At 39.6% G+C, this 72,089-nt stretch overlaps 3 long non-coding RNA genes across 5 annotated transcripts; all 3 read right to left on the bottom strand.

Moving 5' to 3' along the window:
* Positions 1-13,884: 13,884 nt before the first annotated feature.
* Positions 13,885-18,596, bottom strand: Gm37041. Of its 3 annotated transcripts, none has more exons than XR_867729.1 (4): positions 18,529-18,596; positions 16,009-16,110; positions 14,848-15,090; positions 13,885-14,299 (listed from the first exon to the last, which is right to left on the bottom strand). It is a non-coding gene; the product is annotated as a predicted gene, 37041 (long non-coding RNA). The 3 variants fall into 3 exon arrangements; XR_867728.1 differs by lacking the exon at positions 18,529-18,596 and adding an exon at positions 16,704-17,412; XR_867727.1 differs by lacking the exon at positions 18,529-18,596 and having other exon boundaries at positions 16,009-16,551.
* A 25,809-nt stretch (positions 18,597-44,405) lies between these two features.
* Gm40172 lies at positions 44,406-47,814 on the bottom strand. Its single transcript, XR_867726.1, has 3 exons — positions 47,693-47,814; positions 44,778-44,887; positions 44,406-44,580 (listed from the first exon to the last, which is right to left on the bottom strand). It is a non-coding gene; the product is annotated as a predicted gene, 40172 (long non-coding RNA).
* Positions 47,815-47,886: 72 nt separating this feature from the next.
* Positions 47,887-57,490, bottom strand: Gm36831. Its single transcript, XR_376215.2, has 3 exons — positions 57,356-57,490; positions 49,680-49,787; positions 47,887-47,912 (listed from the first exon to the last, which is right to left on the bottom strand). It is a non-coding gene; the product is annotated as a predicted gene, 36831 (long non-coding RNA).
* Between the last annotated feature and the right edge of the window lie 14,599 nt (positions 57,491-72,089).

The following is a 72,089-nucleotide window of genomic DNA, read 5'->3' as shown; positions in this document are numbered from 1 at the left end:
GCAATTGAGAGATGAAGAATCCCAGTATTATAGTTAACAGGATAGCAAACAATTTATCCAGAAACAAATATCTACAGTTTCTGTCTGTTTTATGGAGCAAATAATGAGTTTAGAGAAGTTTTGTCAGTTTAAGAAGAAGAAGAAGTTCAGCAAAACACATAGCATTTGGAGTTACCTTAATCAATAAAATCTAACAAACATATGAAAATTAAGACAGCAGTATTAATTGCAAAAATAATATCACTAATTCTACATGCTCTTGACTACTGCACTGCTAATAACTCTGAGTGTAATCTAATGCTGTTCAAACAAGGGTACTCTAAAAAACTGTGGTCCACAATTTATACACCTGAGAAGGATCAAAGTCCAGTGTTGAGAGAGGGCCTTGCTCTCCTTGCCCATCCCTCAAGCCAGTCACAGAAATAACCTATGCACTGTGAGGGCTCCTGGTTTCCATCCCCAGGACACGTCAAAAATTTCAAGTAAGAGCATAAGAGATGGCTCAATGGTTAAGAGCACTGGTTGCTCTCAACAGAGACTGGAGTTTGGTTCCAAGCACCACCAACTTTGGACAGTTTCAACTGCCTGTAACTCTAGCTCCAGGAGATCTGAGAACACCCTCTTCTAGACTCTGTATCACAGTCCACATCCAGAAAGCCGACACACACAAGCAAAAATACATTTAAAACTCTTTTACTAATAAAAGAGTGGGGAGGAGTTGAGAGAGAGAGGCATCATGCTTAGACTGAAGACAACTGTTTAGCGTGGGTATCCTTAATGTATGGAATCACTCGTCAGGGAGGGGGCTGGCAATGGTGTTTCGCCTTGGCTTGCCTCGCTTCTCATTAGATAGCCAGCAGTAGCTTTCACCTGATTTTTAGTCATCTTTTTTTCTCTTTAACCAGATTTCCAGTCAACTCACATGGGCTGGCCTTGACTATCACTTTCTCCGCTGAATTCTTTCTTTCCTAACCGACATTTTGTGGTTAAACAGATGAATTCCAGATGTGAGAAGAATCACTCACATTCATAAGGAATGCGATCCTGACTCATTAAGGGAAAGATGCCATTGCTTTCTGGCTCCGAATGCGAGATTGCATTTCCTAGACATGAGAGGGAATAGTGAAACTTAACCAGAGCCATAAGGGATACTTCCTGGGTCACCAAGAAGGTCATCACATGAGCATACCGTTTGATCTCCTGCTGGGGTCCATATGCCTCATTTTCATGCAGTCCTGTGGGCATCTTCCACGTCACACCTTCCCTGCTGCTTAGGTAGACCACCGTTGGCACCTGAACGACTTATCTCACTGATCTCATCCTACGGATGAGCAATAGAATCCTAGTTTAAAGTATTGAACTAAGATAAAGACCCAAGAGGAGGGAGGAAAGGTGTGTGCATGCCTAGCACCCACCAGGAAGTGATTACGGTCCTCCAGCAAGCAGCCAGGCCTGAAGAAGGGAGGAGAGGAACAACAGGTCTCAGATGCTGCAGCACCAGCTGCCCTGGTAAGGCTGGGAGCAGCCTGGGCCTCCTCTCCTAAACAAGTTGTTCAGAGTTCAGTCTCTGTGCTCTCCAGCTTCCTGGAACTCGTACAGGCTAGTCTTGCTCAGAGTTCTACAGCCAGGTGTTAATTTCTCACTTGTGGGCAAACTGAAGATGCCCTGGAGAGTGCCCAGGTTGGGAAACAGACTTCTTTCTTCTTATACAGTTGTCTTTTCATGCAATTCAATATTGAAAATATAAGAAGATATTGAGGAAAGAAATACTAATTAAAGCAGAACAGCATCATTTCCAAGAGTGTGCTTTTAACTGGCAGCAACTTTGCTTTGTTACCCCCGCTTTGAGGAATTAGACAAACAACCCCAGAGAACCAGTGAATACACAACAAAACATCCACTGACAGGGCCTGACTCACAGTGAACATGTGCCTATGGAGAAGGTCATACACCAGAGCCAGACCACAGCATGACCGAACGTGTGCTTTCCTAAGGCCAACCTGATAATTCTGTTTAATTAAGAGTAAATACTTTAAACATGGTTTGGGCTCACTGTATTTCTCTGTATTCTGAATCCCATTGTCTCATTTATATACACTATTAGGGTTTTGTTTTGTTTTGTTTTAATGGGACAAGGCTATCAGATAGACCTCTGCCGAGACTATGGGCATGGGGCACAAAAGCACTCACAGGGAAATGAATTGTGGGAATTTATCCCCACACAGCCAAAGTGGGGGAAAGAGCAATGTCCAGTGTCTCAGAGGATGGTTCCAGTGAAGGACACTAAGGATTTGGTGGAATGGTCAAACAGAATGACCCACTCTTGATGCTTTAAGTGAATATGAACATGCCCGTTAACCAGACAATGAATGACTTAGATATTCCACTCTTTCCCGTAGGCCATGTCCCAGATTGGTTTGTTTTTTGTTGGGGGTGGGTGTTTTTGTTTGTTTGTTTGTTTTGATTTGTTTGTTTGTTTTTCCTATTTTAGGATCTACTGGATTGCTAGGAAATAGATCCCCGAGGCTTGGGATGGCATTGTGGGAAACCTGCGTCTTCTGCTTTGTTCTTTTATGGCCCCTGCTGCACCCTAAGAGCAGGTGCTTTGCATTAGGCTGCCCAAGGCCAGCGGGGCCTGGCTTTATTACACTTGGGTAAATAACAGTCACTGTTGTCATCATAGTTTTCCACACTTTCGGAAAATGTCACTAGCCACACATCAGCAGGGTTCTTTGTCTAATTCCTACAGCTAAGGTGGCAAGAAGGTTATTAGAAGTAATAGCAAATTTAAACTTTTATTAGCAGTAAACTGCAAAAGCTAATGGTGATGCCAACACTAGATAAAATCATTGTCACAGTTAATTCTGAACTCCTTATTTCAAGCTTAATAATAGGAAACTCAATGGAAAGGATATTACACGCCCCATATCACTCATGAGTGCCGCAGGCCTGAGTAACTTGTTATTTTGCTCATGAGTGAAATAAAATGCAGATTATACTGCCTGCTATCAGGGGCATTGTTTTAATTGAGGATGTATGCATGGAGATGAGGGGGATCGAGGAACGGCTCGTTTTTTGTAAATGTTTTAAGAACATTCTCATTTATATCTGTGACTCTGTGATTCACCTTCGTGCTACTTGTGAGTGTGTGTGTGTGTGTGTGTGTGTGTGTGTGTGTGCGCGCGCGCGCGTGAGAGAGAGAGAGAGAGAGAGAGAGAGAGAGCTTTTAAAATTATTCTTGCCTAAGATGCAGAGAAACAAATATAAGCCAGGGAGAAAAAAATGGTAGTTGTGGGTAGTTTTCTCATCTATTTCTGCAAAATGTCTTCCTCAGTCAGCACTCTAGCCCCTGTATCTCCAGCCACTCTGTCAACAAAGGCAAACAATGGAGTATTTGTGCTGCCCTGCCTGTCTTAGTCCAATTGTGTTTGTCCCACATTTAAACACACACTCATGCACACAAAATCACAATCACAGACACATAGACATACTAGCACCCACAGTCACACACACACTCACACACACACACGCTCACACACACGCTCACACACACACACACACACACCAACACACACACAAACACACACACACTCACACACACATGCATGAACACATGGAGAACCATTCTTATTCACATTGATTGAAGCTGAAATTTTAATATATCTACAACCAAACTCACTGTTTTGTCTTTAACTTTCAATATTCTATTTGAAAAATTTCGTGATGATACTCTATCTGGACAAAGCAATGAATGGTTCAAAGTCGAAGCAATTAGTAATTCATGCCAATTTGACTTCCACTGAGAGTGGAGAGCTACAATACTAAAGGCTGCAGCCTGCCTAACAAAGGTTTTACATAAATTAAGGAATCAGGAAGGGGTAAATGAAAGCAGTTAGATCTCTGCTCCATTCTTCTAGTTTGAAAAACAGAAAAAGAAATCTGAGTTTAAACCTCTCATTTTTGTGATCTGAGTTCTTCCTAGCAGACAGAAGTAGCTGCCTGGTTGCAGTGCTGCTTGATTGGCTCAGTCAATGCTGCCCACCCAGTGCAGTGTGTCTCACTTTCCATTGTCTCCTCACTGCCACTCCTGTGTGGGGCTTCAGTGTGCAGGGAACATCATTACATGGTATTTCCTATTATCCATAGCTGTAAGTTGATTGAGAAATGTGTATGTTCTCAATAAGATGCTGCCATTAGGAATAAGTCCCATTCAGTTCAAGAAAAACGAAACACTGTGTAGCTAAATTACAAACAGTCCTAAATTCCACATATATTATTATATAATTACATATTATTATTATTACCAGGAAGAGGAAGTTCAGAGCTCTGATTATGTAAGTGCATACAAGTGTGCAAGATTGCTGCAGACATTGATGCACGCTCTACCTAACTCCACTTATTTCTTCTTCAGACACTCTATTCTTATTTTTTTGAGAACAAACATTGTATTGTACCACTTGAGATCCTTTTTGTTGTTGCTGCTGTTTATTAAAAGGCAAGCTGTCAGCCAGCTGAACATGGTTTTAGTCTTTCATCCACTTGGTTGTTGAGTTTGGTTTTTCTTTTGTGCCTTAACCCCCTAATTTAGAAAATCACCAGTGCTTTCCAAGAGATATTTTAATGAATCACCATACCTAATTTTACACGGATGCCAAGATGTCTGGCTGCTTCTATGTGGAGTTTTTTGGGATCTATAGACATTTTTTTTAATGGTTGTGAAATTTGTCTTGTTCTGTAGATTATGCATCTCCTAAAATACCTTTCCATTTACTTGATTTTTAAAAATTTGTTCTGGGAACACTGATATGTAGTAATGATCATGCCAACACAGCTAACTGGCATTTTGAACTTAGATCATACTAATTTATGAAATTTTGTTCATGACTAAATACTATATCTTTGAGCTTTTGTAAACTTAATTCTACTCTATCATTTTACTAAATTTAACTGTGCTGTTTGTTCAAAGATGAGTCTATAGGAGCTTGCTCACAATGTCGCAAGAATCACCTGGTGGTTATACCTCTCTCTCTCTCTCTCTCTCTCTCTCTCTCTCTCCTCTCCTCTCTCTTCTCCCTTTATCCCCAATACTCTGTGTGTGTGTGTGTGTGTGTCTGTGTGTGTGTGTGTGTCTGTGTGTCTGTGTGTGTCTGTGTTGTCTACAAAATCATAGCTCTGCCACAGAGGACGATCAATGAATAAATCAATCCTAAATCTGTGTCCTTGGAATTTGTTACAGTTTGGAGATGTATTGATTTGTTACAGTTTGGAGATGTATTGATTTGTTACAGTTTGGAGATGTATTGCAAATGGCTCCAGACGATTGGTTAAGGATGATCTCTCTGGAGAAAACAAAGCAGACAAGAGAGTGATTAGGGAAGCCCTCCTTGAAAGAACAAGCACTGGGCATAAGAGCAATGAAGAAGTACACCATGGTGCTGAGGACAGAGGCATCTTCCAGATGGGGAGACCCAATGGCTAAAGGTCCCAAGGGATGATTCCCACAGGGTTTGAAGAACATCAGGAGATTGATGAAGAACAAGCAGGGGAGGCTTGGGTTACAGTCAGGGAGGAGAGGATGAGATGGTCATGGGAAGGGGACTGGGGATTCATTGAATGTTTTTTTTTTCTTGTGTAAAATTGGCAGCCTATGCAGCATTCAATGAAGAAGAGTGATATGATTTCAGAATGATCAAGAGATGATGAAGGCCTGGCTCACCAGTGGAGGCAGAATAAAGAAGGTATATTTGAGATGCAGCCGACAGCTAAAGGGATTGCCAAAAAAAAGTATAAAAACTGTAAAAGAAAGATTTAAAGTCTTAGAAATAGCAGGCCAGGACAGCCATTTTCTTGATAAAGACAGATTTTATAGACGTAATTTGGCAAGGCAAGTACCAGGAGCTGGGACATTAGCTATCATGAGAAGAAGTTAAGGGTGTAATCACATAGCGAAGTCTCCGTAGGTCAGAGAAATCGTCCCTAGAATGTCTTTGAGCTGCGGTAGTTTGGGGGTCGTGGGTACAAACAGAAAAGAGAAGTCCAAAGCCTGAGCTCTGAAACATTTGCTGCAAAGTGATCAGGGAGATGGCACATTAAAAAGAGGCTTAAAATACATGCCTGATAAAGAAGGACATTCAGGAAAGTGCTGTGTCGCTAAAGCAAGAAAAAGAGGAATTTGTGTTAAACTTTACCATTACTGTGACCAGATCCCCAGCAAAAGAAACCTAAGACATAAAATAGAGGTTAGTTCCTTCTTTCAGAGTTCACCTCATGGGTCATGGTGCCATTGAATCTGAGCCCACAGTGAAGCAGAACATTGTAGTAAGAACAAATGCTACCCAACCTATGGAAAACAGGGAGTGGGGCAGAGAAGTAACCAGAGAGTACCCAGTAAGGCAGAGGCCCAGTAGTGGACTCTGCTCTGTGATGCGCTTCCTAATCACCCACCATTCACCTTCCCAATACAAGTCTATTCAAAATCTTAATAAATCATTCATTCAGTTCAATAAATCATTCATTATGTCAGATCCTCAGAATGCCTGGAAATTCACTCAAACACATGCACACACAATACACGCGTGCACATACATGCAGAGCGGGGAGGGAGAGGGAGAGGGAGCTCTGAAATATTAAATATCTCTCAATTCAACCATGTTGATAATTAAGATTAGCTGGCAGAGAATGAAAGTAATGAATTGAAAAGCAAAAAACATATCTTAATTTCTAAACAAAAATCGCTTGTTCACTCACAAACATTATTAGTACACTATAGCTACATATAATTATGTCTGGTACACACACACATACATACGTACTCATATGTGTGTGTATGTGTATATACACATATATAATATATAATATAAATATATAATATAAATGGATATAATATGATATAAATGGATTTTATAATATAATATATATTTTTATATAATATAAATGGATTATATAAAATATAATAATATACATTTTTATATTATATTGAGTATAATCAGGCAATATGAGATAATTTATCTAAATCTACTTTTAAAGTTTTATTGTGAACTCACCTGAGTAGATATGATGCAGATAATACTCACCTCTTTAAAACACATTTTGGAGTTTAATTCCATTATTAAGTATTAAGAAACTGAAAACCTAACTACTCAGTGTTAATGAAGACACGGTTTTTTAAAAAGGAGAATCTGCAACCATTACTTTACTAAACCAGCTTAACTCTCCCAACAGGAATCTATAAATGTTTGTTCTTAGACTCCTAGATTAGTGCAGTCCTCATCCCTTTTGTGGAAACTTCCCTTTGCAAGAGACAGAGACCACTACAAAAAAAGCCATAGCCAATTGAAATGAACAGTTCTGGAGTTCAAGCCCAGTGGATACATCTACAAAACATTCTTTCACCTAAGGCTCAGAGAAGATTGCAGGAGATAGGAGGAAAGATTGTAAAGTCAGGGAAATTTGTGAGATAGTGATATCCATAAAGTCTCAGCAACTGCCCCAATGTAAGCTGAATAATGCCTATGCCAAAGTGGATGGGTAGAAGCCCATAAGGCCTCTGTGTACACGAATAACTATAGACAACTACCGGAAGCTGAGAGTAAGAAAAGTGTCTTTCTCAGGGAAGAACACAACCATTGCTCATCCACAGCTAAACAGTCAGCCCAGAAAACTTACATACAGAGAGCACTGTATGGACTTCACAGGTTATATTTAAAATACATATCTAAATATGTAAAGAGACATGCAATAACAACTGGTGAGATAAGAGGCCATGACTTTGAAGGAGACTTAGAGGAATATATGGGAGAATTTGGAAGGAGTGAAAGGAAGGATGAGATGTTGTAATTATGTTATAATCTCATTTTTTTAAAATGGAACACAGTTCAACTTGGCATTGGGGAACATAGAAAGTGACAGGATATTTAACATATCACCACTATTGACACTGGTGGCATTAGAAGTACAGAATTAGAGGAATCAGAAAAAGAAAAGATAAATTCACCTGCTTCTTGGCTCTTACCACATCATATCCCATAAGCCTTTGTGTATACCTGTAAGAATGCCATGAGCACATCAGAACTGTGAGCCAACATAAACATCTTGTTGGTATAACTTACCCATTCAGAGGTAATATGTTACTACCAACAGATCCAGACTAAGCCAGTCATGTGGAAATAAATTGAATTATGCAAGAAATGATAACTTTTCATATTTTTAAAAAGCACTAAAATATAATTTTCATTCATAACTCTGGTCCGCTCTTTAAAAAGTTAAGAAGCTTATCATATTCCTTGTATGCATGTATATCATTTGCTTTCAGGTACAGTGTAGGTTTTAAAGCTTTGCATTAAAGTTTCTTCAAATTCTATCATATCTTTGTGTTTTATTTAGTTAGTATAGATTTCCTGATACTAAATTTTTAATCTCTAGATTCTGTCCTTGGAATAATTACCTAGAGTGTGAGCATTGGAATATTTAGACAATGCATTCCACTTTATTATTAAGACTTTATTTGGTGCTTGTACTTTTGTGTATTTTGAAGTTTTATCCAAAGCTTCCCTTGAAGTGGTATCAGCCATTCCATATTGTGAAATAAATACCAGGGATGTCAACCTTAAGCAAGAAAGATTCATTTTGAATTTTAGTTTTAGAGATTTCAGCTGGTTCTGTTTCTTGGTCATGTTGTGAGGAAAAACATGAAGGGATGGGGAGATGAAGAGGAAGACTCTGTGGAAAAATAGACAGACCATTTAAAGCACCTGACTTACTTCCTCCAACCAGGTCTTATCTCTGAATAGTTCATGGAGGGATAGATGAGTTCGTTGAATCAAATGCTGAAATTAAAACTCCCATGGCCTGATTACCTCATACATGTGTCATGTGTGTCCTGTATCTTTAAACACTATGATAGACAAACAATCCTAAAATACCTCAAAAAGTCTTCAGGTGATATTTAAAATCCAAATGACAATGGAAGTCAATTTTATCTAAGAAAATGTTTGTGTTTCTCTCTTTCCAGAATTTATTTCTTTATTCACTTTACCTTTAAATTGTAGGTCCTCCCTCCTCTCCTCTCATTCCTGCCTTACAAATCTCTCTCCCCATTACCGCTCCCCTCATCCTCAAAGAAAGGGAAGGCCCCATTCGGTATCAGCCCATCCTGGGACATCTAGCCCCAGCAGGATTAAGCATAGTCTCTCCCACCAAAGCTAAATCAGGCAGTACAGGGATTATTCAATGGTAGGCAATAGACTCAGAGGCAGCTCCTATTCCATTTGTTATGTGACCCACATGAAGACTAAACTCTACATCTGCTACAAATGTGTAGGTTGTTCAGTTTCTGTGAATTCTCATGGACCCAGGATAGTTGACTCTGTAGGTCCTCTTGTGGTGTCCTTGACCCTCTCTTTGAGCTCACTCAATTCTATCCCCTATCTTTTCACAAGATTCCCCTAGCTCTGCCTGATGTTTGGCTATAGGTTTCTGCATCTGTTTCCACATGCTGCTGGATGAAGCTTCTCAGGAGGCAGTTATTCTAGGTTCCTGTCTGCAATCACAGCAGAGTATGATTAATAGTGTCAGGGATTGGCTCTCTCCAGTACCATGGGTCTCAAGTTGGCCCAGCCATTGGTGGACCATTCATTCTCTCCGTGTTTGTTCCATCCATATCCTTAAGCATCTTGTAGGAGGGACAAATTTTGTCATAGCACAAGTTGGTGTGGATGTGGAGCAAGTGGAACACTCCTTCATTGCCAGTGGAAGTATAAACTCATACAACCATTTTGGAAATCAATTTAGCGATTTCACAGAAAATTGGGAGTAGTTCTATCTCAAGATGAAACTATAGCACTCATGAGCATATACTCAAAAAATACCCTACTATCTCATAGAGACACTTGCTCAACTACGTTCATAGTAACTTTATTTGTAATAGCCAGAAACTAGAAATGACCTCGATGTCTCTCAACTGAAGAGTAGAGAAAGAAAATGTGGAACATCTACACAATGGAATACTATTCAGCTATTAAAAACAAATCCATTATGAAATTTGTAGGCAAATGGATGGAACTTGAGAATATCAGCATGAGTGAGGTAATGAGACCCAGAAAGACATGTATGGTAAACACTCACTTATAAGTGGACATTAGCTCTAAAGTGCAAGATAATCATGCTACAATACACAGACCCAAAGAAACTGGGTAATATGGAAGGCCCAAGGGAGGATATGCAGATCTCACTCAGAAGAGGAAACAGAACAACCATCAGGGGTAGACGGAGAGAGGGAACTCAGTGGGAGAGGAAATGAAGAGCTGTATGGGAATGATGATCAGGTGTGGGGAGACAGGGGGCAGGAGAAGGCTGGGAATAAGACTGGAAATTGGTGGGGGACATCACAAGAAGTAGCTGGAGACCTGGGATAGGAGAGGCTACAGGGAGCTGGCCGAGTGGAAAATAGAGATTGAAGTGGTCACCTTCTTAGCCAGGCAAGCCTTCCAGAAGAAGGACATCAATCTAATCTAGACCTTTCTACCCAGAATCTGTCTTACCTATAAGATATGCAAGATATTTGTGTACATTTGTGAACATTTTTATCTGTGTGGTAATATGGAAGGAAGTGGGAGGATAAAGTAAAAAGAAATAATTTGGCAACAATTCACTATTTTTAGTAGCTGATTGAACCTAATTGTATACATAGAAGCCAGACTGAGCGATTGGGCAGTCCAGAATTTTAGGTCCCTCCTCTTCTGAATGCCAATGGACATCTCGCTTTGATGCTGTAGGAACAGTGAATCTTAATCTTTTTTTCTCACATGTGTCCTGCTTGTTCAGTTATTTGTAGCATGTTTTTAGTGGAAAATGAGGCAGACATGGATAGAGCCCACAGACACTCACAGAACAGCTAGTGCCCAGCTGGTCCCTCGGCAATTTGTACCGCCAATCCCATCCTTCGGGCTTTTCTGGAACAATACATTCACAACCACTTTTAATGTTTTAACTCTAAAACCCTAGGTTCCATGAATTCCAAGACTCAAGTTCTTGTTGTGTGATACTGTACAAGACATACTCTGATGTTTGATGAGGGATGAATGAATGAGAGCCCAAAATTATCTTGGTTTAAAAAATATTTTAACATTGGGGAGAGGGGCAGCTGGGTAGGAATGTCTTCTAAGACACAACTATCACAATCCCTTTGACTCTATGAAATTAAACATCACCTATCATACAAGTTAATAAGTAGACTAAAAATATTCTAGAAGAAATAGAATTTATAATATCAACCAGTAGTGAATTGATCATATACAAATGTGTAGCCAATATATGAAACAGAAAATATTATCAGATTATAAATTTAGTTGTTCTAGAAGATTTTACGTAATTTATACACTATCAATTTATGAAAATAGTTTATTCACAGGTACTTGTTTGTGGTATTGTTGATGTTTTAGTGGGTCGCATCTCAACAGCATACTAAGCCCAGACAGTTCCATATGGAAGAGTTTTTATTGGGAGAGAGAGACAAGAGAAGAGGGGGAGAAGAGAGCAAGGGAGGGCATTCTCCTTATTTATATGGAAAATGACATAACACAAGTAAGGTGGGAGGTGAGCCAAGTGGATTCTGGGAATATGCTGCCGGTCGCGCTGTTGCCCACGTTATGTCATAGGTTTGGGAGGTCCTGATGCCAACAGTTGTTGTTGTTTATGGTGGTGATTTACACTCTCGTTTGTTGCCTGAATGTTACTCTTCTAAAACAACAGCAATGAAAACGAACACACACACCAAGAAATAACAAGGTAGGGTGTTTCTTTCTTCTAATACAACATGAGAGGGTAATTTCTCCATGAGTTTCACAAGCTCCTTTAGAGAAAAAGCAAATGAAGACCCTTCCCTCCCTCCATGAGCAATCAGGAAATGCTTTGCTTACAACAAAGTGACTTCAGGCAAGAGGTGAAGATGTATAAGAGGATGAAGAAACTGTAAGAAAATGGAGCAAAGGGCAGAATCTGGCTTACAGATTCTCCAATTCTTTTCCATGTTGTTTGTGTTGTAGCTAAAGCCAACAGCTAACTGTGTGTCAGCAAGGTCTGATGGGAATGGAAAGGATGAAGAAGTCAATGTAGATAGATCCTGATGATAACTAACACAGAAATAATGGGTAGGTCTTTAGCTAAGTAAACAACAGATTGAAGATAGATGATAGATAATAGACGGACAGATGATACATAGATAGATAGATAGATAGATAGATAGATAGATGATAGATAGATAGATAGATGATAGATAGATAGATGATAGATAGATAGATAATAGATAGATAGATAGATAGATAGATAGATAGATAGATAGATAGATAATAACTATATAAACTGATAAAGAACAGATAAATACAGATGGAAATACAGATATGGATATAAACACAGAAGATATAGAGAAGGAGTAAGAGTAGGCTTATTCCACCTAGGTGCTACATTCCCTTGAATACATTCCAAGACAATAGGAGGTCAGCATCATCATCCTTATTTACAAATGATACCCCAGAGATGATGTGACATATCCCTCAAAGATACTAAAAGCCTTTATGATGTCTGGTTCGGTGGCCTTTGCTTCATTGTTGTTACTCTTTCCCATTATCTCCAGAGATGCTTGGTGGTCTGCTGCTGATCAATTGTGCCAGGTAAACTTTTACAAACCCTTTTTATGTACAGTCCCACCTGCTTTCATTGTTTTCCCCGCAATTGCTGTGCTTCATTCTTTTCTGTCAGATCTTCTGATGGAGTAGTATCTGCCTTTACTTTATTGATAGATCTGTATTTTATCTATCTATTGTCTTTTATATTTCTTGAAGTGGCTTCCTATGTATCTCTTTTTCTCCACTGTTAACCCCCAACACACACACACACACACACACACACACACACACACTACAAAGGAGTCTGAGAAAACGCTTGCATATGATTTATTGTTGGCTGTAACACAAAAGAAGAGAAGAGAGGAAACTGGAGACAGGAAAGAAATAAATGAAGTTTATCTAGTAGGACATCAAGGAGGTAAGGTAGATGGGTGATTGTATTCAATATATCCAATGGTCCATTGAGGAACTTTGTATAAGGCTTTTTAGAATTTTTTACCTGAGTCATGGGCTCTTATTATTTTGCACTAGTACCTTGGTGTGTTTATTTATACAAAGAATGAATAAGTAGATTCTACAAGTTCTGCATAGTAGCCTTCTGCCAAAATTTGGCTATTACATTGTTTGTTCATTTATTTTTTTGGCTACTGTTTCATGAAATATATATGTACACACACACACACGCACGCACACACACACACACACACACACACACACACACACACATCTCTAGTATGGCATTTTCCTGCCACCAGGATCTCCATGCAGCAGCTGCCCAACCCACAGTTCTCTTGGTGCACATCCTGCTTACATTCCAGCCATCTGGCCCCTATGGCTAGCTGTCCCCAAACCCTGTAACCCAGTAAAATCAAATATAATATATATTTGATTTGATTATAATTTATATTTTATATAAATTATATTAAATGGCTTATAATTTATCAGTCAGATTTATATTAGTAAATTCTTAACCCAGAAAATGCCCACACAATGAACTCAAAACTCAATTGATATAAACACTAGCTGCACACCTAGATGGAGCAAAAGCAGCCTACTTATTATTTAATCATCTATCTAAGAAATTCCCAATAATTATGGGGATTTCTAGCCTTATCATTCACCTGCCTTCACCTGCATATAGTCAGTGATCTACAGGCTACTCTATATTTTAAAGCTGGTTACTCATCAATATCAGTAGACATCAGTGGTTAAGCCAGGTGAACGGAAAAACAGCAGGTGGTTTCAATAGCTTCAAGTCTTGTATCTTCATAACACAGAACTTTTAATGTAGAGACCAGCATCAAGCTCTATACACATTCAGGACAAAGCAGTTGACAGAAAGTGAAAAATTAGTTCCTCGTCATTGAAACTGCTTCCAGGCTATAAGTGATATGAACTATACTAACCTTCCCCCAAACCTACTCCATGTCACCCTCCAACATAAGTCCACCTGATTCATGAGACGATCCAGCCGATACTCCTCAATGAGGAAGAACTCAGAGCATTGTACTAACAATTTCTCAGTCAGAGCAATGTCTGTAAAATGGTTCCATCTCTGCTATCAGTGGAAGGCTTCTAAAATGCTCCTTGGCTTCTGTACCTGGTGTTCCATAGCACTCTTATGCTACATCTCTTCATAGGAATGACATTTTGTTATTCTGGTCTGCATGGTCACTTCACTGAAAAATAATGAAGCAATTTTCAGTTATGGGTCATGAATTACAGATGCCTCTAGTGAAGTGTGCATGTGTGCCTATAAACCCACAAACTCCTAATATAATAAGGCCTAACTGGAGGCCTGAGAAGAGCAAAGCCACGTATTCCAGCGCACTGGATCACAGCCAAAACAGAAACATGACTCTGGATGGTGTAGTCCCTACACTGGACCTGAGCTATGTCATTAATACACTCACCTATAATTTTCAGAGGCAGCTGCATAGCCAGGAATATTGTTACACACACCCTCCATTGTATCCCCAACACATGGGATAGTACCAAGGGCATGTTAGGCATAAAATATACATCTTTGAATTAGTGGATGGATAGCATCCTGGTTTGTTTTTCTATTGCTATAATAAACAACGCAGCCAACAGCAACTTAGGCAGAAACACAACAGGGAATAAACCTGGAGGCAGAAATAGAAACAGCGACTATGGAGGCCTGTTTCTCACTGGGTTGTTCACAATTGCTTGCTCATTTTTGCTGTTTTACACAACAGAGGCCCACCTGCTGTGGGTGGCACTTCCCACAGTGCCACACATCAGTCACCAATCATGAAAATGGTCTGCAGACTTGTTTACAGACCAATTTGATGGGTGCGGTTCTCCAACTGTCATTCCCAATTCATAGATGACTCTAGCTTCTGTCAAGTTGACAAAAATGTAACCAACATAGATGAAGGAGTAGATCACAGATCAATTGATGGGTGGATGGATAGATCCAATTAATTAGTTTGTTTTGTTGCATAATCTGGAAGCAGTCAACATCCCAAGAGAAAGGTTTAAATCCCTTATGAACTAGGACCTCACAAAATCAGTTACTAATTTGATTAGTGCATGTTAGGTCAAAAACTAAAATCAGAAACACCAAATAATTTACACATTCCTTATATGTGTAGTATTAGTCTACTGTCATCCAAATCACATGTATGTATGTATGTATGTATGTATTTATTTATTTATTTATTTATTTTAATGTACCAAACAATTTTACATGTAGCAAAAAAGCGGGACACACACATTTATTCTTCTTTATTCTACACACTAATAAATTTTCTACAAGAAACTTTGTTAAGTAATACTATGTTCGATAATAAATTGTAAAACCCCTGCTCCTCTAGATTAAATATATTATAAAATATTTAAAGTGACATTTATTGTATCAATTTTTAAATAAAGCCTGAGAAAGCTGTTAATATAACTTAATCATCCAAAGCCTTGTTCCTTTTCCATTTCTAACATATTTCTCTGGTAATATATTGTGCCAACTACTGCTAAAATATCAGAGTATAACATAATGCCTACATGACTAAAATGAAGTTTTACAGAATAAAAGGGGGTTGTAAATGTGTAATGTTTCCTATGAATTTCTGCTGAGTGCTTGATATATCATGGCATGTTTCCTGCCAGAGAGATCTCAAGTGAGAGGGAAAGGAAAGTCAGGGAAGACTCGCTTTTGAGAAGAGTTGTTTTATTAATAATCATGGAACAGTTACTGGTCTCTGGCAGCTCCACGTGCGTAGAAAATCAGAGAAAGTTCATTGCTGGTCCAATTATTAATCATACAACAGTGATGGGATACAACTGGGTCTGCTTACCTAACTTAATATTGCACACTCTCGATATATGTTAAATTATTCTATTAGCACCTAAATCATACCAATCATACCGAACATATCAACAAAGGCTGACACAGGTTGGTCTGTGCACGTAATCCACCAGCATCCACACTCTGTGATGAGGTTGACTTTCCTTTACTGAAATCTTATACCTATAAAAAAGAAAGATATGAGAAATTATACCTAAGTGTTCTTTTTAAAAAAGACAATAATGCAGCAATTACAAATATGAAAAGCTCCTAAGCCCCTCTGCCAGGGATGGGAGTCTCAATGGCGGACTGTCTAAAGCAGGTTGACTTGGGGCATGTTGTACGGAATTGTCTTGACCAAGCTAACTGAGGTGAGAAGACCCACACATTGTGGGTGGAAACATTTTCTAGGGAATTGTGGACTGTATAAAAATAGAAAAGGTGTGCTGGGCTCTACTGGCGTGTGCACATCAATCCACTGCCCTGTGCTCTTGATTATGGATGTAACATGCTGCCTGCTGCTAGCTTGAATCCCTCCTTGAATCCCTCATGATGATGGGCAGAGCATAACCTGCAATTGTGAGCCAAATAAGCCCTTTCTGCTGGAAGTTGCTTTTGTCGTTTTTTTTTTTTTGTTTTGTTTTGTTTTGTTTTGTTTTGTTTTATCCCAACAACAGGAAATGAAACCAAGGTGCCTATATAATTTCCTATCTCATATTTTATTTAATTTTAAAATGGAATGCTCCCGTTCAAATGAATATAATAGATGACCTTACCAGGTAGGATAAAGCCTCTTCTTGCTAGCTCCTCGCCTTTGAATCTTCATATTATACCTTCCCAACTGATTGTAAATCATCTTTACAACCTTACAGGGTGACCTCAGTTGTCTGTGAGTTTGTTGTGAATATTATTGAGAAGATAATAATGCATGATTAAGCAATAACCCAATGCAGTAGCATCCTCTTTCTGAAATGGGAAATCAGGTATGAAACTTGGTTTGTGGTAATTCAAAGTAGAAAAATAAAAAGTGTAAATATAAGTTGGCATTCTATGTGGCATCTGTTGGGCCTAGGGTGCTTCTCTGCCCTGGAAGGTAGGGGCAGGAGGATCAAATTTTTTAATGAGTTGGATTCAGTTGGGTCACATAAGGCACTGTCACAAATAAACAAATTTTAAGTTACTTTTGTTCAGTATTTGTTCAGAAGATATCACCGTTTTCAATATCTGCCAGAACAAAACAAACCAAGCAGGAATATGGGAAACTAGGAGAAACGAGACATTCTATGGTCTGGCAGATACATTAAATTCAATTATGGTTTTTATTTCCTGATTGCTAGTAACTTCACTCTAAAGAGTCCCACAGTTATGTCATTAGCTCAAATAATCTAAGATTTTTAAATCATATGCTCGTCAGTCTCTTTGCAGAATTTTAATCCATACATAAAATGTGTTTTCACTCCTCTGGCGTGCCTCTCCCATCCCTGATGATCCTTCAACTACCCTCCCCCACCTCCATCAGCCCCACCTCAGATTTAATAAACATATGTTTTTAATTTGGTTAATTAAGTAATATTTATATTTGAGAAAGATCGCGTGATTTCCAAAACTAGCTATTTGGGAAAGTTCTAAGAAGAATGTTAGTGTGAAGTTAATAAATCATAATAAATAATAAATCATACCTCCTCATCACCTGCATTCAACCTATACAAGCTCTAAGGAATCCTCCTGCTAATACCACAGGACACTCCCTGTAAAATGTGTAGAATCGACTCCAAAGGACAAGGTGAATTCCTGGGTCACCTCTGTTTAAAACATTATACACTCGGAATCTTTGCATTTTCATGTGAAAACCATCCTAAGATTTACCTAGCTTTTCTCTCTCGGGACTTCCTGCAAAGAAGTCACATGCTGCAGTTACTCCTCAAATTAGAGACTTAAGTTCCCCTGCCTGGTCAATTAGAAGACCCTTGACCTTACAAGAGAATACAAGCTCAGACTCGGCGAAAGTCCGCCGTCAACAGCGTGTTGGGCTTTAAAGAAATCTCAGTCGATTTTACAGCTGGATTTTTTTTTCTCCTTTGGTGTATTTCAGGGCCACTGCTGGTTTTCATTCATCTCCCTTCTGTGGGTTGCAGGTGACATTTTGGGGCTAGAAACATAATGTGTCAGAAGATAGCTGCAGCTTCCCACTGTGTTAGTTATTGTTTCCTTTGTCAGGAGGTGAGCGAGCACAAACATTTTCCAATTGCTCAGATTTTCCGACAGGTTTAGATCTACTGAGCCATCACCGATGCCCACGCCTATGCCATTTAGAAGCACTGATAGAGATTTCAGAGAGAAGGCCCGAACAAACGCAGCTACTGTCAGTTAACTCTCTCTCATTCTCTCTCTCTCTCTCTCTCTCTCTCTCTCATTCTCTCTCTCTCTCTCTCTCTCTCTCTCTCTCTCTCTCTCTCTCTCTCTCTCTCTCTCTCTCTCTCTCTCTCTCTCTCTCTTCCCCCCAAGAGGCACAGATTCCATGTCCTCTCCTTGGTTTACCCCTGCTCAATACAAAGGAAATGGGTGGAATGCTTCTCATCTGGGTTCAAAACACCGGCTTACCTTTCTTTTCTCCTTCAGGGAAAACATTATCATGATCAACAGAATGTGTCTCTCGGGACTCAGGCGTGCAGTCCTTTCTCGGATAAAATTCCCCTTAAGAATCAGAATTAAGTCCTTAGTGAAAACTTAAATTACATTTTAAGATTCATTATAATATCATAAGTTCCAGCAAGGCTTTGCCAACGGCACTGAATGATTCATGATAAACTTGAAAACCTCCGTCGCCTCTTCCCAGGGTGTCTTCAATTATTTCTTTGACGAACTCTACTCTTAATTCCTTGTTAAACTGGAGCAATAAGGAGTTTAGGGCCTTTATATTCTTGCTCAAACTTTTTTTTCTTTTTAACTTTGGATATCTGCAAGTAAAATCCCATTGATTGGATCTTTCTAAATGTACCTCTTATAAAATTATGGTTAAATATTATCTTACTCTTACAGAATTTGTAGGACTTATAAATGTAAATTCTCGATAATATCATTTTAGCTATGAGAATCATATCATTAAAAATTGCTCAAATTCATTTTACATCAATCTGAGCAGTTAGTTAAGTTAGAAAATAAGTCTTGATGAAATTTCATCCTGCTTTCAATTTGATTTCCTGGCCACTTAGGATATGGGTTCACGTCACCAGCAATAGAGAGAATTGAACGGATGAAATCAGAGACACCGGGAAGTTGGAAGTCTGCTTTTGTCCCTCATCTGGAGAAACTGAGTCCTGGAACAGACCTGAAGTCTAGCATTTCAAAAATAGCAGTGTGTATTATATTTCTATGAAGGCAGTGGAATCAAATGTGAGTTTAAATATTAGACATACTTGATAGTTAGATATACTTAATGGATACATCTGTTCAGTGAACAGATCTGCTGCATATTCACTGCCTGAGTGTGGCAGCATTCTTGAAATCCTTAACTATGAAAGGCAGAAAGCTTTCTTCCAAGATGTCTCAGAAAACAAAGGGTACATAAAGATAGATGATGGACAGATAGGTAGGTAGATAGATGGATCAATAGAGGTGAAGTGAAAATTTCTGGTGTCTTTGGATACTCAGTTGTATCATGTGACATGTTTCTGGAAACTATCTAATAAGAGGATATTTTTGCTGAAGCAGACACATGGGAGGATTTTTTTGCTAAGAACAGACATGTTTTCTGTAATATTTTGCTAGAGCAGATGCTTGAGAGAACACGTGATGTTTGGAAAGGATATAAATATAACCCAACAAACAGTAGACAATTCTGGATGGTCTTGATACACCTTGGCACACTTTGCTGGTCAGCATTGGGCTTTGCTGATGCTGGTCTTCACTGATGATGCTGGGTAGTATTGGTATGCCTTACCACTTATTGTTGGTCACTATTTGTCATGATTTCATAGAAATGGACCAAAAACTTTTGGTGGTGTTCTGGCAACTTCTTACTTCTATGGATTCTGGCTGATTGGCAGAGCCTAGCAGTTTCTTCTGGATTGAGCTGCCATTGTTGATCCGTGAATGGTGTTTGTGAGTGGATCGAGATGCCACTGCTGATTCATGTGAATTAAACTGCTGATATCCTGACAACACAGGTTGGACTTTCTACAAAGAAATATTTCAAAACAAGTCCACATCCTCCTTTGCTCTCTTAATCTTTCCTTTCCAATACCCCTGGTGGATGGTGGGCTAGAAGGGAAGTTAAAACATTTAAGAACACTTAGTAAAAGTAGGTTTTGAAAAATCTAAGCCTACATAGATAAGAGAGAATGAAAGAGAGAGAAAGATGATAACAAACAAATAGCTAATATATAATAGATAACAGACAAACAGATTGCTAAACAGATGATAGAGAGATGACAATGAGGTGAACTCTACAATGATATTCCATAATGGAAAACACTGTAATTAGTATTAATCTAGTATAACTAACCTGAAAAAATCCACTTTTCCCCCTGCCTCAGTCCAACGCATGCTGTAATAACAAATTATCAGAAACTGGGTAATATGAAATTAATTTTTCAGGTCTGAAGGCTAGTCAGTCCGATACCAAGACACTGGTTTCTGGTAAGGAAGACTTTGCTACATCATCCCATGAAATAAAATGATATAAGAGAGGGCAATAGAGAGAGAAGACTGAACTCATACTTTATAATGAGTTATGTCATCTTCCATGACACTAAGCACAGTGAGGACATCTATTCGTTTGAAAGGAAGGGTTCCTTTTTATTTGGCCCCATTCTATAAGACCACTGGTTGCCAAGTCATTTCCCAAAACTTGCTTCTCATAGACACATCCATGCAAAAGTACTTCAGTGTTTCTCTCTACCTTTGTATAGCATATGCAGCTTACAACTGTATTTTCATGGTCTAGGCTATAATTTGATTGTGTTTGTTTATTTTTTAAAGAAAGGCACATGGTCAACCAGTTATATTCCCTTACTTGGGTAGGTATGTAATTTTAGAGACTAAATGAACTTTGAGAGTTGGTTTTGAGACCCTACCACGGTAGTGAAGCTACTCAAATATCTTTCTCTATTGGAAAGATGTAAGGTGTGTGTGTGTGTGTGTGTGTGTGTGTGTGTATTTAGAGAAAAAAGAGGGAATATCACCGAAGAAAGTATATGTGGTGCTAGTTGGAAAGAAGGAAATGGAACAAAATGAGGTAATAGGAAGATAATTATGATCAAGATGCATTATGTACATGTATAAAACATCATGATAAAATTTATTGTTATGTATAATGGATATATGGTACTGAAAACATTTATAACCATCTTATTCTGACCTAGTATTTCAGGCAGCTACTCGTCTTTCTCATTGTCATCTCAGCTCCAGCCTTTTATTGGCTGCAGACAAAGGGTCACCTTGGTCCTAAAGGTTTGGTCTGTTGTTCCAACAAGATGTAGCCTGTCACACAGAGTTAGGAAAGACAAAAGAGCTACCAGCTCTCACCCACACGCTGTGTTCTCTTGCACACGATTGTACAGTGTTCTGTGATTACTTGGGTCCTCAGTTCACTCAGTATTTCAGATAGCTGTGCATCAAGGCAGAGTTATGTTCTTACCTTTACCGTTCTCCTTTAAAAGTAGAAAGAACTAGAGAACAATATTAATTGAATACCTTAAAATAAAACAGGAAAAAATATTAGCAGGAATGAAGAGTTTGGAGCCTCTAGAGCAACATTAAAAACCATGACTGCATTATTCCGGTAAAGGACACTAGTTTTTCCATCTTAAGTCATCAGATTTATGGATTTGTAGTGAAAGGGGACTGGAGCACAGAGGTACAAAGTGTGCTACAGTCGCAAAGGTTATCACACTTTCTTTGTCTCCTGGCATACCCAACTGCATGAAGAAACACATAAGTAAATAAAATGGATCATTCGGCTAACAATAAAAATCGCATAAAAATATTTGCATCCTTTGGGTGTGGTGGTACATGCCTCTCATCCCTGAAATGGGGGAAGGAAGGGCACTGCAGGTGTCTTTTAACATATTTCAGAAAGGGGACATTTGATGAGTTACAACGTTGCATTCATTAAAGAGATTTAACAAGATGCTGACTCTAAATCTCTGTGCTCTTGTGGTCACAAACTGTCACTTTTAGGAATGACACCCATTTATATGCTGCCACTGGTGATAATTAAACAGAAATATTAGTACACATATGAGAGGAAAAATATAATTTCTTACAGAACTCTTTTTCTTATGACCTGTATATCAAAATGGCCCTTTATTTTACAGATTAGCAATGTTTACAGTTTCTGAGATGTCCTTGCTCTCCAAATATTATTACAGTCACAAAACTGTGAGCTCCAAGCCAAAGCTGTTCACTGTTTTTCTCAGTACCATATAGTTGTTTTCAAGATTGGGGACTAACCGAAGCAGACTCCTCCCCACAGAAAGAAGTTGAAACTAAATCCAAACATGTTTCAAAATAGAGACAAACCTCCATTCAAACTTGATGGTTTCAATATGCAAACTCACCAAAAAAAGTAAAAAAAAAAAAAAAAAAATCACATGGTAATAAAACAAGATGAATGCTTCAGAACAAGCCCTGAAAAAATAGTGACGAAAAATCAAAATGGAAAATGGAAAAGAAAAAAGAAGGAAGAATGTATAGGAGAGATCACAGCTTGCCGTCTGGGTACACAAGCAAGTGTTTAGAATGCACTCTCTATTTTCATTGCATGTAAAATTGACAGACCTATTTGCAGTCAGGGATCTCCTCCATAGAGAGACTTCTGGGCACAATTACTCAAGAGAGTCCTGAGGTTTGTTCTCTCCTGACAGACTGCCCAGACTCCCTCCACCCCCCACTGTGAGCAGAGATGGCATTAACCCTTTCAGCTCCTCAGGGTATCATTTAGGAAGCCACAGAGGTGTTTCCTCTCTGTCCACAGTTCAGCTCCTGGGAGAACCTGGATCAATGTGTTTTATGCCCATGAAATGTGAAAAACAAAGGATGTGTTTTGTTGTAAGAAAGTGAAGTCTACATTTCTCATTATCCCTCTATAGACAGAGATGATCCTCTCTCTGAACCCAGTGGGGCAATCCAATTACAAAGTCATTAGATGCCATTGTAAGGTGATGGCAGGGTGGATTCCTGTTTTCATAACAAGCCTGTTCTGTGTTCATCCAAAACATATATTCTAGCCTCTTGCAGTCAGTTTACAAGGTTTCTAATTAAGCTCCAGAGAGAATTACAGAGTTCAGTGAGCTGAGTCGCTCTGCTATAGCTGACAGGAGAGACACTCTATTTTATCAGAGAGGTAACCACTTTCCTTTCATTTTCTCTACCACACGCATTATCTCTTCTTCCTGTCACAACATTTTTTTATAGGTTTTTATTTCAAAGTATTACCTTAAGATTGCTATCAACACCAGCCAAGGGGACATCTCCATGCAGAATATAGTGGGTGATTTTGCCTTCTTAAAAATAAAGCCTGCTGTAGACAGTACAACACCATATAACATTTCTAAAATAATTCCCCTAGGTGAGAGCAAAAAGACTCTTTTACAACCGAGGTTTAATTTAATTTTAAGGAAAAGAAAATATTTGTGAGCAACCAAATGCACAACTTGCCCAACTTGATTTCTAAGTCAAAATTTTAGCTTTTAAGTTTTTCTTAGACACTTCTTTGGTTTCTATTGCCTGACATATCATCTTCAGGCAGACCAGAACATACCCACACTGGATCACAGTTCATAACTTAGCGAGAAAGCATCGTGAAGAACATAAAGGTCCTTCGTTTCCTATGCAAGGGGGGGAAACACTTTATTATTCAGCTAGAGTAAATGCTCATAACCATGGAATTAAATATTTCTGAAGGGTTCATTCCTGGGCTCTCTGGGTTGAATTAGGCTCCTCTCAGAACTGTACTTCATGTCACCCACATGTCTAAGGAACTGGTGCCTTCTGCTCTGCTGTGCATTTTTTCCAGACATGCCGGATGTCTATGCAATAAGCTCTCTGAAACTTCAAAGAGGCCCTGAGCATTCTGTGCTTTCTCTTCCCTCCATTCCGTGTAAACACCATTAGCAACCAGACCACTGCTCTGCCAGAAGTCCTGATGGCTTGATGTTAGTCTGCTAATTGTTCACGCTTGCTCTCGGCCTTTATTATTCTTGGTGGAACCAGTTACCAGCACATGGGTTCCCTACAGGACTAGAGGTCCTGATGGCATCCCAGGAAACACAGACACCACACCCTATCACTTATTGCTCAGTGCTACAGGTTCCATCCTTGTCAAAGAATTTAAAACCATATCCAGATTCTGCCACATATCTGGTGTTAGGATGAAGGAGGTGAGGTGTGGTGGGTGGATAAGAAGATGAAGGTACCTGCTTCACAGGCAGATTTCTTCATAGTTGCTTAGCATGTACAGTCCCTGGGTTTAATCCACAGCACACGCTTCACCCTCAGGAAAACCAGGAAGCAGAATAGCTGTATCTCTGCATTCCCACTGAACTTAATATATGTTGCAGAACTACAGGAGTTAAACACATAAATAAACAATTTTAAATGATTTTAGATAATAATAAGCCATGGAGGAAAGAAATCCCAGGATAAGATGTGAAATTATGGCTTGAGGGGTTGGGGACCACAGATGGGATGCTCATGAGAGCCCTTACTAGGCAGATGGCATGTGAGCTGAAACCTGAAGGGGTGGAAAAAAAGAATATGAACAGTCTAAATAACAGACAAAAAGGGTTTCAACATAGAGGAGGCAAGAACAAAGCCCCCGGGGTGCGAAAGTTTCTGTGGGAAGCCTCATAGGATGGAGGTGCAAGCCGTCACAGGCTGGTGAAAATTGCCAAGTACACACAGTTCTTTGCCTATGAATGTTCCCAAGAGTCGTCCCCTATTTCTTTGAAGCAGATTGATGCTTTTTTTTTCCCAATAATTCTCCACTTAATGGAACTTCGTGGGTGCAAATTTATTTATTTATTTATTTATTTATTTATTTATTTATTTATTTATTTTTGGAAAATTTATTTGAAAGTCTGTTTAACTTCCCTTCTAGCAAACTCTGTGGGGATAAAAGTACAGCTCTTATAAGACTTCTGTGAGGATTACTGCACGTGGTGGTTATTCGTTTTTTGTTGTTGTTTGTTTGTTTAATTTGACTAGATTTGTAAACACCTAGGAGATGCATATCTGGGTGGAGCAATAAGGGCACTTTGAAATAAGATTAACTGATGGGGGATACTCTAAAGTTGAGAGGTAGAATCTCAGAATAAACAAGAAAAAAGGGAGGAGTTTTCTGAATTCCAGCACTTATGCCTCTGCCTCCTGAATGGATGCTGTGTGACCAGTCATGTCATGAGCTCACAGCCATGCCTGCCCACATGTCAGACTGTATCCTGATGCTCTGAGGCAAGGTAAACCCCTTCCTCCTTAAATGGTTTTTGCCAGGTGCTCTGTCACAGCAATGAGACAAAGACTGCACCACCATGGAGGGCACACCCCAGTTGCTATTTACTCAAGATCCCTGTCTTAAATAAACCAGATTCAGTTTGTAGCACCAATGTTTTTATATGCAGCTATGTGTGGGTGAATTCCTATATACTATACTACCCCCCACTCCGCCTTTCCTGGCAGCTGGTGAGTAGATAGTCTCTGCCATATGGGGTTCTAATTGTCTTTATGATTCCCTCTGCCCTATCTTGGAAAGATTCTGATCCTGGAAGTAGAACATCAGTCTTGTACCCCGAACGTCACTATGAGACATGAAGTCATATTATTTTAAGGCCATCCTGGAGCCACTATCAGAATCTTTACACTCTCTCCTCCCTCACTGAGTTGAACTAAAGATGAGTCTCATACAATCCCTTGATAAGATTTTTGTATGGTAGCATAGCTATGTGTATCACAACACAACTATAACAGAGTAGATATAGGATACTTAGCAGTTTAGTTTCTTTATAACTACCCGTATGATTGACACATTTTGTAAGCATTGCCCTTGTTTAGAGATGGGGGATGCATGAAGATGGAAAACACTGGCAGGATACCTCAAAACCCAAGGAATTTAAAGGGTTGAGTAATATGAAATTATTCCTTCTTTGCATAACAAATCTGGTATGATTTATATCCTTAATTGTTATCTAAAACTGTCATTCCCCAAACATCTGGAGCTGTAAAGATATACAACTAAAATTTATTCTTGTGCAGCTACTGTGCCTCACCAGCACAGAGTAATGTGATGCTGACTCTTCCCATTTGACCTTCCTCCATTATCAGAGGCATTTTTAATCACACCCATAATCTCAATGGATAAGAAAGACTTTTGCTACTAACTAAGTATTTGGAACTTGTCTTAGGATAGAAATGGGACAATCAGGTAACCAGTCTTGCAGAGATTAGAAAGTTGTTCATAGCCTGAGTATGGGCAGGGCAAATGTGATATCTGGTATACCAGCATGTATGGATGAAGAATTCTTACCTATGAACAAATGCATACTGAGCAAAGGCCAAGGTGACTGCATGCTACCTCCTCCCAGGGGAACCTTCAATAAGTAGCTAAATCACACTCTTACCAATCAACAACTCCTATTTGTCAGTGACAGTTTCCCCAAACTCACAGTATTGAAGTGATAATTAGTAGATATTTCTCACAAAGAAATATCATAGATATTTCTATGCCTGTAACTACATGGCCTGTGTGCAATGCTGTCTTTAACCCTCATATATCTTAGTAAATTTATCATGGATAGGAGGATTTCAAATCCACTGGAAACACTCCACATTTCACTGAGCTGGATCCCCACATTTGCAAACCTCTGGTCTGCTGCCCCCGTGGACTTACTGATGTGTGGATTTAGAAGCTTTGTCCCTCTGATGATCATTTCTTCAGGCTTCTTATTCATGTCTACAGCAATTTATGCATAGTTCCTTCAGGAACTTCCAGAATTTTTCAGGATAAGATCTGTCAGCTGTACTCAATATGATTAGAAACAAGAAGATGTGCTTCGGCTATGGGTGCACCTACTGTCTGTGAACTCAAGGACTGTGCTTACAAACATCAGAATTCGAATACATTCTACTTCATATAATTCCATTAAAATCTATCTTCTGGGACTGGAATTCTAACTGCTTCAGCATGTATTTCTCCCAGGAAAGACCTTCCACACTGGCCAGCCAACTACAAAACCTTGTTCTCAGCACTTCTTGCAATTTTAGATGTCTGATGTTTAAGGAAGCTTGCCACCGAAGAGTTTCTAGCTTCTGATTTCTCAAAGCTTGTTTCTCCACTGCTACCCCAATTCAGATCAGTAGAACCTAGCTCACATCCACAGAATAACTCTGGCATCTCCACAACAGGCAGCAGGCATGCTGCTGTAAGGCTTTCAACCTTACTCAGGATAAACAGTAGTATACTAGAAGAGGACACCCCTACCCCGTGCAAACTGTGTATATAACTCAACTTTATATCCACAAAATATACAAAGTTGTAAGGGAGAGAGGGTTGAAGGCAAAAGGAGAAAAGGTAAGAGAGAACTTGGAGGAGAGATTAGTATATAAGGGGAGAAATGAATGGAGGTAAACAGGTGAAAGAGTCCTGGAAGGGAAGAAATAGGGAGGGGAGAATAAAGGATAGGAAGAAAAGAGAAGGGGGAAAGCTTAGAGGAGGAGAGAGGCAGGAGTGGAAGATAGAGGAGAAACATACACACACACACACACACACACACACACACACACACACACACAGAGAGAGAGAGAGAGAGAGAGAGAGAGAGAGAGAGAGAGAGAGAGAGAGAGAGAGAGAGAGACTCTTCTCATTTTCCTGGGAGTTGTGTTAGAACAGCCCATTCTAGTCACTGAGCTTGGCTTCAACTTTGTTACCATGGTTACCTTCGTTGCACCAATCACTGGGAATTCCTGGAGCAGTTCACTGTGGATACTCCTTTTGCTTAATTTAGGTTTTGTTTTGGGAAATTTTCTCACAGTTTTTTGTTTTTTCTCTAACTTCAGCTTATAATGCTCTTCATGGTCTTAAACCACGGTGAGGCCGGCAGGGGATACTCTACTACTGCCTCTCAATTGCTTCCTCCATGGTTCACTGCAGGTGAAGTGAAGAGGTTTACTCTCTTGACCCGGGATTAAGTCTAGGTGCTGTTTCTACATCCTGAGACCAGAGCTTTCTCAGGGCTTCTGTGCACTCTCATGGTAGCCAAGTACCCTTTATTTCTGAAGGAACATAAAAAGGACTTGGTAGAGAGAATGTTCTCTTGTTCTGAATTGTATTATTTCAGAATTCTGGCCTATAGTGTCTTTCCTTCTCTCTTCCCAGGTGGAAGCCTTTTGTCTCTGCTTCTTCAGTTAGGCTTCACCCCATATTCCTATCTGCATAGGAATGTGGCTGCTCTGTGATGATCCACTACTATTGTTTAACACAGAGCTCCTTGGAGAAATAGCCTCTGCTCCCATCCCTTCTTCCATCCTTTGCCTAAATGGACCAACGGAAACATTTCACCTTTCCTCAGTGTTTTGCTTCTACCCTCTCTCCAACGCAGAAACCATTGGCTCCGATGCTAAAATGTTGACCTATAATTTGCTTTGAGTTTCTGATTTTACTTCATTACCAAGAAACATGAAGATGTTCCATTTGAAGAGGTTAGTTTAGGTCTCTTCCTTCCCAACATATAATTCTTCTGAGCATGTGTATGTCACATTCTTGTGTGTGTGTATACCTATCAGTGTATGTATCTATGTATGTGTACATGCTACTTATTATGTGTGCACAGGTCCAATTATGCATGGACATGTTCCTGTGTGTAGATATATACATGTTAAGGTGTGTATGTGTGTATGAATGTGCAACTGTGTGTGGAGGCTATAGATAGATTTCAGGTATCTTCCACTGTTGCTTGCCAAGTTATTTTGGATAGATGGTCTCTCAGTGGATCCAGAAAACACTGTTTTGGGGAGTCCTGCTAGCCAACAACTGGTCCGAGGGCTCAGCCTATAACCGTGGGGACTCTTTCAGTGCTTCAGAGTTAGGTGCATGAAGGGTCTAATCTTTTACTTGGGTGTTGAGGATCCAAACTCAAGTCTTTACGCTTACCAAGCAAGCACCTTACCCCACTGAGCTGTCTCTTCAGCCCCATAAGAGTACTTTTAGATCAAAGAATAAATCAAAACAAAACCTGAGAAAGTATAGATTTTACTTATATCTGAACTCCGGAGGATTCTCCTCTGTTGGATTAACTCGTAGTTGGCCTTTAGAGTTGTGTTAAAAGTTGCCTGCTTTTCAGTATCTGCTATTATTAGCAGTCACCTTGTTCTTCCAGAAATCATTCGAAGGTGAAATGGTTTGTTTGTCTCCTTCTTCTTGGGAGGGGTCCTTTGAAAGTCAGTTCATGTGATTAGAAGTTTTATCTCTTGATCTTAAAAAATAAAAGTGATTTTGTAGACTTCTATTGCTTGCAGTCAGGAAAAAAATGACAGCTCCTGGCAGCCCTCTGTGGTCTTAGAAGAGAGAGACAGAGACACAGAAAGAGAGACAGACAGAGAGAGACAGAGAGAGAGACAGAGAGAGACACAGAGAGAGCTCTATCTAACTGGGGCATTTTATATTAGAAAATGGAGACATGAAGAGGTCTAGTATGTTGCCCCTGTATCATAGATCTATTAAAAGCCATGATTGAAATTCAAGTTCAGATTTTCCTGATGTAAAACTCATCTGTCTTAAAATCTGTCTTAAACGTGGACAAGCATCCCTTAAATCTTTTCACCAGAATTCGACACCTTAGATGTTCAGTTCTGGAGCCCTCAGCTCTTTCACCTTGCATCCCGCCAGCACATTGGAAGGAACCTCACATTTTAGTCAACAAATCTCTATGTGTAAGAACTTAAAGGACAAAATCTCTCCCCTAAGTTTAGGTGAATATACCTGCAGAATCCTGCTATTCTCCAAGGCCTTGAACTATTTTGAAAAGCAAATATCAGTAATTTTGCCATTATTAAAAAAAAAAAACTAGACTTTTTTTTTAAAGTTTCCAGTTTCTGTTGCCTTGGAGAAATGCCCAGGCATGTGGAGTGAAACATCATATGATCTTCGGCCCAGGGAGCTAGAGGAGAGAGGATGGCTTCAGGGCTGACAGTTTCTTCAGGAAACTGAGGAAGCAACTTGGATTTGGTGGCACAGTTGAAGTTCATGAAGAACCTGCACTGTTATCAGAGAAAGTGTCAAATTCATCGACAGAAGCAGAGACTGAAATCAGAGCTCGTGCAGTGGTGCCAGGGAGGGCAGAGCAGGGCTTTGGAAAGAGGTGTCAGGTGCTCTGCAGAAAATGATGGATGTAAAACATACCCTGTGTGGCCTGCAGAAGTCATTCTGGTTGTTTCAGAGCCTGAAATCGTCTCATATGCAGCCAGATGACTCTCACACCTTAACCAGACATAGCCTGGATGGCTGATTTTATTTAAATAAACTATGTGCTTGTGTTATCTTGTTTGGCATTCATGACAATCCTAAATAGGAAGTGAACTTGTTGCTAGTTCTTTTTTTACAGACGAAACCCCCAACACTTTAAACAGAATTCTTAAAATGTAATCACACAACAGCAATGTCGTTTGTATCAGATGCCCAAATCCACTTCCTGTGTGCACAGAGCTTCATGTCTTCTCTGAATATTGTACACACAGACACACAGACGCACCCACACATATGCACACACATAGAGACAGCAACAGAGAGAGGCAGAGAGACAGAGACAGAGAAACAGAGACAGAGAGACAGAGAGACAGATATAGAGACAGAGAGACAGAGATAGAGACAGAGACAGAGAGACAGAGACAGAGACAGAGAGACAGAGAGACAGAGAGACAGAGAGACATAGAGACAGAGATAGAGACAGAGATAGAGACAGAGATAGAGACAGAGACAGAGACAGAGACAGAGACAGAGAGTTCACAAACCACTGAGGAATCACTGTTTTCCAAGCTGCAGAATGATAAAATGGAAAAGATTTTAAAAGGCTGAACCTTCTGCAAAGTATAAGCAGCAAATCTTCATGTTGTGCTGAGGAAAGCCCAATGTTTCATATCTCATAGAGACATAAATCAAAACCTTCCTACCAGCACTAGCAACCATTTTAAGGTTTTATTAAGGTAAAGAATTATCTTTAGAGTCACACCTTAGAAGACAGATCAGGTTAGAAAGAAGAGGAACGGCTTCCATGTGGAAAGGGGAGGGTGTGGCTGAATATTGGACCATTTTTTCCTTAAGCCCTGCTGTGAAGTATTTCCCTGCATCTCTTTTTCAATGCACTTATGTGTCGAGGAGTCTGTCTTCGCCATGACAGTGTGACATTCTTGAACGCAAGGGTGAGGGCATTCACTTTATTGCCACATCCTAAGTGTTCAACAGACCGTGTGGATATAGTAATCATTCGATGAGAGCTAATGAATGAATAAGGGGAGGATGTTATCATAAAACAAACAAGACAGACACACACACTACACAATTACAGCACTATGCAGTTCCACAGGTATGTGCATAGTTTTATATATAGTACATGTGTATGTAGTCACAAAATATGATTTTATATGTTACATAAATCACACCACACATTTATGTCTTATTTCAGATTGAAATATTGATGTGACATATTTAAAGACATATACATATATATGTATATATGTATATGTGTGTATGTATGTATGTATATATGTATGTATGTATATGTATGTATGTATAAGTCTTTATACACACACACACACACACACACACACACACAGAGTACAGATACATGCTGATAAAGCATATGTATATGTCAGGATGTATATGCCCTTCTAGTGAAGCACACTACTATATCATGTACACCCATACATTTACTCATTTTGATGGTCATTTTCTCACATTACGTTTCTGTTATTGAATAGCATTTAATGAAACTATATTAAAAGAGAAATGATAAAAGACTTTAGTTGTTGCCGCGTGTGGTAGCACACGCCTTTAATCCCAGCACTTGGGAGGCAGAGGCAGGCAGATTTCTGAGTTCGAGGCCAGCCTGGTCTACAGAGTGAGTTCCAGGACAGCTAGGGCTACACAGAGAAACCCTGTCTCGGAAAAAAAAACAAAAAAACAAAAAAAACAAAAACAAAAAAAACAAAAAAACAAACAACAAAAAAAAGACTTTAGTTGTGAACTGTGGAGAGAGATCACAGTGGAAATGTTAATCTGGGGTTTGCCTCACTGGGTACGGTACTCACTGCAATGCATGAGGCAGAAGGAGGGATCCCAGGTGCTAGCAGGCCATATGCTCCGGACAAAATGGTGAGTTCCAGCTGTAGTGCAAAAACTATCACAGAAACATGAAAAGAGAGTCTGGTTGGTAAAGGTGCCTCCTGTAAGCTTGATGACCAAGCTCAGTCCCCAGACCCGATCTGGTTGTATTCTGACTTCCACATGTATGCTCTGGTATGCAAACAACATTCATATAGACACAAACACACACATGAATATATATATAAAACACAAATAATATCTATAATATCTACAGATTATATATATATATATATATATATATATATGCACATATATATTTGTGTGTGTATATAACTGTGTTGGCTCATGTTTGGTATATATGTGCCTGTATACATATATATGTGTTTGTGTGTGTGTGTATATCTATATATGAGTATGTGTATATATGTATTATATATGTATTATGTATATTTGCATTTATGTACAAAACCAGCAAATTTTATGTCTATTCTTGCACAAACAATATTACCAAGAAGAAGTTGGGGAGGAAAGGGTTTATTCAGCTTACACTTTCCACATTGCTGTTTATCACTAAGGAAGTCAGGACTGGAACTCAAGCAGGTCAGGAAGCAGGAGCTGATGCAGAGGCCATGGAGGGATGTTCCTTACTGGCTTGCTTCCCCTGGCTTGCTCAGCCTGCTTTCTTATAGAACCAAGACTACCAGCCCAGAGATGGTCCCACCCACAAGGGGCCCTCCCTCCTTGATCACTAATTGAGAAAACACCCCACAGCTATATCTCATAGAGGCACTTCTCCAACTGAAGCTCCTTTCTCTTTCTCTGTGATAAAAGACACGCAAAACCAGCCAGTGCTATATATAATTTGCTGGTATAAATTGTATACACACACACACACACACGCACACACACACACACACACACACACACACACACACAAAATCTAAATCTAATTCCAAATATGTCTAGCCTTGTACAAATGAATGTGAGAATTGCTGATACTCTTCACTACCCACTCACAGTCACAGGTAATTTTTTTGACACTTATGCAACTGTGCCTCTCTGATGCCACTGAGTCCCAAGCACACAATTAGCTCCAATCATCTTTGTCAAGAAAGCACCCCTGGTGGCTGTCTGCATCCCACTGTCCAACTACAGACTTCTTCTGATCCCCAATATTGAACAGAGTCAACCTGGACTAAGCTATGGATGCGTTCAGGAACTTTTCATTCTCATTCGATCACCCATGCCCTTGTTCCCAAGCTGAGAACTGCCACTCTGTAGGCTGACATAGGGACAGCGTGGTGCACATTCCTATCTCAAAGGCATTGTGCTCCTCTCGTGACAGTTTCTCAATCCTGTGCTTATACAAGGGTTCAAAGAGATAATGGATGGGCATTCACATAAGTATACTTAATTTTTATAATGAAAATCTCATGGAAAATAAAAACATTTAAGAGTGCAAATACTCTAGACGACAGGCGAATTTTTTTTTACACACAACTTAATAGCAATGTTTCATTATTTGAGGTACAGCCATGGCGGTCTGAGCTCCAATCTGAGATGAGCATGCTTTCATGACACAGAACAAAATGTAGGCTCAGCAGGGCATTGGCTAGAGAAGACTTTCATTCCCTCATTTAAGCCAGAGCAAAACCTCAGGCCTAAGGCCTGGCCTAGGCTCACAACAAATACAATGATAGTGGAACGGAAATTCTCCAGGTGGTTTGAGCCACATCCTGCCCCTGCATAGACCTGCCACGATTCTAAATGGGAAGGATCTCTAGGGTTTGAAGCCTCACCTGCATAGACCTGCTACCTTTGTAAATTAGAGGATCTCTAGGATTTGAAGCCTGAACTGTAAACTCCTCCCCAACAGTCTCGTGTTACTCTGGTCCTTTGTGATTTATAAACAAACTGCTTTGGCACTTTGGGTGTTCTAACTGGAAAGTACCTGAAGTTTGAAAGCCCATGAACTAAGGATGAATGGAGTATAAATAAGCCAGATCGGGAAACTTCAGGGCTTGCTTGGGTCCGTTTTTCCATTACTGCATCATGTGTAACCTGGGTTACCTCCTTTGGGCTAGAACAGCCATTCCTATGTAATTCCTTTGCCAATAGAGACTTTCATCACGTAGAGAACTTCCTCTGTAAAGCTTGTGATATATATTATATTGAAATGGATTTGTTTGGATATGTTTTTGAGGCTCAATACAGAAAAGCATATGATATAAGCGGTATTATCCTTAATCAAAAGTTACTTTTATTTGTAGATTTTAAGGGCAACTAAAATTTTTATTTGACAGGTTTGAATATCTCTAGTTGAGCATACCTGCACATTTTTATTATGTTCTAAGATTGGGCATAAATCAAACGATTTCCCACAGACAAATAAAAGTAGCAGAGTAATACAGTTCTTGGAATTTAACACCTCTCGGTCAGGAGATCACACATGCCAAGGTGTTTATTTATGCACCTCTTAAAGTTGAAGTCTGTGGCAGGAGACCTGAAGAATGCCTTTCCTTCATTTACATAGGCTTGGTGGTGTTGGGACAGCAAATGACCCAGGCGCGTCATCAGGAACATAGCATCTGGCATTTTCATGAAAATATGCATGTTTTATGGTTTTCTGTTTAGATGACAACCACCTGGTATAACCATTGAAATCTAATAAGCATATTTAATGTTTTTGTGTGTAGTGTATGTGTCTGTGTGTGCAGATATGCTTGTGTAAAGTGTGAAAGTACACAAACAGAGGCATAGCAGGACAGCAAGTAGCTGCCTCTACTGCTTTCTGCATCATTGCCTTGAGATGAGATCTGTCATTGAACTGGAAGCTGCTGTGGTACCTGGCCAGCAAGGTCTCAGATCCACTGTCTTCAACCCTTACTGTGAAGGTCACAGGAACACATACACAGCCCGGCTTTTTGCTTGGTTGCTGGGAATTTTAATTCAGGTACTCATGCTTCAAGAGCAAGCTCTCTTACCTACTGAGCCATCCCCACACTGCTAAATAAGCACGTTTTCAGAGGTAGATGCTCACAGTCATCTATTAGATGGAACACAGGGTCCCCAATGAAGGAGCTAGAGAAAGTACCCAAGGAGCTGAAGGGGTCTGAAACCCTATGGGAGGAACAACAGTATGAACTAACCAGTACTCCCCATAGCTCGTGTCTCTAGCTGCATATGTAGCAGAGGATGCCCTCATCAGCCATCAATAGGAGGACAGGCCCTTGGTCTTGTGAAGATAATATGCTCCAGTATAGGGGGATGCCAGGGCCAGGAAGTAGGAGTGGGTAGGTTGGGGAGCAAGGTGAGGGTATAGGAGATTTTCAGAGAGGAAACTAGGAAACGGGATAGCATTGTGGAATGTAAATTAAGAAAATGTCTAATTAAAAAAAAGAAGAAGAAGAAAATGTGGTAAAAATAGTGCATGCCATTCATCACCAGGCTCATGAGGTCATGCTAATTTTGCAGTTATGTTTGGCCCATACAGCCAAAGTGCAGCTTGATATACGTCACTTCTAGATCAGGGCAGCCAGGAGCCCAAGCATCTATCTCCTCTTGCCTTTTCTCGCACTGTCCTAAGTAACTATACAGGCCACAAGTTTTAGATGGTGGTCGTATATTGTAAATGGCTTCTGAATTATTCTTAACTGTGGCATGGAACAGGTGTATTGTGAAAACAGAAACAGAACCACACAAACACCTGCAGGCTAACCACCTCATTTCTGCAACACCAATATCTCTAACTTATAGCACCTGCTAGTGCTGAAACAGTTTCTTGTGCCTTGTCTCCTTTGGACAAGCTAGTCCACTTCTGATTGCATAGCATCCTTTGTGTCAGCATTGTAAGGCTCAGAAAGGTTTTGCCTTGCCTAATTCCCCACAGCTCTCAAGGGGGATAAAGATTTGAACCCAGACCATCTAGCTCAGCATCCATGCATCCTCTCTGAAGAGCATCTTAGAGGTCTGTGTTAGTCAGTCGGGTTCTGTTAGACCCCAGTCATTCATCGGCAAGTGCCACTTCTCGTCAGACACAGCTTTCTGTCCCTTTAAATGCACCTGGGATTTATAGGTAAGCACTGACTAATAAAGTAAATGATATCAGTGCCCTATGAAGGTCAGACCACAGGCATGGGTGGAAAGAGAACAAAAGCAAGACACCCCCTTCAGTTTTATCACTGCCCTTGTGTTGTTAGTTATTGGGACATTTAGAGCCTCAGACATCTGTTCCTGCCACGGTGGCCTCACAGGCTACCCAGCAAGGAGGATGAGGACAGAGCTTTTCAAGTGTCTCTCACTCCTCCTGCCTGGGGGTTGCAAGCATTGCCAGCCATGTCTCCTGCAGGCAAACTGGGGAGATGAGGTGTTTTGTTTGTCTGAGCATGAAACAAGAGTGAACTTGCTGAGACCTGGCATAATGCAGTCACACGTCTTGTTTCTTCTTTCAGGAGATTGTCTTTTTCTAGTCCCTCAGAATATGTTAAGGAGGCTTCACTGTATATCACAAATCATGGTTTAAATTTCAAAGTATTAGATAAAAATGACCTTACACTACATTTGTAGATGTCATTCTTAAGCAACCCCAACTCAGTTTCCATGGGAACTAATGTACATCAAAGGTAGAAGAGAGAAAGGAGAGACTATGTAAGACCAAATTTTTATTCCCTGCCACCTCCCCTTTTGGCAAAACCAAATGACCCCACTGTTTAAAACTGAAGAAATTTGACACTGGGTCTTATATTTTATGTCAGTGCATTTTCTTAAAATTAAGCTTTTAAAATACAATTTGATAATTTTTTAACTACATGTTTTAAAAGGAAAAGTTTCCCAAACGGAGCCGTTGAGGAAAAATTGAGATAGAGTTTGAAATTATGCAGTCAGAAATAAAGGGTTGTCACCAACACTGACATAGAGGTAAGAAAAAGCATGGATGAAATAGAATCTGTCCCCTTACCTAGAGAGGAAACGTGGCCCATCAATGCTTTGATTGTTTGGTTCTGGCATCTAACACCATGAGAAATTAATTTCTGATTTTTGTTTTTGTTAGTTTAGGTAGCCCTGGTTGACCTGGCAATCACTGTTTACCTCAGACAGGCCTTGAACCCACAAAGTCACCTTCTTTTCCTCCCCAGTGTTGTTGTTAGGTGTACTTATCAGCATACATCATAATTTTGTTGTTTTTAACACTCTTGCTTCCTACATCATTAGTCTTAGAAGATATATGTTAAGGATAAGAGATGTCCCTCATAGGAATTATGATAATAGCAGTAAAAATGGAGAAGAGATGTATGGTAGGCAAAGACTAGACCCAATACTTGACAAAGGAAGCAGGAAATACAGAGTCTAAAAATGGAGTCATAAAGAACATTTAGTATATGACTAAATGTCTGTGGATCCTTTTACCCAGTGATCTGAAAACACCCTCAGATCCCATCTTGGCATGATGGGGCCTTTGAAAATGGAGGACCTTCCCTAGCCAATGAGAATCACCAGCTCTGGGTGCCATATTTTCTGTGGTTTAAGAAAAAATGGCAGGAATCTGGTATCAATCCAGGTATCGACCTTGGGAGCTGATTGGCATTGGTCTGACATTTCCATATCTTCATATTGCTCTATACTTTAGGTAGGTACATTGAAATGTTATTGAGGGAAGAAACTCCAGAATAATCTTCTTAAGTGTCTCCTTGGAGAGTAAGAAACTCAATAGAAAGGAACAAAATGGGAAAGTCTGTGATATACAGAGCCAGCGAATCTGAGAAGCCGCCTAGAGTAGAACAAAACTTGGGTAAAGAAGAACTGTTCCTTGCAGTGCTCACCGTGGGTCCTTTGTTCCGTTACTGATCCGAGGACAGGAGGATAGCTCATCTAGAGACCACAGCCCTGCTGAACACCCTTGGGAGGACCCGCTGTGTCAGCTTAAAGCCTGACAGCAGCAGAGAAGACAAAAAGAAGAGAGGGTTGGAGGAGAGACATGAGAGAGATGGAAAACAATGTTGTTCTTTTCAAGCCACAAAGAATCGGAGGACAGCAGAGATGCCTGTAGAATAGAGCCTAGCAGGTAGTTAGGGAAAGATTCTGTCAATCTATCTGAAGCTCTGACAAGTTAGAAAGCCCGGAAGACGTCCCTGCTTTCATGGGCAGTTAGAAACCCTTCCCTGCCTGTTGTTCTTTAGAGCTCCACATTGCTGACCCCTTTATGACTTTAAAGGGAAAAAGATTGCAAGTTCTGAGAGTTTCCCAAACATACTTTCTGGCCTCAATGCTACAGGAAAGTACTAACTTTATGTGTTTTTATTAACAATGACCTAAAACCTCCATCCCAGACTTTCTCCAATTACCAAGTAAAGAGTGTTCAGCAATGAGTACCAAAGTAAGAAAGAGAACTCCTGAGTGCGATGAGCAGAGTTTTCAACCTTCCAGCTCTGACAACACAGAATAAACTGCTCAGTGCCAGCAACCTCCATGCACCCATGTAAATCCCACAGTGTGCCTGGGCATGATGGAATGATGTGGCTTGTCAGCAACTCAAGGAAGGCAATGATGATAATTACAGTTAATGGACTAGAGGGGAATCCTTAGAAAGGTACCAGCCCACACCAAACAGAAATCAAGTAAAATTCTTTATAGATCTAAAACACTATATTGTTTGCTTACAACATTGAGCTGTGGGTCCTCTGTCCTCTGAAGAACCTTCCATGTCCAGCATTTGGAGGGTTGTCTGTCTGTCAGTCTTGGATCACCCAGTCTCTTCACTAAAGGATATTCTGTAGGTTCCTTCACTGGCAGCTTAGGAACAGAAGTGACACAAACTCTGACTGCCACTGCAGCTGGCCTGCAGAACAACAGGCAGAGGCACTCAGAGCTCCTTTCTGTCTTCACAGCAAATGATGCTTTGAGGTTCTCTGTGTTTAATAACCTCTAGCTGCTGTACTATGAACTTTCAGTACTCAACAGTCCTCACAAATTTCTAATTCCACGCCTGTGGTGAGGTGACCTTGCAGACGATCAAAGGAAATACTTTTAAAGCTCACAGTGGAAAAGGTTTGGGTTCCCAATCTTCTGCAGAGCTGTTTTCGATACTTCCTGCAAGCAGTTATTGGTATCTGTATTTAGGCTGTGTTTCTTCATTCCTGTGTCTATGTTTAGCAGATATATAAGGGAGCAAAATGGTTTTAATGGCCTGAAGTGGAAAAGCAATGATGTGTAAACCTCTGAGGAGCAACAGAAGATCAAAGGACCATGGCAACGAGACTTTGTTTCCTGATGACAAGGAGTCAAATTGTTTTTGTCTGCCTGTGAGTCAAGGGGAAATTCATGGCCACCCATATCCCTTGAGATGGTTCTGTGAATGTTTCTTCTTGTAGGTAGAATGTGAGAGAGTTCCATCAGGTAGGGGGATGGAGAAGGTTCTTTAAAGGTTCATGTAGATAATCATGTCGTCTGCTGATTTAGATGACCTCACTGGAGGCCATGGTGACAGATGTTTTCTCTCTGTAGAATTGTGGGTTTAAAAAAACTCAACAGATACTCATTAGATGTGGACACTTTTGCAATCTAGGCATTGTGGACTTTTGAAACCTCTGGATCCAACATCCTGAGGAGGCTGACATGGGCAATAAAGACTGTTGTTCCATATGCTTTCCCTTACTGACTGTAGAGCTAACTATCTCTCCAAGCAGCCTTCTTCAAACTCTTGACCACTGAACATTCACACTCATTAACCACTTTCTTCTTCAGGACATCATTTTGTTTTCTGAAAGAGTTGCAGGATATGAATTATCTCCCACCTCATGGAAAAAAAAAAAAACCCTGAAGGTCAAAGAAGAGATGGTACAGGAACACGTTATAGGATTGAAATCAGCCCAACCGCACTTCCTTATGCCTCTTCTCTGATACTGACATGGTAATCTTATCTTGATTTTCAAAGAAATGTTCCATGTTGGTGTACCAATACAAAGAAAGCAATATGACAAAGAAACAGGCTAAAGGGGAAAGTAACTAAAGTATATAAAAAGTAAACCTGGACCCTAATTATAGCAGAAAGAGCCTCTAAAATATCTAAGGGAACTGATTTCCATAAATCCGTGTTAATATTGCAAAACAATTCTTTGTTCAAAACTTATTCCTTCTCTGTTTTGTTCTCATTGTGTTTTAATTAGAAGTTCAACTTAAAAATGACACTTTTATGTCCTCCTCATCTGCCTGGCCCTCAGGAATACTGCCGAGTAACTATGTGGCATTCACCAAATACCACGGTGTCCACTTATGTGGTTTCAAATGGATTCTGAAAAGCCAACGTGTCCTCCTAACTCTTTGAAATTCAGACATCCTGAGTTTCAGAGGGCCCTTTCACTGGCACTTTCAAAACCCTTTACAGACATCCCTTTATTCTCTTTTATTGTATAAATTGGGAGATAGATCAAATAGAAGTTAAGTGGCATGTAGAGGTCGATGCAAATTGCAAGAAAACCCCAGGAAAAGCATCACCCCAGGTCCACAGCAAATACCTCCCTGGTCACCTGATTTTCCTGGAGCAAATTAAAAAAGCCTCCAATGCATGTGGCAGATGACAAGGACTCTTCTTCTTCTTCTTCTTCTTCTTCTTCTTCTTCTTCTTCTTCTTCTTCTTCTTCTTGTTCTTCTTCTTCTTCTTCTTCTTCTTCTTCTTCTTCTCTCCTTCTTCTTCTTCTTCTTCTTCTTCTTCTTCTTCTTCTTCTTCTTCTTCTTCTTCTTCTTCTTCTCTCCTTCTTCTTCTCTCCTCCTTCTCTCCTCCTCCTCCATCTCCTCCTCCTCTTCCTTCTTCTTCTTCCTCCTCTTCCCCTCTTTTTCCTCTTCCTCTTCTTCATCTTCCTCATCCTTCTCTTCATGCTCTGCCTCTTTTCTCCTCTTCTTTTTCTTTTTAAAACTTGTGTGTATTGAAAGTACTCTATGCATACATATGTAGACATGAGTTTTCATATGTGAGAGCATAGCTGAGTGTGAGTCACACAAGTGTGCATGTACTCAGGTGGCCATAAAGGTCATCCTCAATAGCTTTCTATCATATTTTTAAGACAATGTCCTTTACTTGAATTTACAGCTCACGTTTTGGCTATTCCAACTAACTAGCTTACTCTGGGAAGTTCCTTATCTCTGTCACAAGAGTGCTGGGACGATAAGCAGACTGCCACACGTGCTCAGCCGTGTGAATGGTAGTTCTCCTAACTTGGGTCCTCACATAGACTACTATAAATTAATCAAATTAAAGTTATTTACAGTTTCAGATTCATTATAAATTTCCATATAAAGTTGTTCTTTGTACAGTAAGAAAGAAAACTATGTTTTGTGTTTTTAATGAACGTATCATTACAGTTCTCTATCTCTCTATTTTAACAGAACCCACTGAATAAAGTAACTATATTTTATTCTAAACATCTCTAGTGTCAATAACAAGTACTGCTTTTAATAAACATTCACAACCATGTGGATATTGCAATTCCAGCATTCAAACTTAAATTTTCTGAATCAATTGTTTGCAAATAGTCTTTGATTGTAGATCTATCTATAGATTAAGGCCAGATCCAAGTTCTCTCTGTTTTTATAAATCAAACTTTATTAGCCTGTTTATTCATTTGCATATTATCCAAGATTACTTTTGACAGTTGCATAGTTAGAACAAATATCATATGATCTACAAAATATTTCCAAAACTACCATTTGCAAAGGCTGTTGCAAATCACTTTTGGAGTATTGCAAATGACTGTTGGAGATGAATCTTATTGGTCAATCCTGGCAGATGAGATCAGTGACCCAGAGTGCCTCATATATCCTAACACACAAAAAAATATAGTTTCAAAATACCAAGCAAAACTCCCACGCATTCTCGCTGGTGATCATATACTTCAGGTTCAGACTCACACTTAGCAAACGTCAAACCATTAAAACAGAGGATAACAGTTTCACTGAAAGATCTTTCCACTTCTGCCAAGAGACACACTGTAGGAAGAACTATTGGAAATTTTTGATTTTTATATATCCATATATTTTGCTCTAATTGCAACAATGTTGTGGTTGCACCATGTTATTTACAGTGTGCTGAGACAAAATCTACTGGATAACTTGGCATGAATTTTGGTGCTACAGCACTACTTTGATTATGTCTTTTTATACCTGGCATAAATACATTCCTTTTGTACATGTTCCTTTTGCATGATGTACAAAAAGTATAACTGTTCTCTCTCTCTCTCTCTCTCTCTCTCTCTCTCTCTCTCTCTCTCTCTCTCTCTCTCTCCTTTCCTCCCCCCTCTCCTTTCTCTCTAGAAGAACCTGCGAAGTCATAATTATGTTCCCTTCCCACTGGCAATTAACAAGCCCTTTATTTTTGTCCTGTTGAAATGGAATAAGAATAAATAAAGTCCATTTTCCTCCTTGAGGGGCTATCCTGCCATTCCATCTAGGACTTCATAGTTTGCCAATTCCTAAAGCATCTATTGGTATAAATAGTTTTATGTCCTTAAAAAAGTGGGCCATAGAAAATGAAGTGAGAAGGGAAAATATCTCAAAAGAATATGAAAAAAATCAACATCATCTGTAAGATGCAACAGCAAACTCACTAGCTTTTAAAAACTTATAATTATCATTGTTGGTTAATTGGTACCATAGATTACCCAGTACTGACATGTAATTTTCTAAAACAAAGAGGTTTTATTGTGTTACACAGTGCTGTGGATTTAGGGACTTTTTATTTTATTTTTACACATTGAAGAACAAAGGGCAAAATTCTTGAAGCATGAAAGGATTTAGATAATGAATTGTATCCTAAATTTAGAAATACATCAGACAACACACAGTGATTCATGGTAGAAATTTGTAATCCCAGAAAAGCAAGTTATTTAGACGTTCATTTTTTAATAAGTCAACTTTTCTTAGCTCAAAGTTGAATAAGAGCAGAAACATTAATGAACATTTATGTAGACCTTCAATTTATTTATGCTTTATGGGGAGAGATGTTAATATTTGTACAGTCATTTAGATTGTAACATTAATTTTAGCAAGTTTATAGATCCATTTGTCTTTTAATACACCACTATAATAACAATCACCCAGAGCCTATGGACTCTTCAACATTTACTTGCTGAATATTCTGGTTCCCATTTGTGAATGCAAATATTTCTTGACTAGGCTAGACTGAAGAGGGTACCAGTCTCTATGCAGAAGTAGGAATGCATTTAGAGATGGAAACCGATATTGCCTCAAGGTTCTGCCTTCAAATTTTCTTGTGGGAACCAACTCTGACTTGGTATGTCGTGGCTTTCTGCCTACCTGGCCTGTGAACAAATGCTTCAGAAGGAAGACAGATATTTGTCTGGGACTCTCTTCTTTAAAACACTAGGATCTTTCTAAAACATCAGGTATGAAGACCAGAAGGGGAGACTGCCAGACCTAGGAAAAGTATTAGTACTTTGTAAACAGAGACTTCACTCATCAGTGTGGATGAATTAATGATAATGCGAGGAAGAAAAAAATGTAGCAAAGGAAACTTCGGGTGAACCCAAATGACACAAGGTCTTAGAAAACCAAGAAGAAAGTGCAGCAAGGCCTTCCCAGCCTGCTGCATCTCAGATGAGCTTCTCCTTTGAATTTTATTCCATGTAGAATACCACACACAGAGATGAACTCATGGAATTTGCATTCAATAATGGATAACTTTTTGACATTTATTTGAAGTTTCCCTTCAGGGAAAATGCCCCAACTAGTTCTTTGGAGTTACTTCATAATTAAGCAGGCCCTGGTGTGCATCACATGACTGAGGGCATCTAGTGGACAACCTCTCGAACCTTTTTAAATCTCAAGCTTTGGGGAAATTTAATATTTCCTTTTAGAAATAGGAGTCAGTGAAAGAGCTAGGCTTCACAAGAACAAACGTGCTCTTCCTTGACAACAGGTCCACTGGGTCCAGGAAATGGGCTTAGTGGCAACTCATTGTCATTACCGAAGTGTTGGTGGGTTGGTTGTGACCTAGTGGGCTTTTCTTCAAGTCAATAGATCCAGCAATGATTAAGCAAGAAGTGTATGGGGAAAGACAACCATAAATATAAGTAAATAATATGAGAAAAATCAATAAATGAAATAATTTAATGAAAATCAAGGTGAGGGCTGGTGAGATGGCTCATGGGTCAATCTGCTTACTGCAAAGTCTGATGACCTGAGTTCCGTTACAGGTGCAGGAAGGAGACATCTGCCTCCTGCAAGCTGCCCTCTGACCTTCAGATACACAGTGAAGAAAATCCAAGAAACCCTTGCTCTAGTCCTCATCACACAACAAACTCAGAAGATGGTGGCCCTTCATTCTCCGACAGCTGCCGAAAAGCACAGAAGTTGGCATTAGCATACTAGTAAGACACCTGATTGCTTTTAACTTCTCCAAACCTGTCTTATCATCTAATATGTCGAAAGAGCACCAACAGCTCTCTATCTCAAACAATTGATTAACTACTAAGTTAACCACTGGCTAGGTTCATAAATAAGAGCATAACCTGGTAATGCCCAGCATTACCTTGCTTATCAATCTCTGAAACACCTCAGCATCATTGCTCCTCCTTCTGGGGTTCATCAAGCCTCATTGAATGAATGCTGTTGCAGGTTTGAAGTTCTCCCCCTAAGGATCTCCAATCATACATGATAGAGAACAACAGGAAAGAAGAACACATTGTAACTGCTTTTACTTTTTTAAGAAATATGTCTTCAATATTAAAAAAAAAAAAAAAGGTAACTGGTCCATGGGCATCACATCCCAATGTATGCTAGATCCCATCTAAGAAAGACAATTATCGTTTTCAGACATAATCTACCTTGTGAGTTGTGATTAATATTTGTTTTGGTTTTTTTTTCTACAACAGGATCTTATCTTATAGCTCTGGCTGGCCTAGAACTAGCTTTGAGAACCAGGGTGGCCTTGAACTCAGAGAAGTCAGCCAGCTTCTACCACTTGAGTACTAGAATTAACACTGTGCAACACCAGCACATTTTGGAATGTTTCATGGGAAGATAGAACCTGTCCTTCTGTAAAACTTTAAAGTGTTGGACATATGCCTCAAGTATCATGTTTCCATTACAAACTGTTGGGAATCCATAAAGTGTACATAAACGTTTAAGTACTCAGATTTGGTGAGCAACTCCAAGTCTTTTCTGTTCATAACTCTGATGGTGTCCAAACACCAGGAACTTCCTCTCCAAGCTCCATTTCTGAAAGGGCCCCACCTTGAGCCCCACAACAATCCTAACAACGATCTGTAAATAATCTCACTCAGAACTGATGAAATGCCAAACTACCTTTGCCATCTCTTACCAGAGAAAACAATCATACTGCATTGCATCTTCAGTCAACTGTTGCTATTGAAAATATGAGAATTCTTTCTGAACTTATTCATAAGAATCACTGAGTACTCATTTGGGGCAAGAGAAAGAATATATAGGACTGATTAGTTAACCCCATACCCTGGCCCTTTCTTCTTGAGACAGGAGCTTATGTATTCCTGGCTGGCCCTGAACTCGCCACGCAAAAACCACTGTGACCTTGAGCTTTTGCTCCTGCTTCTGCCTTGGCAATGTCTCAGGGTTACTGCTCTACACCACCAAGCCCAGTTTATATAGTTTTGGGGATGAACTCCCTGGGACTCATGGAAGCTAAGCAAGCAAGCTACCAATGTCCTCCAAGAACCATATCTTCATCAACACACTAGATATGATTAGAGAAACAGCTAAGAAAGCTAAAAATATAGTGCTAGTTAACTGTCTCATAAGGATATACCAATTAATGATTGTTGCGTCTAAAATTTAAGTGCTAGTATTTTCTATTTCAACTCTCTTAGAACAATAGAGAACTAGAATTTAGAGGCACCTTGCCTCCTCTGAAGCCACTCTACAGTTACCATTTAATCTCTTTGGTGTGCCACTTGCCGCACAGAATAAAACTAAGATGTTTTACCCTCAGGTATGTCCTTTAGCAAAGAAGTAAAAGTAATCAGAACCTGGCGTGCTTGTTGCAGGCTTCATCTGTGTTCATTACTCTGCTGATTCCCCAGTGGAAGGTGTAGCTCAGAGACAATAAAGGACCATTTTACATCTTCCACTCAGCGTTGTGAAATAAATTCAGATATGTGCTCCTGTTCCTTATTGAGCATCTACAGTGGGTGTGAGAGCTAAAGGCTAGGGATTCAAAGATGACAGGCATAGTTTATGATCCCAAGCAGACCTGCAGGCTGGGGAATGAGAAACACAGGATCCGATGAGTCAGAATCTGAGAGGCTGTAATATGGGAACAGATAATATGCACCTAGCTCATATAGGAAGAAATCAGTCCAGGAGCTGGCAGACGAGAGGCTGAGAGGGACAAGAAAGGCTTCTTGATGCCCAAAGCATTTGAACTGATGTGTTTATTAAGGCTTTCAATCATCAAAGAAAAACAGGTAGAAGAGGCTTCATGACCCACGGCAGAGACATGCTTGCTTTCTGCTTATAGCCATAGCTTCCTATACTCTCAAAGGACATCATCTTACTAATGTATAAAGGATCGCCCAGGGTAACAAAGTATGTGCGATCAAGAGAAACATTCTGGGACTGATCATTCATGCTGGGACCTGGACTGACAGCATTGATGTTCTGTAATAACTCTGTTGATTTGAGAAGGGTAAGAAGACCACCATCACTATCAAGAAGATACTTGCCTTCACATGCTAAGATACAGTGAGCAGTGCACAACACGTTCTTAGTAAGCAAAGATTCCGGTATGTTTTTATTCAACATGGTTCCCTCGTGCTTATTAAACATAGTAGAACCAATTGTCCTGTCTCCTAGCTGCTGTCATGAAAATCCTTCCCTCAGAACATCGATTTAGAGCCTAGACATGTAACAACCTGGGAATGCCACATGACTCCAAGTGGGCAGTTATTTTCTAAGAGAAGACAGCTTGGAGTCCATAGTTTACTGTTACCCTGTGTCTGCCACATTTTAAATTCTCTTTGGAGAAATTGAGAAAAGTAATCTAGTTCAAGTCTTTGGTATTCTCAACTCTTCAAAATTCTTTAAATAAAATACACAATGGATGTTATGATCTGTATGCCACTGCTGATGTCTCACAACCAGAAAGTAGCCTTCAGCCTTCAAATTACTGACTTCAACATAGCCACCTCATTTATATTTATTATTATTTTTTAAAATTTTTTTTACAGTCCAGTCCTTATCCCCCTCCTGTTCTGCCCTCTGACAGTTCCTCATCCCATTCATCCTCCTCAGGCTCCAAGAGAATGGCCCCACACCCCACACCCCACACCCCCAAACAACCAGATCCCCCCCTTCCTGGAACCTCAAGTCTCTCTCAAAGGTTAGCTGCATCTTCTGTCACTGAGGTCAGACCAAGCAGTCCTTTACTGTATATGTGTCAGGGGCCTGAAAGCAGCTAATGTATGCTACCTGGTTGGTGGATCAGTGACCAAGAGATCTCCAGCATCCAGATTAAGAAACTGATGTTCTTTCTACAGGGTAGCCCTCCTTCTCAGCTTTCTTCCAGCCTTTCCATAATTCAACCACAGAGGTCACCGGCTTCTGTCCATTGATTGGGTGTAAGTATCTGCATCTGGCTCTTTCAGCTGCTCATTGAGCTTCTGGGAAGGCAGCCATGCTAGGGTCCTGTCTGTAAGCACACCATAGAGCATCAGTAATAGTGTCAGGCCTTGGAGCCTCCCCTTGAGCTGGATCCCAAAGAAATACCTACTGTCAACAAGAACTATAAGTTACAGAGAGGATGTAGGCTTTTGTGGAATTTAATTCAGAAAAGACACTGTTAGAAATCTCTTTTACCTAAAAAAAAAAAAAAAAAAAAAAAAAAAAAAAAGTGTGTGTGTTTGGGTATCCTGTGTGTATAATCATTTATTTTCACTAATGAGCCCATATCACATATGTTTATACACACAAATATACAGAATTATACCTATATGGGCATGTAATGTAGGCTGTATTAAAGAAAATGAATGAAATCTGTAGCAGTTTAACAGCATGTCCAGGAATCATCAGGTTGTTCATAATTAACTCTCCAGGGCAGTAAAAGTCAAATGAGAATACAAACATGCAGATGTATTCCAGCCTGATATTTCCTGGGAGATTTATCCATTAATTACACATGAGAGAAGCAGCCAGCCATGGTGGACAAGAATCTGATGCTCCTCAGAAATAGAGGGCCATCCCAGGGGCACCTCAGTAAGGCTTTACTGGACCAAGAATAATAAACTCGCAGACAAAAAGCAGATTTTCAACAACGAGGAGACAATGAAAGCCTTGAGCAGCAGTGGCCATCACCAAGGAAACTGTCATTGAGGAACAAGGCTTTTAAAAAGATGCCAGCGCAGAGCATGCTACAGCTCAACCGAGAGATGTGTTTTGTGTCAAATGGAATCATCCCTAGTCTAAGCAGATGACCTGTTGGGAGGCCCTGCAAGAGACCCACTCTGCAACTCTTCTGCCCAGGTGCTGAAGTACAAACTGTGCTACCATGCATTGTCTCCTTGGAAATGCAGGCATGCCGCGGCTTCTATGAGGACGGTTGCTAGACATCTGTCATATGAGAACAGTTTGGGGGCCCTGTTACGCCCTCTACACCAGCTTCACTCATCCAGGTCACACTCCTAAGCCAGTGGCAGTCATGATAATTCCCTAAATGCTAACTTGGTATCTTCTTCTCAGTAGCTCTTTTTCCTCTCAATTGAAGATGCCATACTCAGAAAATGCCCTGAGCTTTCTCTGAGTTTGATACTTAAAACTTTCTAGATACCACCCGAGGCAGTCTCAAGTATATACTGTGCCCTTCTCTTCCTGCATGTTTACATACCTAACTAAAATCCCTTTTGCATTTCTCCTGGTTCCTTTCTTTTTAAATTTTTTTCTTTGTTTCTCTACATATCTCATAATTGGCTGTAATTTGAACAAGAAATACAAACACGATACTAATAAAATCATAGCTGTTTTCAAATATAATTAAATACATATATAAACAGATAGAGAATCTGTTTATGCTCAAATATTCCTAGGGATACTATGAATACCATTTCAAGAGTTGATAAAGCATCTTGATCTTTACGTAACAAGATTCTTGTTAACTCATACAGCTTCCGAATAATTAAAACACTATATGATCCAATTATCATTCTGGTGGCCACCCTGTCACTCTCAGTCCAGCTAAGGTGCTTTAACAAAATGCCTCGGGTGACACATAAACAGCAGAAAATGAGTTCTCTGTCTTCAAGAAGTCAGGAAGCCCAAGATCAAAGTATTAGCAGGTTGCGGTTGGGGTACCCCAGCTTCCAGGTTTGTAGGCAGAACCTTTTCATTGAGTGTTCACTGAGTGCCAGGGAGGGAGTTCCTGATCCTCTTTGCAGAGGTATAGATCCCAGCCACGAGCACTCACTTGCTCTCTTGGTAGATTTATAACATTGATGGAAGCATTCCTCTCCTCACTTCGTCACTTCGATGGCTAGGATGTCAATGCACAGTTGGCAGAAGCAGGATGAGGACACTGGTGCCAAGTAAACTAGACTTAGAAAGTTGTCTTCAATATCCAATTACAATGCCAAAGCAACTATTTACTAGAAGCTTTGTAGAAAGCGTACACATCTTTTTAATTTTAGTGGGGAATTGCATACCTCCCCCAAGGATTCTCTCTCTATAAACTCACACATTTCAGTTTTATCACAAAGTTTAAATCCAATTTTTAAAATTTGACTTCAGTATTTAATACTTTCTATTTTTCCCAGTTTGTCTTCCATGCTAAAGTTATTGGTAATAACTATACCAAAGTAGTTGCATGAAGAAGTGAAAGAAAAACTTGACTCAAGTGTAAGAAAAGAAATATGTCAGAGAAACTTCTTGTAATTTATAAATATGCATGGAAATACATTTTCAAGAAATACTGCTTAAGAGATCAACTCAGTTGTTCAAAAGGAGAGACTAATTCGAAAGAATCATTAATAATATCAGTGGAAATTTTTATTCCAGCTTTATCTCAAAGTGCCACATCTAGACAAATAAATTAGGTCATATCTCAATGTTGTTTAATTTCATTCTGGCTTAGAAAATAAACATGAAATACAAAGAGTCTAAAACCTAAGTGCAAGTCAGATGGATGGCTTATCATCCCAACATAACGCATAGTTACTATACATTGAATACTCTCTGTAGCATAAATTCTCACAGTAAGTAATAGGTCCCAGATAACATTTGACAGGAGTACCAAGGATGATTCACATTTTCAGACCATTGTCCTACTAATGAGACAATAGACTTTTGGTTCCCTATTTCAGACAGCTACAGAAGCCTCAACAAACAGACAACTGGTATGCCAAGTTGTAGTCTTTGGTATCAGAGATTCACTGAGCTGTGTTAAGGACTCTGAAGTGACATGAAAGGTTTCAACCGATATGGTGAATTGCTGCTTCAGTGCCCTTCTTTCAGAGTTAAAATGCAACCTAGCAAGTAAATGACGCTCACACTGTATACATGTATACTTCTTCCACCCGTGGCAGGGAACAGGTAGAATCGCTGTTTAGGGACAGCAAAGTAAAGGCCCTGATATGAGTCATCTATTTGTTTTTATTAGCCATGCCGGGAGAGAGAGATGCTTTCTGCTATTAAGAAATGCACAGGCATTTTCCATATCTGTTTATGCCACCGTGAAGATTGTTACTCTGTCCCTGAAGAAGATGTTACCACCACTGATAAAACAATGTATATTTGGTGGCCAGAGGGTTAACACATTTTCCAAAGAAAGAAGACTATGTATGATAATCATTCATAAATAAGCACACATGTACAAGTGCATATGTGCATGCACATATTTCACTTCCAAATTATATATGCACATATTTAATTTTAGTGATAGGTTTTATGATGATTTTGTGTTTAATACTTAAACTTTAAAAAATTATTTTATCTATTTCTATGTGTATATGTATGAATCCACACTAGTATATACACATGTATGTGTGGTACATGTACCTGTGCAAATAAAAAAAAAGCCAGAAAAGGATCTTAGATTCATTAGATCTGGAGTTGCATGCATTTTCGGGACATTGTGCTTAGTATGTGGGTGCTGGGATCTGAATACCAATCCCCATGATTGTGCACCAATATCTTTTCATTGCTGAACCACCTCTCCAGCTACAGTGGTTAAGCTCCATATAAAATTCACCCACATGAAAGTCCAGAAATCGCTATATATTTTGATAGGAAAAGAGTCCTGGCTCTATCATTTGCTAAGCCAGATGTTGTTATGCTTTTTATCTTGTCTTCAATATACCAAGCAGATTTAACTTCAGAGTGCTGTACAGGACTGATCAGATGACATAGAATATAGAGTTAACAGGCAGGCATCACCATCAGATGGCATTGAATATGTCTCATGCATCATGCAGGGTTGACAGGCAAGTGTCACAATCAGATGACATAGAATATGTCTTGTGCATCATGTAGAGTGACAGGCAAGCATCACAGTCAGATGACATAGAATATATCTCATGTATTATGTAGAGTTAACAGGCAAGTATCACAACCAGCAGAATGCTGTCCTTCTCTTACTTCCACCCATTGCTCTTTTGCCCATATTGTGGTCAGTGTTGTTCAAGTAGATGCCCCATATGCTTAGTTTTTTCTAGAATCTTCAACTGAAACTGTTTGTGTGCATTGTGATGCAAGAACAGGCTCAGAGAGGAGAAGAGATGACTTTAATGAACTAATGGCTTTGATAACACTGTCCAGAAGTCATGGTGATATGCAAAAAAATCAGTAATAATAATATTCCTGTGTGGAGGCTCAGAGGGAATATTAATGCAGGAGCAAAATTGAGGTGCAAAGATGAGATCTGTTTAGAAAATTGGATGTAAAACAAAGCTGAACTAATTTAAATAAAGTGTGTGTGTGAGAAAGAGAGAGAGAGAGAGAGAGAGAAGAGAGAGAGGAGAGAGAGAGAGAGAGAGAGAGAGAGAGAGAGAGAGAGAGAGAGAGAGAGAGAGACTTGTTCAAAAGATGTGATGGGAAGACAGTTCACTGATTAAATGATTGTCAAGAAAATGTGAGGACCAGAGGTCAGATGCCTGAGACTCACAACCCTGTCAGGCATACCATCACCTGCAATTCCAGCACTCAAGAGGCAGGGACAAGAGGGTCTCTGAAGCAAGGTGGCACATGAGACTATATGCAATTCATGAGCTCCAAGTTCAGTGGGAGATCCTGTCTCCATAAAATAAAACTAAAAGCACTATTGATAAAGACACTTAAATCAATTTCAGGCCTTCTTATGCATGGAAGCACATGGTCAACCATGCGCATCCATATTCATATGTGTGCCCACACACATTAGCACATACTTACACATGTATGCATACTGTACACACATACACAAGAAAAGAAGAAGGAGGAAGAGAAGAAAGAAGGGGAAGACAGAGATGAAGAAAAGTAGTAGCATTGCAGAAGGAGGGAGAAAAGGGATTAAAAAGTGGAGGGGAAGAAGAAGAGGGGGAAAGATGGGGGCTGAAGAGGAGGGGAGAAGAGGGAGGCAGAAGTGAAGGAGGAGAAGAAGACAGAAATGGAGCAGGGGAAGAGAAAGGAAGAAGAAGAGGGGAAGAGACAGAGTATGAAGAGGGGGGGAGAAGAGTGAGGCAGGAGTGGAGCAGGGGAAGAAAGAAGTAGAGTGGGAGAAGAAGAGGGGAGAAGAGAGGGGCAGAAGATGAGGGGGAGGAAAGGGGGCAGGAAAGACAGGAAAAAGGGGAAAGAGAAGAAAATGAGAAAGGGAGAACGAAATGGAGGACTAAACCAAGCAAATGGTCCTGAGAAGCAACTTCAACCATTTATGCTTGGTAATTTGCAATCGTTGTCCATAATATCAAATACTAGACCATGAGATGAGGGGCAGTCTCGAGTACTAGTAAAGGTTTGCTGGATTAAAGACAACTCACATCAAAGTGGACAATGACTACCCAGATGCAGGAAGCAAGTGAGAGAAGGCATGGAAGTTATATGCCAAAAATTCTTGTGTTAAGGCCAGGTAGAATTGCCTTGGTATCTACACTAACTGTCTTTTAACTTGTTTTGCCTTTTAATTAATATTGTATAAGAGCGCAAACATGCTACTGGGTCACCATGACTGATGTGCGCTGTTCGAGAAGGTCAAGAAGCATCATGAAAGGCAATAAAACCACAAAGTCACTGAGTCACTCTCTGCCCTCTGAAGCAAAGTTGTCCATTGCAGTCTAGCCGGTAACTCAGAGTGGAAGTAATAACTCAGATCACAAGTTCGGAGGTTAATTCAGCCATTCTATTCTGTTTGTTATATATACTGTCATTAACTCATTCAATCAGCAAGTCACTGGGGTGGAAAGGTGGTAGGTCTTAGGTGAGCTACAGATATAGGGCAAAGAGTGTGGACGGAGCATAGCTTGGAGCGGTGCACCTGCATTAGGAAGTATGTACTGAGGAGGTGAGAGACTTCAGGGAAATTAGTCACAGTTTCATTGATATTTTAATCTTCTGGTTCCACAATGAAAACAATCATGGTCATTATTTTTTAAAGCCAGACATATCAAACATCTGTTCTGGTATTAATCCTCAGTCTAAATAGAGACTGTCATAGCAACCTAAAAAGAATGTTTATGTTTACAGCCTAATTTTAGAAATTGAAAAGCATTTTTATATCTGATTGTTATTATTTCTGATGGTTCTCTGTATATTTCAAGCATGCAAACATATTATATAAGGGCTGGGTTTAGATCGGTTTAGAGCAAGGGTTGCTCTTCCAGAGGACCCAGTTTGATTCCCAGCACCCATATGGTAGCTTAAAACTACCTGTAAATTCATTCCCAGCTGATCTAATGCCCTCATCTGGCCTCCAGTGGGTACTGCATCCACATATTGCACAGACATTCCTGTGCAGGTAAAACAAACATAACCCTAAAAATAAAGAAGAAGCTAAAATGTATCTTAGTATTACTATGGCTTTCTAAAGTAATTATATTATTTCCCAATCAGTTTTCAACTTATTTACTTCTGTCTTAGAAAGTTTTCATATATATGAACTCAAAATAAATTTGAAAAGTGATATTTTCAGAGTTTGTCATTTTAGGGAGTGCTACAAATATGTTAATTCTTTTTCCTGCAGCAGAACAATGAGTCATGAAGTAAATGGAATTAAGCATTCATCTCTCCTCCATGTTGACCACTACAGATAAAACAACCTGATTTAATAGACTCCCTCCAAACCCACCACAGCCATCGTCATCACCTGGAGGAAGGATTATACATTCACGGTTTGCCTTTGTGTGTCCCAGAATTACCCCCATGTTGCTTTTGCAAGGGTCACATTAACAAACGACTAGAATGTCTAAATGCATTTAAGCTGCTTTGAAAAGCAGCTCATTTCAAATGGAGAAAACAATGCCTTACAGATACAAGGCTAGGAGAGCACATGAAAGTTCACCACATGATGGTGAGACAGCTTCTAGGGAAGTGGCAGGAGTTCCTGAAGAGCAGCAGCTTCAGGTAACTCAGACCAAGTGACAGAGAGGATAGCAAATGCCACATCCTTGGGAGAAGGAGAAAGCCATTCCCAGGTTAGAATCCCAGAAGAAAGATGCTCTTGTGGCCTCTTGGTGGGCTTGGTCTCTTACATGCAAAGCTTCTTCTATACCTTGTCATGTGATTTGACTGAGAGTTGAAAATATCCCTACAAGCTTTTGGGTACTTCAGTTTTTATAGCCGAAAGCAGCGATTCTCAACCTTTCTAGTGCTGTGACATTTTAACACAGTTCCCCAGCCATAAAATTATTTCATTGCTACTTATTACTGTAATTTCATTACTGTTATGAATCATAATGAAAATGTCTGATATGCAGGATATACCTGTGACCCCTAAGGTGTCATGACCCACAGGGTGAGAAGCACTGGCAAAGGCCGCTACTAAAATCAGGGAACAAGAGCTTGACTTTTACAGTGGCTGAAGAGGAGTTTACAGCCTTATCAGACTCAGTAGTGCAATTCTAAATACACAGCTGTTTTAAAAATTCTTGTTTCCCAGCCTCCTTTCTTCCAGTACGTTATATTTTCCCTTGAAAGAACTTGTGGAAACTTCTACCCAAAGAAAATCCTATTGGGAAAAAAATTGTCAGCTCATCAATGAAATTTATTACCCAGGCAAAACACACAGATACACAGACACACACACAGACACACACACACACACACACACACACACACACACACACACACACACCACACACACACACAACACACACACACACAACACACACACACACACAATGATGCTGTTCTTCTCTACTTACAAGTTCACATCTTATGAAAGTTCTTGTCACAGAAGCCCGCTTGTCTCCTTGAGAAGATGTCTTCCCAGAATCTTTGTGATCACCTTTACCTGCCTTGTCTCCATAGCTCTCAGTTGCTCCCTGATATCCAGGAGCTTACAGTTGCATTGCTACCTGCTGATTCCCACAGCCGTGTGAATGGAGACAGACACTGTGAGATCAAAGCCCTTCTCTACTCAGATCAGGACCTAGCAGAGGTGGACACGGGGTAATGTGAGAATGATGAATGAGTGAATAAAATGTCTATTTGAAACACAAAGTCTCCTGTAAATGGGCTTTTATTTTTCAGATGTACTATCAGCTTGGATACTTACTGTTGAATAAGCTCACTCTTTCTCATTCTTTCTGAACTCTGGCTGGCTGGTTGAACTCAGTTGTTCTGGCTCAAATATCCTCTCTAAGCTAACTGATTCAATCTGGCTTCTTTCAGCTTCTCACTGAGCTGCTTGGCCTCAAACTAACTCTGGCAATCTGCTCTAATCTTCTGGCTCCTTCTTATTCTCTGACTTGTTCTGTTTTCACCTGCAATGTGTCTCTGTAAAATTGTCTCCTCTCTCTCTCTCTCTCTCTCTCTCTCTCTCTCTCTCTCTCTCTCTCTCTCTCTCTCTGTGTGTGTGTGTGTGTGTGTGTGTGTGTTTCTGTCTGTCTATCTATCTCTCCCTCCCCCTTTCTCTATCTCTATTTCTGTTGCTTTCTTAAGTCACCACTCTTTCTTCTCCGTTCTCAATTAGAGTTGGTCATATCCAATCTCTGACTCATTCTGTCAAATATTTCTCTGATTTATCACTTTGTCCCCTGATTATTTTCAAATATAGCTGCTTCCTTCTACAAACTAATTTAAACTGCATTGTTTGGGATTAAGGGTGTAAAGTAAGGGTATGTCTAGAGTCCAGCCAGATCACCTAGGCCTAGAAGGGCTTTGCATAGAATCCCCTGCCAGAGCAGCCATGTTGCTGGATTAAAATGACTCTACAGTCTCCACTACAGGGTGACCTTCAACCCCCACCAAGGATGGGCTTTTATTAAAAAAAAAGAGTCAAACACTAGTCTTAGGACATAAATGTTCTCTCTCTTGGAATATTGCAACGAGTTTCCTGTTACTGTGTATGACAACTAATACGAGATGCAATGTGAAACCTCTGAGGCATTAGACAAACACAATCTTTGTCTTTTCTTTAGCATTTACAACTTACTGGACAGCTTTGCAAATGCTACATAGGACCCAAGTACAGGGCTTCTGATGAGTGTTTTCATTTAATGATGAGAAAGGCCCTTAGACATGTGTGTATGAAAAGGGAAGTTAAAACAAAATAGTCGTCACAAGATAGTCTGTATTGAAATACAATAAGATATTATACCCAACCCCTAGCCCAGTGCTCGTATTACTACTTCTAAGTGGGTACCAATACTGTTGGGCAAAGCAGGTAGCAAATTTGGGGGCATCTATCTTGCTCTCAGGCACTTTGTGATGCATTTGTGGTAGACAATTTATGTGACACACTAAGTAAAACTTCTGTTCTTTTGACAGAGCCCCAAGTATTTAAATGAGCAACTCTCAGTAGCTGCAGAGTAGAAAACCATGACACTGGTATATGTCAATTCATTTTTCTTTTTCCTCTCTCTCTCTCTCTCTCTCTCTCTCTCTCTCTCTCTCTCTCTCTCTCTCTCTCTCTCTCTCTCTCTCCTCAATATGTAGACTAGACTGGCTTGTACTCACAGAGATTAGCCTGCCTCTGCTTTTCCAGTGCCCAGTGCTACAATCAAAGACGTGCACCATCCTCAATAAACTGTTTCATTCTTTGCAGACAGTTAAATGACAGTTAGGAGCCCAGTGGAAACCATGTGACAGAATTCAGAGCAGTCCCATGGAATGTGACAAGTGGCCACTCCTCCTGTATTGTAAGTGGGGAAATTTATAATCCTGTTGGCTGCTTTCAGAGTCTGTGGGCATAAATGTAGCTTTATTTAGGATAAAACTATTCCTGGGGCTGTGGGGGGGTGGGGAGGTAGTGGGGCCATTGCTTATTACTGGGTTCTGAAATGTGTGCTACAAAGAGTCAGAGAGTGAGTACTTTAGCTTTGCCAACCTGAAGGTCCATGGTTCTCATGGCAACCATTCAGTTCAGTCATTATAGTGTAAATATCATGAGAGTGAAAGGACTGTGGTTCAAATAAAACATCATTTGCACATACAGCCACTGGTCTATTTACTTCACTGAACTGTCACGACCTTGTTGAGCCAAGACTGTATCATTCCATGGGCTTCTCTCCTGCTTAGAAACTCCTAGTTCTTGCAGAATTAAAATTCCTTCCTTAAGTCAGTTTTATTGAGAGACTTTAAAGAATGTTTTTTATTAAAGTCAAATAATATCAACCTAATTAATTCAGCACTTCATACACATAATCACTTATAGTATTCACAAAACTCCTGTAAAGCTGGTTGTAAGAGATTCATTATTTAGATGGTAAAATGGAAACACTTTCATTTACTAATTGACAGAAAGAATATTTGATGTCAGGCTTCTCTGTGGTGATGAAGCTCTCAATCTCTATTCCTCAGCACTTAAGAGTTGCAAGTAGGCTCTTTCTTCAGCAATATTACCAAACCTTCACAAACACAGAAAAGAAAAAAAAATAGAGAGTCCATTTCAGGGAGGGTGTGGTTCCAAAATCTTCAGAAAGGTTAAAAGAATGAACATTAATGAAATTGTCTTGATTGTTTAGTTTCACGGTTATACCCATGAAAGGGGTGGACAGCAGCTACTTTTAGCCATTTCTACCACTGTAGCCAGGCTTCCTCATAAGGAGTGGTACCATTGTCTGCTCCCTGACTGTCACGTTAAAGCAGTGTGAGTCCTCAGGACTGTAGCACTTATATATTAGCATACTTAGCTGCAAGAAAATATTCTCTGCCTCACTTCTGATGTCGGGATCCCATGCAAATGCATCTAAGTAATAGAACCTAGCTGCACAGGAGTCTGGGAAGTAGATATTTTGGACTCCTTAAATGGAGATTGAGAAAGCTTCTCCTCTAAAAACTAAGGTTTTCTTTTGATTGCCTTGAATGTGTTTTCTCCACATTGTCGGGAGTCCTAGAGACAGGTAGGTGGACTTTTAAAAATTTAAACTTAAAGGGACTCTTCCCTCATCCCCATCCGCATCCCAATCAGCTGAGCCAGAATAATGACTTCATAGTAATTTTTCACAGTACACTTGAGGGAAAGTAATGCATTCATTATTGGAATAAAAGTGGTTCATGCATATAAATTTTGCCCTTGGCAAAGCAAATGATCAAAGCCCAAGCCAAAGGGAAAGATGGCAGGGCCATGATGCTACATTCAAGTTCCCCGCAATGGTATGGAAGGAGCGTTCTCTATTGCAGATGAATTTATGACTCATGGCTAAGACCTGGTGAGGTATTGGTCTTTGAAATGAGGCATTGTTAGTATATATTAATTAGATGGATGTTTAATTGTCTTACAATCTATCTTCAGCTATTGAAAGTATGCTGTACTTATTCAGGAAAACATTTCAGTAGTGCTAAGAGGAAGAGCAGAACTACCATCCAGTATGAATGGCAATCTGCGAATTCAGTTCCAAACCCTTGACTTAGCATAGCATGTGATTTGCCATAAGTAACTCTATTCCCAATCTCAACCTTCATAGCCTTGAAATGTGGAGGTGATGGCATGGGGAGGATTAATGAAAAAATATGTGTGGAATAATTTGCACTTCTTGAAAAGCACCGCACTATATATTCAGGAATATTGTTATTTGTGATGAGAGGGTGTCAGAGGCATAAATTTGGGTTCTTTGAATTTATTGGCATACAGGAAAACAGAGAATCTAGGTCAATGGGAGGCCTTTTTCTCAGACAGTTTCTGTTATGAATAAGGCACAAAGGAAACTTTCTCAGGGAAACATTGTCAGCTTCCACAATTATTTCAATAAGCAACCGTCTTTCAGAAAGGTGTGATTTAAAGCCCGGTACAGTGTCCTCTTCAAGACAGGTCTGTAAGCCTCATCTTCTACATTTTCAAGTTATTCTCTGGCAATAAGCACCACTTGTGCATATTACTGAGCATACTCCAAAGCTGTGCAGAAAATTCATCCCAGGGAATCTTATTTTAATCGGATTTTATCAAATTTCCCATGAACTGCAAAAGAAACATGTGTACTTTTCACGTCCTAGGAGATTGTTACCTTTCCTTAAATCTAGATCTAGACCCAGCTGCGGATGACATCATGCAACAGCAGAAACCACCTTGTTTCAAGATGACATTCAAAAGACAGAGCCTTCTGTAAGCCAGCTGATCGCCGACAAATTATGCAAATTTCTAAAAAACATGAATGCAGCTGCAAAAACAGTTATTACTTTACTGTGTATAACTGTTGATTGATTAAATAATAGAAGTAAAAATTTAAAATATGCCATGCTAAAAGTGCTACTTGGAGACATTGGCTAAATTCTCTCTCTCTCTCTCTCTCTCTCTCTCTCTCTCTCTCTCTGTCTTCCTTTCTTCCTTCCTTCCTTCCTTCCTTCCTTCCTTTCTTTCTGTCTGTCTGTCTTCCTTCCTTCCTTCTTTCCTTCCTTCCTTCCTTTCTCTCTCTCTTCCTTCCTTCCTTCCTTTCTTTCTTTCTTTCTTTCTTCCTTCCTTCCTTCCTTCCTTCCTTCCTTCCTTCCTTCCTTCCTTCCTTCCTTTCTCTCTCCCTCCCTCCCTCCCTCCCTCCCTCCCTCCCTCCCTCCCTCCCTCTCTCTCTCTCTCTCTCTCTCTTTCTTTCTTTCTTTCTTTCTTTCTTTCTTTCTTTCTTTTTCCTTTCTTTCTTTCTTTCTTTCTTTCTTTCTTTCTTTCTTTCTTTCTTTCTGTCCATCCTTTCTTCCTTCTCTGTTTATTTTATCAAATCCTGGAACATGCTTATATCTCCCAAGAAAGATATAGATATCATATTCTCTTCACTATAAAAACTTTTGAATTTGACTTTTTTATGTATCTGTTGAGAATGGATTAGTAACAAATAGAATCTGAAAAGCTGATTTGAATTCTGGATCAGTGGCTGATTTTTCCACCACAAAAGTAGTTTTCAAGTGTCATCTTTCCTTCCAAGATGGATGTAACTAAAGAAGACCTCTGTTCTACCCTGTAAAAGACAGGGGATTTGAAGGGAGCACATACTGGATTGGCACTTGACAATATTTCGCCTTCACAAATAATCATATTATATAAGGAAAGATGATATTAACATTGATCTGCCCAGACACCGGCTCTGACACTTGTTGATATCACTTAAATATTTCTATAACGTCAGCAAGATGGTTCAGCAATTAAAAAATTAAAATTCTGATAACCCGAGTTTAATCTCTAGAATCCTTGGTAGAAGGAGGAAAAAGCAATTCCTAGAAATTGGCTTCTAACCGATGTCTTACACACACACAATACAGGAAACTACAAAAAATATTCTGAGATCAATAAGGAAAATGATAGGTGAAAAAGCAGAGAAATCTTACCAGGCAGAGAAATATAGCTTCTTTTTTTATTTTTTCAAATAAGCCAGGATTCAGACATAGCATCCAAAATTTTAAGAGTATAAGAAGCCAATTTTCTACTGAAGGTGGCACTCAGAGTCCAGCAATATAGGACTAAGCCACCAGAAATAAGAATGCATGCAGCTGCCATTCTGTCCTGGGAATGACAGGGTTAAAGACAAGGAGTCTCAGCAAACCAAGATTTCCCCTTAGAACTACATTAATGGTGGCAAGTGATCCCAAAGTCAGCCATCTCTCATTGTAGGCACAAAGGGTCCATGACCTTCTTATTCACAAACACCGAGTTAAATCAATGTTTTACATTTCAGAAGAAGGAAGCATGAAAATTGTATTTACTAAGCATCAATGTATGAAAGAAAATTCAGGGCAATAGACATTCTTGAGTACAACTGCCGTTAAAGAAATATGTTCATATTATGTCATCACTGTAATGCAAGGCCACCAAGCTGAGGGGCAGCTAAGCTGTTAGTAAAATATCATATTATCAATCCATTTAATAGGGTCTGCAGGACTTCATTCTTTCCAGATTGCTATCTCTGTTTCCAAGAAGGTAAAATAAAATAAATGCTTTGTAGAGAAGAGAAAAGAAGATCCAGGCTTTGAAGAAACTGAGTCATCTAGAAAGTGAGAGAGGAGCTCGAAGGGACTATAAGGCAATGGACTTTCCTATAGCATCCCAGCTGTTGTTTGGCTGTTGTTTGTCTTTTTAAACCAATGAATCTTAAGCTGGGATAAGGGATATGGGAAATATGGGAAAGCCTGTGATGTTCTTTGTAATGCTCAGGAGGACACTTACATGATTTGCACATAAAATATTGAATTTGAAAAAAAAAAAGTCTTATTTTGAATTCCCGAGCCATTTGTTGAATGTGGTATAGCACATTAATATGGTAGAGGGGACAGATAACAAACACACAAGCTCAGGATGAAAACCCTCATGGGAGATGGAGAACAACCATGCAGGACTTCAGTGTGTGGTGATGGGAGAAGGGGTAGGGAGGGAGAAACAGGCAGACAGACAGACAGAGACAAAGGGATAATAGAGTGTTTGTGTGCAAGAATGTGTGCATGTGTGTGTGTGTGTGTGTGTGTGTGTGTGTGTGTGTGTGTGTGTGTGTGACAGCTCCAAATCTGTCTCCTGAACAAGGACAGGAATCTAAGTAGGCAGACTGTACTATCTCGGAACAATGCAAAAGTTTACTTCTGTCCCCTGACCTACATGGCGCAAACTAGTTTATCAATAGGTTAGCTGACACATACTCTCTAACTAAACTGTCTGGAGCAGCCACACATCTAAAGAGATAACAAAATAGATACTGGGATAATTAGACATGAATCAGGATGAGTGTATGGTACAATAGAAAAGTCATTCACTAGAAGGTTTGGAAAACTTGTGAGCTGCAAGAGATTTTGTTTTAGGTGTTTGTTTGGCAAAAGAGCTGCATCTACGTTTGTGGCGGTTAAAAGGCTTCATAGAGAATGGGGTTTGGCATGGGAAGTAGAAGGAATTTAGAGTAAGGTATAAGATGGAATAGATCGGAGTAGATAATAGCTTTACTTCCAATTTTATTTACTTCATTTTAAGCTGTTCTTTTGTTACTTACTTAAATATTAATGATGCATTTAATTACATTCCTACTAATGAATAGTTTGCTTCCAATAATTTTCTAAAAGAAAAATATTACATAAAATATTTGTAATCATATTAGGTTTTTGTGTGTCTCCAAAGTGAAAACATCCTAGAGATGGGATTATGGGGTCAAATTATTCACATGTAATAATTGTACAGATCTCGTCATAAAAGTCATTGCACTGGGTCCTCCTCTGCAGGCAGTGTGCACATCTCTCATTCTGCAACCTTACCTACCAATGGGGTTTGATAGCAAACTCCAGAGAAGCAAACAGAGGGCACACTGGTACTGTATCAGCTCATCACAGGTGGGCGATAGTTCTACTGAGTAGAAAGATTAGGAATCGTGTTCTCATCTCTTTAGAGGTTTGGTGACTACTGCAGTTGACTGCTGCATTTTGTGGAACCAATCAGGTTGCCTCATTGTTTTTCCTACTAAATCAGATTTCAACTTGTTTCTTTCACACACTAGACTTTTAACACAAGACTTCCCCTTTTTGTAAATTTAAATATGTCCTCTTGAATCAGATTGTATACAGGCACCCTTTTCTAAACTTCAAGGTATCATTTTTTCTATAGTTTTTCATCCATACTCAAATGTGGTTCCTCCACATTTTGTTTTATGAAAACGATTAAATTATATTTTAACACTAATAGCTTATTTCATCACAGCCTCGAGATTTTGCAAGCGAATCAGTTTTGCTCCACAGAACATATTCTGTTCCCAACACATTGCTGCACTACCTCCCTTATTACGGTCGATAATTAATATTATGATGCGTGAGCTTGGTGTTTTTCCTTAGAACTTATGGTTTTGATTTGGCTAAAAATTCTCAGTTAACTTTGTTCAGAACACATGGAGAAGGGAGAGAGCTGGATTTGAACCTATGAAGAACTGTATACCTGCAAGTATACCAAAGTCAATCTAGGAGCTCTCCTCAGGGGTCACCTTCTCTGCCTTCCATTACACGGATAGAGCTCACAACCCTACAGTGCACATCTGTGACATTTTCTCCTCCTCTCCACAGAGCCAGAACACTAGGTATTCTCCAGGCCACTGTCCATCTGTCCTTCCAGAGACAATCTTCCTTCTGCAATTTATAGACTTAAGCACTCAGCAGCTTCATCAACAACTAACAATAAAGACATTTCTTTTTTTTCTCTTATTTTCCTGGTCATTTTTATAATAGCAGAGAAAATGGGTACAATATGGTTATTCTAACCCAGTGTCTTAATGATGAATGTTTAAGCATGCTCTCTTTAAGGAGATATCTCTGATCATGTTTTGTTGCATGGTAATTGCTTTAATAATAATATCCACTCCTCTTGTTTCAATTTTAAATTTAAACCTTTTCTAAAAAACATGCATTTTATTGATACTCTTCATTTGAAAGTGTATGTTATTTTCTCTTTAGATGTTATTTTTCAACATCCGTAACTTTACCTTTTTATCGTCTTTACCTCAACTCATATACGAGGTAAGCTGGTATTGATTGTTGAACTTTTAAAAGTCTTTAGTTCACAAAGACAAAGACTTTTTTTTTTACAAATCCTTCTGTTTTGTTTATAATTTGCATATTATTTCCTATATGTTGAATATCCCAATTAATTTTAAGCTCTGTTTTCTTGAAATAAGTGTTGTGGGGTGGTAAAATTAACTTAGACTGCTACTCACAGTAACATCATCACTTCACTGGGAGAATTTCTAACACCAACTTTGGATTCTCTGGTTAATGCTATATTTTATTTTTGCATTTTATATACTTTAAAAATCCCATGTGTATAATTCAATTCTTCCACTTTCCTTTTTTTTTTTTTAAGTGTGTGTATGCTTGATTGTTGAATGTGTACATGATTGCTCCTGGAGGTTGAAAGTGAATTAGTGTTCCAGTGTAAGTTGCCCAGTGTGGGGGCTGGACACTGAACTTAGGTCTTCTCGAAGGACAGTACTAATTCATAATTGCTGATCATCTCTGAAGCTCCCAGTTTACACTTCTTAATTAATGGCATTATAGCTTAATAATATACATTCTTAGGGCCATTTGTATGTTTTCTTTTCTTTTTTGTTTCATTTTTATTGAAAGAATGAGTAGTCCATGGTAAACCTTTCCTAATTAGTTCAATAATAATGCTAGCACATAATGTCGATTCTTGTTTTAGCTTACCCATGTCTGTGTATAGTAAACAGAGGTTGTGCATTATATTTTGAAAACTTCTGTGCCCTTAGGTTTCCAAGAAAGTTTCAATAAAGTGCAACAAAATATTGAAAAAGAAACAGAAGAGCAAGGATCCATCTCGGTGTAGAGTTGATGTCAGCCACGTATGTGCTGACAGTGGCAGGACTCTCTCAGGGTTCTTCTCAGACACAGCGCCTTCAGTGGAGCATCTGCGATGATCCCACTTAAAGCTACCACTCTTCTCACTAAGCCCACAGAATCCCTACTCCCCTGACTCTGTCTTAATTTTCCGTAGAATTTATCACAGCCCATGATGATAAATGCTTTAGTTGCATGCTATATGCATTGCTAACTATCTACTTTTCTCCACTATGGTGTGAACTCTACAAGCCCAATTGTATCTGGATTTTTTGCATCAAGGTTAGAGCCCATAGTTGTAAATACAGGAAGTTCACTGGTGGAAAAATGAGAGCCTACTTTCAACAAGGCATATGAGATGAAGAAGACTCCAGGTTGTTTTTGAAACACATGTGTGCAGAACAAATCACTGACCATGAATTTTGAGTGTAATTAGAAAATCAAAGTCTTCTATTGGGAGGTATATTTTCCAACAAGAATTATTTTTATATTTTAAACTTTCTATTAAATTTTAATTAATTCTAAAGTAATTAGAATATGTTTTTTAAAATCATGTTTAGAATGACAAAAAAAAAACTCTGGAAAATTTAAATATTCCCATAGACTACTAATGTACCCTTACTACATAAGAAAGTAACACTGAACCACTGAATTAAATGCCATGATAAAAGAACAGACTTAGAAATCAGAGAGCTAGGTACACAGTTGATATGGACTGCCCAGCTTACGTAAGATTGTACTGCCTGACCAGGGAGGAAGTTCAACTCAGAAGAGACCAGAAGAGTGGACAGCAGATAAGCTGTTGAAAAGAAAAAAACAAAATACCAATTTCCATCAAAATTAGTTATTTTTCTGGTCACAATGACAGAAGTGTCTAACAGAAAGGAAAGAAAGACCTATTTTGATGACAATTTCAGAGGGTTCTAGTCGTCGTTAATGGATACAAAGGCTTCATGTAGTAGAGGAGGCTCCATCGTGCCTGGCTGTAAAATGAAGGATATAGGGCAGAACCAAAAATTACAATCTACTGTGGACTGCTTCTATCTGCTGGGCCCTACCACCCAACTCAGTGCCACCGTCAGTCAATCAAAGACTCAAACACAGGAGTCTGGTAAGAAAATCTCACATCCAAATCATTACCACAACAAACCTTCTATGAAAAGAGAAAACGTAAACAAAATTGTGGGTATAGAAACATTTTATACTCACCACAGAAAACACCAGAAATAAATTTTAAGTCCATTGCTATCTTGGGGGAAAAAAAAGCCTTAAATATAAAAGATACTGGAATGGGATCCTTATAAAATCAAGGTCACATACAAGCAAATAGAAAACACTCCAATCTACCAAGCTCTTAAAGTGACAGGATGGATTCAACCATAAACAACTAGTTTTGTTCTCTAAATGGAACAATAAGGCAACTGCAAATGATGACTTTATCCTAAGTGACCCCACAGATAAAGTTGCCAGAATTCATAGATCACACACAGAGAGAATTGTGAAAAGCCTTTGATGTCCTGGGAGCCTTGGCCTTTGTAAAAAGGGAGATAGCCCACCTTTACTTTCATTGTAGTCTAAGCACGAATCAACAATGCTGCTTCAAGTGAGGATCTGCACAAAATAAACTGGGCCCAGAGCTTATTCAATTGCCCAGAACAGTAGAGACTCTGTCTCTATATCTTCTCTGTCAATAATAATTATCCCATTCTGAAAAGGATGTTATAGATACACAGTCAAAATGACCCTTTAAGAGAAGATATAATTTGGCTTACAGAAATCCACTGCCAACAAATAACTGCTTGTAAAGGTAACCACAACAAAGCCTCCCATTGGGAAGTGAGAAATACAGTAAACTGCACCCCCATCCTAGAATGTGTCTTCTATAAGAAGTCACCACATTGCCAATTAACCAGTATTTATTTTCTCAGTGTGGTGACATGTTTGGGAAGCTAAATACAAAATTAGGACTCAGAAGAACTTGCTGTTTGTCTCCTCTCAGTTCCTCTCCCAGTCCTACTCCCTTCTGAATAAACCTCAAGCAAGACAACACAACCATCCCATAAGGATCATTTTCCTGGCTCAGTTTCATATGAGACCAGAAAATGATATAGCATCCGTTTATAAACTAGACAGGGCTTGCCCTACTATGTCAACACAGAAAAATCGATCCACTAGTCCCAACCCAAAGCAGTGGCCTTTGGGGCTACTTCAGAAATCAATTCTGGAGTAGAATAGAAAGGTCCTGCTCCAAGGCCTGAGAACACATGCCTGAATCCCCAGCTTTTGTGCCTGTTTCCCTTAGTAACCTTACCACTAGGGCTCTAAGTGAGGATCCACAGGGGACAAGCCATCCTGGCTAGTGCATATTGTCTCTTTATGCTTAATATAAAATAAAAAAATATGTTTATTGCTCTCTATTATCTTTCTTATTTTTGTTGTTGTTACAGTTGGTGTGCCCTGTGTGTGCATGTATGTGTGTATGTTTAACAAGTAACTACAGTCCCAATCCATAAGTCAAAAAGATTTCACTTTCTTTCTCCTCTTCCTATTTCTGCCGGATGCTTCCTCAGCTTAAATGAAAACACTGTTAAAACAAATGCCTCTACCTATTTCAGGGTGGAGTAACAAGTTAGGCAGAGAATCTGATCAGTGCTTTGGGTATGGTGCAGCCACTGGCGAGACTTCATAGCCTAATGTGTTTATGTTACATTAATCCTGATACCTAAATATACAGTTCAGGATGTCATTTTATGAATCCAAATCCATCACTAAATTCCTCAACATTGAAGATCATGTGCACGCTAGGATTCTTCATGCACTCTTCTATTCAACTCATCATCAGCAACAAAAAAACAATCTTCAGCTAACACACACACACACACACACACACACACACACAAACACACACACATATAATTAAAAATAAGCTAATATCTGCATAGTGATGATTCTCGGGACATTTGGTTATATAGATGCACACACACAGACACACACACACACACACACAAAAGAGAATTATCCACGAAAAATGTGTCAGATCTCCTTAAGGCAATCACTTTCTATGGACTGTTCTTATGAGTCATCTCTTAAAATCTAAGTGCATTGTGAACATGGTGATACTTTAAAGCCACAATTCAATCAGTTTCTGCCGTGTAAGGAAGAAGCAGACCATCTTGCCACTCTTTAATATCCCTCATCCTCTCAGATAGTTTGTGATCATGGTGGTTCAGTGAAAGAAATGATCGTCTAGATGTCTGCTGATGAGTTTCGCGTTGTTGCGTCCATTGTTTTCTCCTGTAGCACACTGGACAATCGAAAGTAGCCCCCATTGATTCTTCCTGTGCTTGTCTCATTAGTTCGAATGCCACTCTGATGCCCTTCAAAGAATCAGTCCAATAAAGGGTCATCAGGCATTGTGTGCTACTAAAGCAGTTAGTGCTACATCCTTTCAGTCTCTTACAGCTGTGGCCATTCACTGTCTCCAGGGAACAGAACACAATGGTTGAGGTATCCATCACCTATCACAGGGATAGTTTCTTTTCTCTTTTCTCCTTACCTCCACAGCAGAACAATCTGTCCAATAACAGATTTCTTTTGAGGGTTTAATTTTTAAAAAACTGTATTTATTAGTATAAACCATATCCCACAAATCAAAGAATGTAAAAAGTGTGTAGCCTTTAGTGTTATGAAGATTTGGTTTTGCCAACAGACTTTTCAGAGTCTAGGTTCCACTTATGATTTAATGGTTTTCTCATTTCCTGCATAACTTAGAGTCCTTCAAGCAGACCATGTGTCATTTGTCTGTACACACACACACACACACACACACACACACACACACACACACCACTCACATACATATACACACACTGTGGGTTTGGCCTGCTGGTTCATGTCTAGGTTCCAGCATTGACACTTTTCTTCTCTGGGCTTGTAAGGAATTGTGACTTCTCAGATATATCACAGAGTCACTTCCTCTCGTGGATTTCCTACCACTAACCCATCCTAGTGTTGCCCTCAGCTGAGTTCCTACCACATAGCAGTTCATGCACCCAGCCTTGCTTTCATGATGCAGACTGGGGGGCATTTCTCTAGTCTTATGGGCTTCATCTAGCTCTATCTACTAATTTCCTGTGAGCTACCCAGGCTCTCCATCATGCACGTTTAGAGAAAGATATGAACTAAAAAAAAATCCCAATATATTAGCCACCCATTTCTACTTTCTCTTTTTCCATACTCTTTCTCTGTCTGAAATAGAGAAAAATCATCTGAGAATCATAGATCATTCTGAATTAATGCTATATATCGTTGGCCTACATATATCTAGAAACACAAAAAATATAATTTGAACCTCATTAATCACATCAGGGGGAAGCTTTGCTTTTTATTCTCAACATAAAGCTATTAACCTAACATGTTGTAGACAAATATCTCCTATATACCCCATCTTTCCACAAATTTTTCTCCTGACCTTGCTTTATTCTTTGTTGTATGGCAAATTCAGAAGGTTCCTGTCATATTCCTTCTTGCAAGGAGACATTACTCTTTAGAGTTGAACATGGTTTTCTGTCTACAAATTTATTTTCCAATGAGAGAGTCTATATAAAAATAAATGAGAAAAATTTAAGCTTGTCCTTTGACATAAGCAGATATGCCTTAATAGCAATATTAAGGGGCATGGTTGAAGGACAGTATTAACCAGTGATTAGAGAGTGAAACTCCAACACAGAGAATCCAGTATTTGGAGATATGTGTCTGACTCAGCATCTGGTGTACAAATTACTTTGTAATTAGCCCTCTGCATCATATGTCAAACATACATAGGTTACAGCAAGGTGGGCTGGAAGAGTGAAACTGTTATCTGTGTTATTACTTCCTAAACAACATAATAAAGCAAACATCTGTGCATTGTTCATATTGTATCAGGTATTATAACTAGAGAGAGAGTCTAAAGTAAATTGGAGGATGTGTGTGGTTTTATGTTAATAGCATAATACTATGTCATTGTATGTAAGGTGCCTGAGCACCATATCTGGGCTCTGTAGGGGTTCTGGAACCCAAAGGAGCTGATTGAGTGTGTGTGTGTGTGATAATAAGAGGTAAAGACAACCCCAGATAAAGCATGCCTTTAATTTGTCCTGAGTGGCAATGGCTCTCAAAGGCTTTTCCTGTAGTCTAACAAGTCCTGCCTTGGAGGACAAAAGTACAGAAATCTCCTAGAAAATAATATTGCTACTCAGTGAGAGCTATCATTGCCATCTTCATGGTGAGAGTCTATCTACCATGCTCATTCAGACACTGATTTGGGGAGGGGGGGAAGAAGAAAGAAAATGTAAATTGTTGGATTACAGTTAAATAACTTGTGTTTCTTGCAATTTACGCTAATAGTTATTCATTATTCAGTCAACTATTTGGTACAACAGATAAATATTCTCCCACTTGTTAGTCCCTGGGGGCTTCCTTAATCCTATCTGAATTTACTTTATGTGAATTTCCCAGTAATCAGAAGTTATAGGTTGGATGCATCTTATACTAGGGACACCCATGGTGTAACTGCTTCGTTTTTTCTTTTCATTTCAAAGGAAATGGTCCATCCAAAGTGAAAATTGTTGGTGGGTTGTTTTTTTTTTTATGTGGCAGAGAATATTTTCCTCTTTGCTGGTGCTGTTATTGTTGAAGTTGTTTTAATCAGATAGTTATTTCAAACAGAAGCAATCAGGTTCCTTTTTTCAGTGCCATTTTCCTCCCCCATCCTCTTCATCCATGCTGTTAAGAAAATACTCTTGTTAGTGATGTGATTCATATACTTTCCTGTGTAGCTAAAGCAGCTGCGAAGATCATCCCATAGGCATCATCTCAGATGGTCTTCACAAGGGTAAAATAGCATTAGAATGCAGCGATATTCCAAAGTTTTAGGTATTTTATTTTGAGGCCTAATGTGTCTTTAAGAGATGAAGAATGAATTTATGATTTGGGAAGAAGAAAGAGGACTTTTAAATTTCAAGCTCCACACATGAGATGATGCTATGCTTCTAAACAGAAAACCGGGTCTCATTTGTCCAGGGAGCACATTAAAGTCCCTGTTGGGACAGAGGTGGCTTTAGGTTTCCATATGAGAGATTAACTTATCCACGTGCCACCATTATATGGCAGGCATTTGATCATCCATGGAGATCAAAATTCTGGAAATAACACACAAGATAATGAAATTTGACTGTAAGAAAGATGAATGAAGAAGAGCAGTAACCATATTTTCCCAACACAACTGGGAAGATACACATATAAACACACAGTGGTTGTGACATAACTGTGGGTCCCTCACAAACTCAAGCCAGACAAATATCCCAGTGTGGTGCCAAGAAGGTGTGCATATAGTCTAAGTCTTAGGTGAGGAGTCATTCATGTTGGATAACTGTTGGGTAAGGAAAGTTCTTATTATTTTTATTATATGATCTCTGACATATCAATCACACTCTGGGTAGCCCCCAAACCCAAGAATATCTTCCCACTATAAACTGACTCAGTGTGAAGAGGGAGAGGGAGAGGGAGAGGGGGAGGGGGAGAGGGAGAGAGGGAGAGAGGGAGAGGGAGAGAGGAGGAGGGGGAGAGGGAGAGAGGGAGAGGGAGAGGGAGGGGGAGAGGGAGAGAGGAAGAGGGGGAGAAGGGGAGAGGGAGAGGGGGAGAGGGAGAGAGGGAGAGAGGGAGAGGGAGAGAGGAGGAGGGGGAGAGGGAGAGAGGGAGAGGGAGAGGGAGGGGGAGAGGGAGAGAGGAAGAGGGGGAGAAGGGGAGAGGGAGAGGGGGAGAGGGAGAGAGGGAGAGAGGGAGAGGGAGAGAGGAGGAGGGGGAGAGGGAGAGAGGGAGAGGGAGAGGGAGGGGGAGAGGGAGAGAGGAAGAGGGGGAGAAGGGGAGAGGGAGAGGGGGAGAGGGAGAGGGATGAGGAGAGGGAGAGAGGGAGAGGGGG

Source organism: Mus musculus, chromosome 3, assembly GCF_000001635.26.
Source record: "Mus musculus strain C57BL/6J chromosome 3, GRCm38.p6 C57BL/6J".
NCBI classification, from domain to species: Eukaryota; Metazoa; Chordata; class Mammalia; order Rodentia; family Muridae; genus Mus; species Mus musculus.
The sequence above is the reverse complement of the archived record's forward strand: the minus strand, read 5'-3'. Positions and strand labels throughout refer to the sequence as shown.